Source organism: Protomyctophum parallelum, assembly GCF_964188405.1.
Source record: "Protomyctophum parallelum genome assembly, chromosome: 1".
NCBI classification, from domain to species: domain Eukaryota; kingdom Metazoa; phylum Chordata; class Actinopteri; order Myctophiformes; family Myctophidae; genus Protomyctophum; species Protomyctophum parallelum.
In genome coordinates, this window is record NC_139697.1 from 26,399,820 (window position 1) to 26,460,767 (window position 60,948).

Consider the following 60,948-nt stretch of genomic DNA (forward strand, 5'->3'; position numbering starts at 1 on the left):
ACACCATTACGCCAAGGCACCTTTGGGCATTCAGCACATGTCTCCTGGTGCTTTTGAGTTTTTATTTTTTATTCTAGCCTTGAAAATTTCAAATTACTGCAGCATTGGTTGAGTATTAGTTTTGATGGAGTTTTGAACCAGTAACCTTTGGATTACGAACCTCAGATTTATCTTTTGAGCCACACTGGCATGTAAGGTAAAATCGGGAACTTATATTTAACCAGCCGTTTAGAATTTAGATGGACAGTGAAAATGTCCTGTGGCAGGTTCGAACTCGCAACCTTTGGTGTACAAACACTGGATTTTACTCATGAGCCACACAGGCATAGGTAATGCAGTTGAGAATGTCTGACTTAACCAATGAAAAAAAACAAAAAACTATGGGTTCTAGCCCATCGTTTTTTGATTTTTTTTTTATCCTCGTTTTTCATCCTTTTTGACCACCCCACTGAGCAATAGCCGGCTATTAGACGTGCGTCTAAAAATGGGATAAAAAAACGTCTAAAAATAGACGGTTTTTTATCCCATTTTTAGACGCTCGTCTAATAGCCCATACCGTACGGCATACTGTAGCACGCCGTTTTCCATCATTTTTGAGGATTAAAAAAAAAAAAAAAAAAAAAAAACATGGGTTATAGCCCATCGTTTTTGGAATTTTGGAAAAAAAAATAACCTCGTTTTTCATCATTTATGACCATGGGCTATAGCCCATACCGTACAACATACTATAGCACGCCGTTTTTCATCATTTTTGAGGATTTGGAAAAAATAATGAAAAAAACTAAACATGGGTTATAGCCCATCGTTTTTTGAATTTTTGAAAAAAAGATTTAACCTCGTTTTTCATCATTTTTGACCATGGGCTTTAGCCCATACCGTACGGCATACTATAGCACGCCGTTTTTCATCATTTTTGAGGATTTGAAAAAAAAAAAAAAAAAAAAACATGGGTTATAGCCCATCGTTTTTTTATTTTTTTTATTGTATAGCAGTGGCTCACAGCCTCAGCCTGATGACCTCAAAAGTCTCATATCTCCCCTGAGCCATAGGCAGTTGCTTTGGCTTAGTGGTTAAGATGTTGGCCTTCAGTGCAGGTGAACTGTGTTCAATTCCTGGGTGTTACACTCTGATGAACGTGATTCTATGTTCAACTCTTGATTCTTTCAACTTTACTATCTGAAGGCTAACAGTACAAAGAGGCAGATGTTACTGAGTGATGGTGTAGTAGGGGTTATTCAGCACAGAGAGTTCATTTTCAAATCCCACTCTTCCTAAAGTTTAATGCTAGTTATTGAGCTTCATTTACTGCTATTCTAGCAGTGGCTCACAGCCTCAGCCTGACTACCTCAAAACTCTAATTGTCGCAGTGGTTAAGATGTTGGCTTTCCACGTGTGAGACCAGGGTTCGATTCCCGGCTGTTACACTATCATATAAAAGAAGACCTCAACAGCGCTAAGAAACATCTGATTAATATGATTCTGTGTTATTTAAACTTTACTAACTGAAGGCTAACAAACAAAAGATCACTTCAAAATTACCAGGAGACTTTGCCTGAGAGTGTCTGACTGATGGTGCAGTGGTCTAATCATCAGGCTTTCAGTACAGACATTCCATGTTCAAGTCCTGTTCCTCCTACAGCTCAATGCTGCAGTAATTTGAACATTTCAAGGCTTGAATAAAAAATAAAAACTCAAAAGCACCAGGAGACATGTGCTGAATGCCCAAAGGTGCGTTGGCGTAATGGTGTGGAGCGCTTTACCCGTTGCCTCTGCTACAGGCAGTTGGCAGGTTCAAGTCCCATGTCATGACATCAAGGTGCTGGAGGACCATCGGGAGATGGTGCTCTCTCCCCCTGTTTCCTGAGATGTAACGGTTGGGGCTTATGTCTGAAAGAACCCTGTCCAGCTAACCTTTTACCATGAAAATGTCCAATTTAACATACTCTTACCACCTCTCAGGGTGCCCTTTTCCAACTGGCCTGGAAGCCAGACATAAAAGAGGGACTTTCCAACCAAGTTTTGGGCCACCAATCAGGGCCCAGTATGCAAATACACAGCCTATTCTGTCAGTTGATGGGCCAAAACCATGAACTATAGTATGTCGTTTTTTCATCATTTTCATATTGGTTTTTGAAATCGTTGCGAAAATCATGAACTATAGTTCATGGTTTTTGCGACGATTATTAAACAAATATACTATAGTGTAGTTTTTTCATTGTCAAAAGTCAAGAAAAATGACATTGCCATTGTCGACGATTATAATCGGGGCCCAGTATGCAAATACACAGACTATTCTGTCAGATGGGCCAAAATGCATTGCAATTTTATTTGTAAACGTTTGACCTAATTCTTATCTGTAAAATGTTAGGTGGACAGGGTTCTTTCAAACATAACCCCCGACTGTTACTTTTCAGGAAACAGGGGGAGAGAGCACCGTCTCCCGATGGTCCTCCAGCACCTTGATGTCATGACATGGGACTTGAACCTGCCAACTGCCTGTAGCAAAGGCAACGGGTCAAGCACTCCACACCATTACGCCAACACACCTTTGGGCATTCAGCACATGTCTCCTGGTGCTTTTGAGTTTTAATTTTTTATTCTAGCCTTGAAAATGTCAAATTACTGCAGCATTGGTTGAGTATTAGTTTTGATGGAGTTTTGAACTAGTAACCTTTGGATTACGAACCTCAGATTTAACTTTTGAGCCACACTGGCATGTAAGGTAAAATCGGGAACTTATATTTAACCAGCCCTTTAGAATTTAGATGGACAGTGAAAATGTCCTGTGGCAGGTTCGAACTCACAACCTTTGGTGTACAAACACTGGATTTTACTCATGAGCCACACAGGCATAGGTAATGCAGTTGAGAATGTCTGACTTAACCAATGAAAAAAAACGATGGGTTCTAGCCCATCGTTTTTTGATTTTTTTTTAAATCCTCGTTTTTCATCCTTTTTGACCATCCCACTGAGCAATAGCCGGCTATTAGACGTGCGTCTAAAAATGGGATAAAAAACGTCTAAAAATAGACGTCTAAGAAACGTCAAAAAATTGACGTCTAAAACACGTCTATTTTTAGACGTGTTTTAGACGTCTATTTTTTGACGTTTTTTATCCCATTTTTAGACGCTCGTCTAATAGCCCATACCGTACGGCATACTGTAGCACGCCGTTTTCCATCATTTTTGAGGATTCTAAAAAAAAACAAAAAAAACATGGGTTATAGCCCATCGTTTTTTGATTTTTTTTATTGTATAGCAGTGGCTCACAGCCTCAGCCTGATGACCTCAAAAGTCTCATATCTCCCCTGAGCCATAGGCAGTTGCTTTGGTTTAGTGGTTAAGATGTTGGCCTTCAGTGCAGGTGACCTGTCTTCGATTCCTGGGTGTTACACTCTGATGAACGTGATTCTATGTTCAACTCTTGATTCTTTCAACTTTACTATCTGAAGGCTAACAGTACAAAGAGGCAGATGTTACTGAGTGATGTTGTAGTAGGGGTTATTCCGCACAGAGAGTTCATTTTCAAATCCCACTCTTCCTAAAGTTTAATGCTAGTTATTGAGCTTCATTTACTGCTATTCTAGCAGTGGCTCACAGCCTCAGCCTGACTACCTCAAAACTCTAATTGTCGCAGTGGTTAAGATGTTGGCTTTCCACGTGTGAGACCAGGGTTCGATTCCCGGCTGTTACACTATCATATAAAAGAAGACCTCAACAGCGCTAAGAAACATCTGATTAATATGATTCTGCGTTATTTAAACTTTACTAACTGAAGGCTAACAAACAAAAGATCACTTCAAAATTACCAGGAGACTTTGCCTGAGAGTGTCTGACTGATGGTGCAGTGGTCTAATCATCAGGCTTTCAGTACAGACATTCCATGTTCAAGTCCTGTTCCTCCTACAGCTCAATGCTGCAGTAATTTGAACTTTTCAAGGCTTGAATAAAAAATAAAAACTCAAAAGCACCAGGAGACATGAGCTGAATGCCCAAAGGTGCGTTGGCGTAATGGTGTGGAGCACTTGACCCGTTGCCTCTGCTACAGGCAGTTGGTAAGTTCAAGTCCCATGTCATGACATCAAGGTGCTGGAGGACCATCGGGAGACGGTGCTCTCTCCCCCTGTTTCCTGAGATGTAACGGTTGGGGCTTATGTCTGAAAGAACCCTGTCCAACTAACCTTTTACCATGAAAATGTCCAATTTAACATACTCTTACCACCTCTCAGTGTGCCCTTTTCCAACTGGCCTGGAAGCCAGACATAAAAGAGGGACTTTCCAACCAAGTTTTGGGCCCAGTATGCAAATACACAGCCTATTCTGTCAGATGATGGGCCAAAACCATGAACTATAGTATGTCGTTTTTTCATCATTTTCATATTGGTTTTTTAAATCGTTGCGAAAATCATGAACTATAGTTCATGGTTTTTGCGACGATTATTAAACAAATATACTATAGTGTAGTTTTTTCATTGTCAAAAGTCAAGAAAAATGACATTGCCATTGTCGACGATTATAATCGGGGCCCAGTATGCAAATACACAGACTATTCTGTCAGATGGGCCAAAATGCATTGCAATTTTATTTGTAAACGTTTGACCTAATTCTTATCTGTAAAATGTTAGGTGGACAGGGTTCTTTCAAACATAACCCCCGACTGTTACTTTTCAGGAAACAGGGGGAGAGAGCACCGTCTCCCGATGGTCCTCCAGCACCTTGATGTCATGACATGGGACTTGAACCTGCCAACTGCCTGTAGCAGAGGCAACGGGTCAAGCGCTCCACACCATTACACCAAGGCACCTTTGGGCATTCAGCACATGTCTCCTGGTGCTTTTGAGTTTTTATTTTTTATTCTATCCTTGAAAATTTCAAATTACTGCAGCATTGGTTGAGTATTAGTTTTGATGGAGTTTTGAACCAGTAACCTTTGGATTACGAACCTCAGATTTATCTTTTGAGCCACACTGGCATGTAAGGTAAAATCGGGAACTTATATTTAACCAGCCGTTTAGAATTTAGATGGACAGTGAAAATGTCCTGTGGCAGGTTCAAACTCGCAACCTTTGGTGTACAAACACTGGATTTTACTCATGAGCCACACAGGCATAGGTAATGCAGTTGAGAATGTCTGACTTAACCAATGAAAAAAAACAAAAAATGATGGGTTCTAGCCCATCGTTTTTTGATTTCTTTTAAAATCCTCGTTTTTCATCCTTTTTGACCATCCCACTGAGCAATAGCCGGCTATTAGACGTGCGTCTAAAAATGGGATAAAAAACGTCTAAAAATAGACGTCTAAGAAACGTCTAAAAATTGACGTCTAAAACACGTCTATTTTTAGACGTGTTTTAGACGTCTATTTTTTGACGTTTTTTATCCCATTTTTAGATGCTCGTCTAATAGCCCATACCGTACGGCATACTGTAGCACGCCGTTTTCCATCATTTTTGAGGATTAAAAAACAAAAAACAAAAAAAACATGGGTTATAGCCCATCGTTTTTTTTATTTTTGAAAAAAAAATTAACCTTGTTTTTCATCATTTTTGACCATGGGCTATAGCCCATACCGTACGGCATACTATAGCACGCAGTTTTTCATCATTTTTGAGGATTTGAAAAAACAAAAAAAAACATGGGTTATAGCCCATCGTTTTTGGAATTTTGGGAAAAAAAATAACCTCGTTTTTCATCATTTATGACCATGGGCTATAGCCCATACCGTACAACATACTATAGCACGCCGTTTTTCATCATTTTTGAGGATTTGGAAAAAAAAAAAAAAAAAAAAAACATGGGTTATAGCCCATCGTTTTTTGAATTTTGGATTATTTTTTTTTACCTCGTTTTTCATCATTTTTGACCATGGGCTTTAGCCCATACCGTACGGCATACTATAGCACGCCGTTTTTCATCATTTTTGAGGATTAAAAAAAAAAAAAAAAAAAAAAACATGGGTTATAGCCCATCGTTTTTTGAATTTTTGAAAAAAAAGTTATCCTCGTTTTTCATCATTTTTTACCATGGGCTATAGCCCATACCGTACGGCATACTATAGCACGCCGTTTTTCATCATTTTTGAGGATTCTAAAAAAAAAAAAAAAAAAACATGGGTTATAGCCCATCGTTTTTTTATTTTTTTTATTGTATAGCAGTGGCTCACAGCCTCAGCCTGATGACCTCAAAAGTCTCATATCTCCCCTGAGCCATAGGCAGTTGCTTTGGCTTAGTGGTTAAGATGTTGGCCTTCAGTGCAGGTGACCTGTGTTCGATTCCTGGGTGTTACACTCTGATGAACGTGATTCTATGTTCAACTCTTGATTCTTTCAACTTTACTATCTGAAGGCTAACAGTACAAAGAGGCAGATTTTACTGAGTGATGTTGTAGTAGGGGTTATTCCGCACAGAGAGTTCATTTTCAAATCCCACTCTTCCTAAAGTTTAATGCTAGTTATTGAGCTTCATTTGCTGCTATTCTAGCAGTGGCTCACAGCCTCAGCCTGACTACCTCAAAACTCTAATTGTCGCAGTGGTTAAGATGTTGGCTTTCCACGTGTGAGACCAGGGTTCGATTCCCGGCTGTTACACTATCATATAAAAGAAGACCTCAACAGCGCTAAGAAACATCTGATTAATATGATTCTGTGTTATTTAAACTTTACTAACTGAAGGCTAACAAACAAAAGATCACTTCAAAATTACCAGGAGACTTTGCCTGAGAGTGTCTGACTGATGGTGCAGTGGTCTAATCATCAGGCTTTCAGTACAGACATTCCATGTTCAAGTCCTGTTCCTCCTACAGCTCAATGCTGCAGTAATTTGAACTTTTCAAGGCTTGAATAAAAAATAAAAAAAAAAAAAAAAAAAGCACCAGGAGACATGTGCTGAATGCCCAAAGGTGCGTTGGCGTAATGGTGTGGAGCGCTTGACCCGTTGCCTCTGCTACAGGCAGTTGGCAGGTTCAAGTCCCATGTCATGACATCAAGGTGCTGGAGGACCATCGGGAGACGGTGCTCTCTCCCCCTGTTTCCTGAGATGTAACGGTTGGGGCTTATGTCTGAAAGAACCCTGTCCAGCTAACCTTTTACCATGAAAATGTCCAATTTAACATACTCTTACCACCTCTCAGTGTGCCCTTTTCCAACTGGCCTGGAAGCCAGACATAAAAGAGGGACTTTCCAACCAAGTTTTGGGCCACCAATCAGGGCCCAGTATGCAAATACACAGCCTATTCTGTCAGATGATGGGCCAAAACCATGAACTATAGTATGTCGTTTTTTCATCATTTTCATATTGGTTTTTGAAATCGTTGCGAAAATCATGAACTATAGTTCATGGTTTTTGCGACGATTATTAAACAAATATACTATAGTGTAGTTTTTTCATTGTCAAAAGTCAAGAAAAATGACATTGCCATTGTCGACGATTATAATCGGGGCCCAGTATGCAAATACACAGACTATTCTGTCAGATGGGCCAAAATGCATTGCAATTTTATTTGTAAACGTTTGACCTAATTCTTATCTGTAAAATGTTAGGTGGACAGGGTTCTTTCAAACATAACCCCCGACTGTTACTTTTCAGGAAACAGGGGGAGAGAGCACCGTCTCCCGATGGTCCTCCAGCACCTTGATGTCATGACATGGGACTTGAACCTGCCAACTGCCTGTAGCAGAGGCAACGGGTCAAGCGCTCCACACCATTACGCCAAGGCACCTTTGGGCATTCAGCACATGTCTCCTGGTGCTTTTGAGTTTTTATTTTTTATTCTATCCTTGAAAATTTCAAATTATGGGGGTTATGTTTGAAAGAACCCTGTCCACCTAACATTTTACAGATAAGAATTAGGTCAAACGTTTACAAATAAAATTGCAATGCATTTTGGCCCATCTGACAGAATGGTCTGTGTATTTGCATACTGGGCCCCGATTATAATCGTCGACAATGGCAATGTCATTTTTCTTGACTTTTGACAATGAAAAAACTACACTATAGTATATTTGTTTAATAATCGTCGCAAAAACCATGAACTATAGTTCATGATTTTCGCAACGATTTCAAAAACCAATATGAAAATGATGAAAAAACGACATACTATAGTTCATGGTTTTGGCCCATCATCTGACAGAATAGGCTGTGTATTTGCATACTGGGCCCTGATTGGTGGCCCAAAACTTGGTTGGAAAGTCCCTCTTTTATGTCTGGCTTCCAGGCCAGTTGGAAAAGGGCACACTGAGAGGTGGTAAGAGTATGTTAAATTGGACATTTTCATGGTAAAAGGTTAGCTGGACAGGGTTCTTTCAGACATAAGCCCCAACCGTTACATCTCAGGAAACAGGGGGAGAGAGCACCGTCTCCCGATGGTCCTCCAGCACCTTGATGTCATGACATGGGACTTGAACCTGCCAACTGCCTGTAGCAGAGGCAACGGGTCAAGCGCTCCACACCATTACACCAACGCACCTTTGGGCATTCAGCAGATGTCTCCTGGTACTTTTGAGTTTTGAGTTTTTATTTTTTATTTTTTATTCAAGCCTTGAAATGTTCAAATTACTGCAGCATTGAGCTGTAGGAGGAACAGGACTTGAACATGGAATGTCTGTACTGAAAGCCTGATGATTAGACCACTGCACCATCAGTCAGACACTCTCAGGCAAAGTCTCCTGGTAATTTTGAAGTGATCTTTTGTTCGTTAGCCTTCAGTTAGTAAAGTTTAAATAACACAGAATCATATTAATCAAATGTTTCTTAGCGCTGTTGAGGTCTTCTTTTATATTATAGTGTAACAGCCGGGAATCGAACCCTGGTCTCCCACGTGGAAAGCCAACATCTTAACCACTACGACAATTAGAGTTTTGAGGTAATTAGGCTGAGGCTGTGAGCCACTGCTAGAATGAAGCTCAATAACTAGCATTAAACTTTAGGAAGAGTGGGATTTGAACATGAACTCTCTGTGCTGAATATTCCCTAATACACCATCACTCAGTAACATCTGCCTCTTTGTACTGTTGAAGCGATCTTTTGTATGTTAGCCTTCAGATAGTAAAGTTGAAAGAAGCAAGAGTTTAACATAGAATCACGTTCATCAGAGTGTAACACCCAGGAATCAAACACAGGTCACCTGCACTGAAGGCCAACATCTTAACCACTAAGCCAAAGCAACTGCCTATGGCTCAGGGGAGATATGAGACTTTTGAGGTCATCAGGCTGAGGCTGTGAGCCTTCAGTTAATACACCTCTACATGTTCAAATCCCTTCAGTTAGTAAAGTTTAAATAACATAGAATCATATTAATCTGATGTTTCTTAGCGCTGTTGAGGTCTTCTTTTTTATGATAGTGTAACAGCCGGGAATCGAACCCTGGTCTGGTACCAACATGAACCTCTGCCCCAAAATTTCCAGAACGGCCTGTTATAGCGCCACCAGGAGGCCGCTTTGTGCAAAAGTTTTTTGACAGTACACCTACAGATTTTGTCCAAATATCACGCAAATTGGTACACAGTCTCTCTAGAGCCGAAACAGGTCTTTCATATTTCTCAGACTCCATCCTGATTGGCTAAGATTGGCTTCCAAAGTTTGCAGGATTGCTCAGCCACTAGATGGCCATGTCAGTCTTGTCCTCTCATTTACATTGGATTTCACTTCACCTAATATGACTGTAGGAACTTTCAAAATCCCATACATTGTATGCACCTTTGTCTGTGCACTTTTTGATGACATATAACAGTATAGTGTGATGCATTTTTGGTGCCTTTTAATTGACTTCAGCACTGTTTCGAGTTCATTTTCATTGTGGGAAATGTCATGTTCAAGCAAAAAACAAAAGTCCACCCTCTTGTATGAACAGCTTAATTTATGTTTTAAAAAAAAGACATTGTGGATGTACAGCAATACATTATTCAGACAATAAGCAGATATTGAATTGAAAAGAAGATAGTTAGTGTCATGTGAGAGGAACTTTCCAGTGCTTGGCTTCACATGTGTAAACTGTAGTGACCACTTGACATCATTGGTCTCTCTCTCTCTGTCACTATAGGTGCTCACAACTCACTCTTCAACAGCTTCTTAGCTTTCTCCATGTTGTCGTGCACTGAATGTAAAAAAGAAAGGGAAATGACAACTCAATCCACTACTACCAAGATGCACAATGAATGTGATTTGTGGTATTTAGGTCTTATGCTCTTGGTACTTACAGAGTTTGATGTCGCTTGGCTCATAGGCATACATGCGGTTGGAATAGCGACCTGTGATGTCGGCTCTCACTGTCATGGTGGGATCTGGGTAGAGATTAAGACCGGATGAAGGATGATAACCACAGTGATCGTATAACCACTTAAAAATAGCGGATCTTCAAGTTCACCTCCTTGTGTCACATTGATGTGTTGTGAGCTTGTATCTTGATCTTCTATTAGTGAATTATTCTTTTTCTTTAAATGTGTATGGAGGGAACATGGCGTTTTAAAATTGCTGAAATTTGCGATTTGTTAAAATAAAATATAAATCTAAATGTTTTAAGATTTTTGAGAATTGTCACGTACAGCATAGTGGCAAAATGGGGACAAAGTGGTTAAGACTCAGAGAGATTGATGAAGCTGTAATCCTTATTGGCAATTAATTATTATGAATTATAGGAATGTTTTCGCTGGTCAACAAAGTAGGTCTATATACTCACCAACAAAGAGGATTCTGGGAACATACTGTCCATCAGGAGAGAGATGTTTGTCTGTGGTTTCATACTGTAAGTGAGGGGTGGAAAAAACCATTAGAACAATAAAACATCAACGTAAGTTTCATGAATGTTTCAGGTTCTCTAGTAGTGGAAACATAGGGTCCCCCAGGAGGACCCTGCAAAATGAGGAACAATTTTATTTCAAGTATAGTATATAGATCTGCTATTTTCTTTTCTTTTTTAAGATATTTTTTTGCGGCTTACGCCTTTTTATTGGTTTTTGAAGGGACAGACAGTAGGCTGACAGGAAACGGGAGAGAGATGGGGGGATGACATGCAGTAAAGGCCGTGTCGGGTCCGGGAGTCGAACCCGCGGCACACTGCGACTGGATTACCAGTCCGGTGCCCAGACCGTTACGCTACGGCCTGGGCCGATCTGCTATTTTCTAACTTGTTGCAGGCAGAAACACCTTTCATATGGTGGTTTGCAGCCAAATGTATAAATGTGTGTGTCCTTAGACCTGAGCTTGATTCTACAAATGTCTTCTAAATCCTGACAGTTTTCTGAAAAACCCTATGTTTCTATGTCAGTGGTTCTCAAACATTTTCAAGTCAAGGACCACCAAAAAAGATTTGCACCACATTTAAAAAAAATAACAGATCTACAAGCTCATAGCGTGGCACTCGGTGCAACGCTATGAGCTTGTAGATCTGCTATTTTTCAATGGCTAAAGTATAACATGATGCTTAATCATCTATATGTTGCCAGTACTGTATCCAGTTGGGTTTTAAATTATAGTCGGGTTCTCTGTTTTGAAAGCATCTCGGAAAGAAACATTGCCAAAATATTGTTTCTGTCGAGCAGAAACCTCAAGCTTTGAGCTTGTATAGGTCTGCTATTTTGGCTATATTTAAAGTATGAATACTGAAAAGTTTTGCTATAACAGCAACAATATTCAGTAAATAAGTGTCCTACTCAGAGTCCTATAGGCCTAGCTAGGGCACTGGAATTAAAGTTATGTCATTCCATAGTAAAACAATGCATTAATCAATAAGACGTGTAACAACATACCACAAGGTTGATCACGATGAAGTCTTCATCGAGCAATTTCTGAATGTCGAAGTCATCAGAGACAATCTTTTTCATGGCTGCGTCAGGAGAAAAGTATTAAGTATTACACATATACAATACAATACAATACATTTCCATTCAGATGAAGGTATGCACCCTTATCTGTGGTTCTCCTGCCCCACCAGGATGTAGACAGGATGTGGACTAAACAGTGCACTCACATGTTTACTATTTAAACACCGTGTAGCCTACAAAGAAGCTCTACGCACACCAAAGTCCTTGTGGTGGTGCCGGCACACGGGAGAAAACTGTAGAGGAGATCTTGAATAAACAATAGCCAGAGTATACCAATTATGTGCCCGGTATTCCCTGATGAAGGCTTAACCGCCGAAACGTTGGATACATTTCCTGTCTTACCTGCTGTCCTAATACATATTGGTACTCTGGCTATTGGTGTGTGCGGCCACCTTCTTGTTTATTCAAGATCTCCTATACTATTTAAACACCAACACGGTTATTCAAACTGGTTTTCTGTTTGATGTAATAGTAGATTAGCAGCCCTATCATCAGCATGTAACAGGATGAAATACACACTGATCAGGTGATGGCATTCTTTACGTAAATGTAGCAGTATCACAATGTCGAAATACTACTTGTAATTCCATTTTACCTTTTAAATACAAAGGTGTTCACTTTAATGTTGCAGCTGGTAAAGGTCTAAGTTGAATTACCTCAACCTATGATAATGCATGATAGGTTGATCATTGATCAGTCAATGTATGTTTTGTAATAAATAATCTCAATCTAATTGTTATTATTACTACATATTAATCAATGACTCACCAGCACTGTGTGGGCAGTCCTCAAGGTGGAAGATTACCATCACGGGCTTGTTGCTAAATAAAAGAAATATAAATACAAATAAATAACCACAATAGAAGTTTCACAGTGCACTGAATTTAAAGAAAGCTCAACTGGATTACCTGTTTGTATGCATGTGTATTAAGCAATGCACAGTAAATGTACAGTATGTGTATGTACAGTTTGTGTATTAAGCAATGCACAGTATAATCTGTGTTAACTCTGAGATTGTGCAAATGGAACCAAATGTACTCTTAAAGGAGTGGTAGTTCACCACAAAGAAATACTTATTTTCTATCAATTATACACACCCCACGAAGCCTTAAATTCATTGAGATTTTCTTTTGTGGTTTTTGTCACATTCCTGAGCCAATAATTTGATGAGGGGTCAGCAGGGGTCACCCATCAAATTACACTCTCTGTTAGAGAGTGTACGAATTGAACCAAATTGACATGCAAGAGTCCATTAATTGGGTCCATTTGGTTCAACACTCACGATTGTAGAAACTACATCGTATATACTTCAGTACACTATCATGTATTTGTCGCTTGACAAACCAAAAAGGCCATTTTTCGCTTACCGGGAGCGGGACCAGTACAGAGCCTCTTCATAGGTCTGTGCCCAGATCAGCTGGTCACCCCAGCCTGCGGAGATTAGTGGACAGACAGCATAGATTAGTGACCAGTGTTGATTTCGTCGGCTAAAACTATGGCGAAAAATGTCTGTCGACTACCTTTTTCCACTGATGAAAACTACATGGAAACTAAATGAAAACTATAAGCTATGATGACTAAAACTAAGACTGAATATATTGACAATTTCGTCAACAAATAAAAACTAGACTAAAATGTTAGGAAGGGACTAGTGGACAAGAGATCCAGTATCAAGTCATTTTACACTTGGTTAGTGTAGCACATCTACAAGCTCACAACGTGTCGCAGCGCGACAAGTAGCTTGACTAAATGAAGTTTCATTCCACCGACTGACTAAAAACTAAAATTGAATTTTTCTGCCAAAAACAACACTGTTAGTGACCTCCTGTTGCTGCTATTATCGTCACCCACCTCTGGAGAGAGTCTGCGGCAGCCTCTTGCCACCTTTCGGGATGTATTTCCCCGGCTTTCCCACAGAGGACGAGGTCACAGCCGCCAGGACCAGGAGAACAGACAGTAGGGCTTTGATCATGGTGACAGATTTCCTAGAAATGTACATTGAAATTGTTAGTAGAGCAATTAAGTCATTCTGACCCGAGATCAGATTCTAAAAATGTCTTCTACATCCTGACAGTTTTCCATTCTGACCTGAGATCAGATTCTAAAAATGTCTTCTTTGTCAGTCGCTCTTCGATTTTTCAAAAATAGCAGACTTACAAGCTCATAGCGCGCGCTATGAGCTTGTAGACACTGTACCCTTGACCGACAACTCTAGACTTAATAAACTGGACATGAGTTTGCTCTGTACTTGAACCACTTTCCCCCCCCCCCGTGTACAATAAATCTCTTCGCCAAAAATAGCCAATCTACAAGCTCACTTGTATATCCTCAGAATAGACATGCTGGGGTTCAAGTGGTTAAAATTAATGAAATCAAGTTACATATAATCACCTCCCACACACACACACACACACACATGCATAAAAAAAAACAAGGAAAATCCTATCAGCAGCAGCAGAATCAGACAGAATAAGAGAGAGAGAGAGAGAGAGAAGTGGAGAATAATGCAACCTTCTCAGGAAAGGGCCAGACAGATTGTCTTACCTTGGGCTGACTGGCACCTTTGTGTTTGTGTTTTCCGACTGCAGCTCTCCGGGACCTGCTGTGTCACTTCACTCTCACCTGCTCTCATTTATATACCTGCGCACCTGACACCCCCCCCCCCCACACACACACACACACACACACACACACACACACACACACACACACACACACACACACACACACCCCTCCCCACACCTCTGCTGGAATGCCTGAGGAAACTATTACATCCCTCCCGTCCTGCAGCACTTTGCTTCATTGTTCATTTTAATATAATATAAATAGTATAGTATAGTATGTATAGTTTATAGTTTCATTATATATAGATATTCCACTGTTACGTTCTTAGCTTATACGCATGTTTCATGATAACTACTTTTTATGTACCGGTATGTGATGTATTGCCATGCTTTTTGTTCTTGCTTAATGTAAATCGCTCTGGATTAAGAGCAACTGCTAAATGCCCTACATTGTAAATTGTAATTGTAGACACAGAATGAATGTGCCTGTTTTTTAGTGTGATTTGTTTTATATAAGTTGATGTGGAAAGAGAGAGGGTGGTTTATTAATATTGTTCTATAAACAGGCGGGGGGGGGGGGTATTAACAATGCGTAATACAGTGATTGTTACAGTAGATTTGGCCGACAGCCCGAGAACAATCGTCATCGTTACATTTGGATGATCAGTCCTTCTGTGATTGGCTCGATCACGTCTCAAATCCACGTTTGACATTTTCTACAAAGTAAACAGATCGATTCAACGGGGATTGGATTGGTGTGGCGGAGGGGTGGGGGGGGTCATGCATGCCTGGCATTTAACTGTTAAATCTGTTGATAGATTTATAACCTTTAGAGAAAGATGTCTGTCTTTCTGTCTGTCTCTTTGGCCTGCAGTCAGAGTACACTAATGTGATGTCACTGATCCAAACTCTAGACCTCCACTTCTAGGAATCTAGGCTAAACGGAAGGGGGGACCTTTTTATTATTTCCACACAACAACTCTATACTCCTTAACTAAGCTTTTGGTGTTTTAAGCGTTATGTTATACTTTAGCTATTTTTGAAAAATCTATTCTAATTCTAACGCGACTAGCGACGGGAGTGCGATGGGCCGTCTAACACATAATCTTTTCTTAGAATTGGACGGAATGATGATTTATTAACATTTTATGGAGGGGAACATTTTCGATGACCTCCCAACCGGAAAATAACATTGAGTGTTGCGCAACAGACGCTCCCAGCCTGTGGAGCGATGCGATCGGTTTTGATATCAATAATCTAAGTCTTTTTGATCAATCTCCGTCTTGAGCGCTGGGCGTTACTAATTGATAGGGCGGAGAACTCCGTCCTGTGCGCTCAGGGTGTTAAGTTAAATTCCTATGAAATTAATTCAATTTATATTTACAAGTGAATAAAGTGTCTCTGATACTGATGGTCAGGATACATTTGTTTGTCTGTATGTAGATAAAATTTGTAATATTGCAAATGTTGGGATATAATTAGACTTTAGGCTACAATGTGTTCACATTGGATGGATCTTGAAAGGCCTATTTCCAGAAAGTGGTCATTTTCTTGAACAAGATGTTGAAGCGCAATAATTCTGGTTCTCTCCATGACTAGAGTATGAGAATGATATTTCTCTTTGTTTGATCTGGATTCATTCAGTTTACTTTACTGATTATGTGATTAACACGGATACAGTATGTGACTCCACTGCTTCACTTCTGTTGAGTTCACAGCTATGTCTCTGATTATAATGAAACACAAAGGCATGAATGAAGCCTGATATACGTTTTGTGTGACAAATAGTGAAAATAGAACATGTTGCATTGCGATGCGTGAGCTTATTAGATGCCATTTTCTGTCTTTATTTATTTTACTTAAAACAAAAAGTTCACACATGTCCCAAATAGGGACACCAAGTTGAAAGTGGTTGATTTAGTTTGAACATAATAGGTAATCATAGAGCAATAGGACGACTAACATTGGGTTTGAAGACATACGTCTACCTAACCAATGTCTCGCGCAGTCGCCGGCTACCCAACCTGAGTTATATCTTGGTTTTGCTTAGCAATGTTCCACTCCTTCTCTCCTGCACCGACACAGAGTTGGAGGTAATGTGAGTCTCTCAGAATCAATGAATGCTTTGTTCCTGATTCAATCTAGACAGCTAGGGCCCTCCTGGACAGTTACCCTAGTATGCCTCAGAATTCAGAAAGAATGAATTGGTCCATTTACATGCAGTTCTAACTCATTCTGGAGTTTTAAAACAAAACAAACAAATGTTCAAAACACTGGTCTGTTCATCTCCTATTCTACATTGCATCTTTATGGGTCTGGTCCACAAGATTCGATACACCACCAAGATACCCATGCACCTGTCTAAATACTTCAAGATACCCATATGTACCTGTCTAAATACTTCAAGATACCCATGTACCTGTCTAAATACTTCATTAATGTCACCGAAGTACACACCCACAACACCAGAGGGAGTTCAACAAACCATGTGCAACCCAGATTCGGCACAAAGGGACTAAATTCATTTAGTGGAATGCCACTAAAATGTGGAACGCTCTACCAACAGTCATTAAGACATGTGACTCCTTCAAAACCGCTCTCAAAGGTCACCTAGAGACTGCAATTTGAAACTGACCCACCCATTTTCCCCTCACTTTTCCTGGGCTGTGTGTGCTCCACTTCCTGTCGATTTGATCCAATGAAATCCAATTAAACTGCACACACAGCCCAGGAAAAGCGTGGATACCTTTTTACTTCCTCTATGATGATTTCCTGGTTTTGGCTATATAAAAGTGTATATTTGTACGTCTGTAAATGTCATGATGAATTGAAAATGGTGGACCCTACTGTAAACAAGTGTAATGCTTTATGGCGTTGTCCACAGTTACGTTTTGTATTGTTGTAGTTGAAATGTAGGCTATTGTAATTCTCCAATCTGTTAATAAATTATTCCAACAATCAACCAACATTGTTGTGTGGTTTGTAACTGAACTAGGATGCAGCATCTTACCTAACAGGAACTCATGCTTGAAGACAGGGATGCTTCCTTATTGACACTGTGATGTCATCGTGGTTCTTTTGTAGCCTGGACATTTTGCCTGGCAACTTTAGACACAGTTGAACTTGTCATGACAACAAATGATCTAACATTCAACTCAGCCCCAAGCAGCTCAAATTGTAAGTGTAGGCCTACGCAAACACACAAAACTATGAATTGCATTATAGGATTGCAAACGGTTTCCTTTGTTATATTTTATGTGTACTCATCATTTTTAAGCCATCCTAACTATTCTTTCATGTAACCATGTGGCAGTGAATTAGCAATTCACTGCAAATTGCAGTACTTGAATTTGCAACACTAGTATTGCAAATCATAATTTGCTACACAAATTTGCAATATGGAAAGGGGGAAAAAGTTTATTAAAAAAAACAAAAAGGAGAATAAAAACGCACAATAAAAAGTTGTGGAAAATCAACTACTAATTGAAAATAAGAACCTTGTTTGTAAGGGACAATTAAGGACCAGACACACAGTAGCCTATAACTGAATGTAAAAAATGGACGTGTCAGTTTTTACTTTTTTGCATAGTAACAGAAGGTAAAGTGAACGAGCTGTAACTAACACGGATGTGGGCGCAGGTAGTGCTGAGGTGTCCTTAACCCTCCTTCTCTCACTACGTACCTTTCACTCGATCTATGTTGTCACAGAACCGGGTCAATATTTGAACAAGAGGGCAGGGTTAAAGTCAAAGGCCACTCCTGTTCACACCTGTTTCCCCATATGCCATCTGCGCTCAGCCCCCGCCCTGATAACACGGATCTTATGCAGGTTTTAAAGACCTAATACTATTGGCTAAGCAAACAACCTGGGTTGAACTGGGACAATAACGCATTGTAGGAAATGGGTTTTAAGAGCCCATCAATTCACTATTATAAAATTGATCAAATAGGAATTTAAAACTAAATGAGCAGGTGTCACAAGACACCATTGGTTCCACTTTCACTCCCTACCAGGGTCTTCTTTAGTCCCTAGATTGGTAAACGTATTACATTTTTGTACCACTAATTTTCTATATTTTCATCTGTCTTATTAGTCATGTCTATATGGTAGGCTATGAGACGTTTTAGAACATGCCTGTCTTCTCTTAATTCTAGACGGGAACCCCTTTTGATGTTTTAAGCATTATGTTATGCTTTAGCTATTGAAAAATAGCAGATTTACAAGCTACGAGCTTGTAGGTCTGCTATTTTTGAAAAATCGTGAAAATGTGGCGCGAATCTTTGAATATATATTCTTTCAGAGCGAACATTTTTAACTCAAATCTTTGCTTCTGGGGGGTCCCTGGAACAACATATTTTCAGATGGGGGTCGGCGGCCAGTTAGCCTACATATATATTTGGGGGTCCTTGACATGAAATATTGAGCACCACTGATAGAAACATAGGTATTCCAGAAAACTGTCATGATTTAGAAGACATTTCTTTAATTTCGACGTCAGGTCTAAATGGGTTAAATACTGTTTAACCGAGACAACAATCGTCTGAAGTACTCCACGGCAACACAGGAAATAATTTTCAGACATTTATTCAATATTGTACAAAATACTTATACTGATCATATGAATGTGTATGGATGCACAGACACATCAATACAGACATTTTATACAAACAAAACATAAAAAAAGAAAGAAAAAGGTGACCCCATAAAAGAGATCAATATTATCAACTTCGTATCAAAACAAGGTGGGGTTGGGGGGGGTAAGGGGGCAAAAACAAAAAATACACTACAGTCCCACAAGAGACACAAAGGTCATTGTTTTCATAGAAAACATTTAAATACAACTGACCCACAGAATAAAGTTGATCCTTCCTTATGAACGGGACTTCTTTTTAACACTGATGAATTATCACATTTAACTACACAGAACCAGTCGAATATAGACGTGAGCGAGGACGAGGTGGCCCCGAAGCCCAATTTATACTTCGCCATACGACGGTGTCGCACAACGAAAATAGCCAATCTAATCAACCAACCCTTGTGAGAGCTTGTAGATTTTCGTATAAATTAAGCGTGACAAAGAAGCACTTCACAGGTCATGGCAATATGACTGTCAGGATTGTCATAATGCAGAGGCGCCTGCTTCAAGTATAGTTGGTAAAAAAAAGATCTTATACAAGCAGTTGAAGCCAGCACGGGGGTGTGTGGGGGGAGACCTCATTTACAATGAATACAGGGCTTGATAAAGAGTCTTCAAAGAAACATTCAGTCCTTATTCTGGCCATTAATGGAATGAACTACAAAGCTCTCAACATTCAGTACCGGTCACTTAAAGAAGAATGCACTTGGCCTTTTATCAGTTCAGTAGAACACACACGTAGTGTTAACTGAAACAACAGTTTTCAGTCCTATATTTGTTCTCTAGGGGGGTGGGAGGGGCACCTAGGGGCCTAGCCATAGTAAATCAAAGCTACGTTTGTAGCACAGGACAAAAAGCAGCAGGCAGGACACATGGTAGGAGGCAGCTTCAAGTTGGCCCTCAAAGTTTCTAAAGTGCTTCCCAAAAATTGTTCTGAAGGTTTGATTAAAACACCACTCAATCAGGTTACGATCATGACATGACTTGAAAACATCCCACAACTAGATGGGTGGGGTCAGGGGGTCAAGAACAATCAAATAAGAAATTACAACCAAACCAAAAAAAATAATGGCAAAAGAAACTAGCAAGCAACATCCAAAGACGGGCTTATTTGGTAAAAAAATACAACATTCACTTTTCTCCCCCCGTCCCTCTTTGATCTAGTTGCCATTTAGCCACAAAAGGTACAAAGCGTGTGTGGCCTCTGGACAATGAAATGAAAACCACATCTAACTGACGTGAGTTGGAAAATAATAATAAAGGAAACCACAGTTGAAACACCAGTGCAATGGCCTCCATTTCAGAGGAAACTAGTATCTAGTCTGGAAGAGACACTGTTCACACTGCTTCATTTCATTCCAGTGTAAACCGTCTTAATTCAGACCTATATCCCTATGGTATGTATGACTATATTAGTGGTGTGGAGGATGATGGGGCCCTAGTCAAGGCAAATGGTTACAGTGCTGAGGAGGATATAGGGCGGATGAACAGCCGCCTTCAGAAAAATAAAAATAATGAATGGTCAAGAGTGGAACGTTCTACTGAATGGACAGTTAAAACATGAGAGCACCAATAAAATGTGTAGGAACACATTGATGTTCAGGTTATCATGGCCCCTACATTTAAATGCATCCTTTGTGTCCTTGATTGAAGCAAAGCAAAGCAGAGCTTTGTTTCAGGGAATCATATCGCGGTAGGTCGTGTTGCCTCGCAGCTGCGGCGGGAAAGAACTCGTTAAGAAGAAGGCCTTCGTCCTGCTCGTTGTACCCACGTGTCTTCAGAGAAGTCCCAATACATTGTATTGTAGGTAGTGTTGCCGTTTTAGGAGGAAAAAATGGTTCATTTATAGTATGGAGGAGCCAGTCTTTGCAGTGGAACTGCTCCCTCTAGTGGCCATATTCAGAGTGTTGGTTGTGCAGGTTGTGTGCGGGGTGATTGGGGGGCAGCGGGGGTCCGTTTATGCCGGGATGGTAGAAAGCACAGTTGCTCTCGTATCGACAGTTCCCCTTCATCATGAAGTGACGACACACAGGCCTCTTTGACCTATCTGGAGGAGGAAGAAGAGGGAAGGAGTTAACCACCTTATTTCAGTCAGATACAACTCACCAATAGATTGAGAACATTAGCAGCTTATATGAGGACATTTTTTAATGCAAGTGTACACACACGTTTGGAATGCTGGGTGTGAATATTATATTTGATCTTGGGTGTGTTCAGGCTCTGCTGCACATTAATTAACCCCTGCTCAGCACATTATAAAAACCATTTAAGAGCAGAGAGAACTTAGTGCAGAGAACATTCAGTGACAGCACTGGCAGAAAGATTAGCACTGTGAATGAGCAGAGCGTCAGTAGACCTCAAATCTGGTCAGCTGCGCCACATGTCACATTAAGTACATCATCATCTCCCACATAGTGCTGCACATGCGTGTAAACCTCCGGAACCAGCCTCACAGGCCATGTCATGTTATATAATGAATAGACCAGGGGATGTCCCCCAGGGCTCTGTACTAGGACAGCTCGTAGATTCGCCCTACACCAAATATCTGTTACAAGATCACACACACACAGCTCTTATTTCTGCCTGGTTTAGTGTAGTTTGCCTATTATGACTATGATTACCAGAATAGGTACAGTAGATAGGTTCATGTAGTTAAAAAGACCACTCCTGTTTTCACATACGTGTGCCGTCATTCTGCGTTCAGCCCTGCCCTGATAACATGGATCTGATGCGGACATAATACAGCAGGAACGTTGTGGTATTGGGAGTGACTTGAGTGAGTGAGTCAGGAAATCATGACTTAAAAGAAAGAACCCGTCTTTTATTTATTTCTTTTTATTTGCACAAAATACAAACAGAACAACATGGATATTTCAAACTTTTTAACGACATGCATAAAAAAAGCTAAGCATCCCCCACCTAGTGAACACACTTTGGGATCCAGACAACAAAATGTCGAAATACAAAAACATGTAAAGACAACAACAACAGATAAAACTAATAATTATTATAATTATATTTTAAAGCTGCAATCCGGAACTTATTTTATGAATGAAATTGTGTATTCTAAGTAACCAATCAGTACGATAAGCGTCTGTTAATACAATACAAACTAGTACCTGTGCAGTTGGTGGAGGTGGTCTCCCTACTCTTCCATTGACACATTAAAAGGTGGTTGCACACTGGATGCCTTTTTCGGAAAACCGATGGAGAAAAGCGCTCTGTGTGCAGGGACCTTCAGACTCTGGTGTTGGGTCTAATAACACCTACTCGTTGACAAGCAAGTCTGCCTGAAGATCCTAAGTGCAAATCGATCGAGCAGGCATCCCCTCTCGAGGGAGCGGGTAAAACATTTGACATATCATCATGCAGGAAGAGACCGACCGGGGGTTAGAGTCCCCACAAAAGTTACAGATTGCAGCTTTTGAACAAACCCTAGGACAAATCAAAAGGACCAAAGATGTCAGAGTGTACGTACCATTCATGTGTCCTCCTCTGGGTCCGCCCCGTCCTCGTCCCCTGAAGCCGTCTCCTCGCCCCCGGCCTCCTCCCCCGCGGTGGAAGTGACCTCCTCCTCCCCCGCGGTGCGGCGGCCCCCCGCCGCCTCCCCTCATGGAGTCGTCGCCTCCCCAGTAGTTTCCGTTGTCTCCCCCGCCGCGGCCCTGGCCCGGCGGGGGGCCCATCATGCGGGGGCCGCCGGGGCCACCGGGGCCGCCGTTGAAGCCGGGGGGCCCGTGGTTGTGCGGGGGCGGGGGGTGGTTGAAGCGGGGCGGCGGTCCTCCGGGCGGGTTGTTGTTGGGCGGGTAGCCGTTCATTGGCATCTGCATGTTCATGTTGCCCATGTTGTTCATGGGCGGACCGTGACCCAGCAGACCACCTGGCACAACTGAGAGAGAAGGAATACAACAAAACAAAAAAATACAAAATGAACATTACAAAAAATGTAACTTCTTCACTTTGTCCGAGTAGAAACGGCAATAATATTTGGCTCAGCCTATTATTTTGTAAAACAACAGTGGTTCTCAAAATGTTTAGTTTTGTCTATTTGAAACCCTGTGGGTCCCTGGACCTCACTTTGAGAACCACGAATGGCATAATCGAGTGGCAACGTGAGTTTAATGTCGTTTAACATTGTTTAATGCAATCAGATAGGACTTCCGTTTGGATGTTTGGACTGTCCAAGGCCAAAAAAAAAAAGTGCCACTCCCTTAGGCGTTCCCACATTACTTCCGGGTATGATGATGATGTCACACGTATACCCTCTATATTTGACTGCCAGTTCCACTGGGTGAATGAACTATTGGGTGAATGTTCCCCCCCAGGTCCAGAATATGGGATGCTGGGGTTCAAGTGGCTAACCCATTCTGGGCGGGAACCCCTTTTGGTGTTTTAAGCATTATGTCATTGAAAAATAGCAGATCTACAAGCTCATAGTGCGGCACAGAGTGCAGCGCTACGAGCTTGTAAGAATATATATTCTTTCAGAGCGAACGTTTTTAATTCAAATCTTTGCTTCTGAGGGGATCCCTGGAACAACATATTTTCAGAAGGGGGTCGGCGGCCAGTTAGCCTACATATATATCTGGGGGTCCTTGACATGAAATATGGAGCACCACTGATACAGAAACACAAGGTATTTCAGAAAACTGTCAGAATTTAGAAGACTTTTTCTTTCTTTTTTCGAAGTCAGGCCTAAATGGGACCTGGGACGAGAGAGAGGAAAAGGTGATTTTACCTGGTGGAGGTCCATTCTGGTTCTGGGACTGTTGCAGGGAGCCTAGCAGCTGTTTGATCTTATCAGAGAAGTCCGGCTGTTTGATGAGGTCCTCCGTAGACTGGTTGCCCTGAGCACCCTTAAAAAGGGACAGACACACAGAGTTACTAAATACAGTACAATCATCATCATGTATCAATTATTCAGTTCACACAGGTACACATAAACTAGTGCTTCCCGACACCGGGTGGGTCCACCTTTTCACACCTGGTGTCCCCACCCAGTCTGATTAGACAGCTACAATTAGCTCTTCACTAAGTCCCTCCCCCAACCCATCCTTGTCCAATAGGCACGTTAGCAGCGAAGAAAGCTTGACCTGCATAGCACCTAAACTATTTGGATTGTCATTGGACAATCGTTTTTTGGGGTGGGATTTAGTGAAGGGCAAATTACAAAGACACCAGGTGTATATAGTTAACATCTTGACTCCTGAAAGGGTGGAACACCAGCAGCAGGACCAGTGGTGGACCCGGGTCGGGAACCACTGAAAAGGAAAGAACACCATAGAAACAAAATAAGCAACATAAATAGATTTAAAAAAATTACCATGATAGAGGTGAGCAGTTCCTGTACATTCACGTTGGACGGCACAGGGTTGCCGACGGCGCCTGTGGCTTGAGGGTTGGGGCCGCTGGTGCCCAGGTTGGCCAGGAGACCGCTGCTGCCCAGGTTGCCCATGAGGTTGGCCAGGACGGGGGGTAGCTTGGATCCCTCGTTCTGGGCCATGTTGGCACTCTGCTGTGATGTGGTGTCCATCGGCTCCATGTAGCTCTCGTCCGCCATGCTGGAGTCCTAAACGCACCGTGAAAACAGAGTTAGCATGCTAAGCTAAAAGACAATAGTAAGAGGTCAAATAAAAGAGATGGTGAGAGTGTGCGTGTGTGAGGAATAAGAGAAGAGAAACTGAGGATAGAGAAAAGTAAATTTCTCTATCATTTCTCTATCTTTCTCTCATTCTGTTTAAAACAGAATGAGAAAAAAGGGAAGCCTGATTTATACTAAGTCCTACGATGTTGTCCCACGCAGACAATACACCTAAAAAAGCTCAGGACGTGTCGGACGCATTGTGAGCTTGTGGATCTCGCACACTCATCTGCTCCAAACGTTATACTTTATTGACGACCTTTTCGCGCCAAGGCTCTTCATCTGGTCAAATTTGACCAGATGAAGAGCCTTGGCTCGAAACGTCGTCAATAAAGTATAACTTTTGGAGCAGGTGAGTGTGCGAGTTCTTTTCTCTTTTTCTGATGCTGCTTTTGAACCCAGCACCTCTACCAAGTGATGCGCGTCTTCTATCAGTTTTAGCTTGTAGATCTGCCATGTTCTGTGCGGGACAACATTGTGCGCCTAGGCACGAGTGTGAGTTAAGGTAATGTAAGTACGGTAAGTAAAGTAATGTATGTTACCTCATCCAGGGGAATGACCCGGGGTGGCATAGGTTCATAAGGCTCTGGGTCGGGTTCATGTGGGCTGTCAGGTACACTGGAAAACACACATAGATACACCAGTTGAGTTCTCAAACTTCAACAAATTTGAAATTAATAAGCAAATAAATGGAATTACATAGTTGTTTACCAATTATTTTTTTAAGCGCACAAGAATGAATGAGTATAGAATTACACAGGCCATAACCACGTCAAACGACTCCATATAATGGCGACCGGCATGATAGCACAACGTTGATTTAAATCTAGATCTACCTGTCTTTGCTGAGGAAGATCTCCTGGAGAATGCCCATCTCCCGGTCCCTCTGCGAGAGCTTCTCCGTGCTGTTGGTCCCAAAAACGACCAGGCTACCGGTGAGCGTTAGGGGCCGAGGCGGCGTCCAGGGGACCCTCTCCTCCATGGTGTCGTGAGACAGCCGCCGGGCTGCCTCAAACGTCTGCCTGTCCATCATCACTTCGCGCTTGGCCGCCTCACTGAAGTCCTTGATCTTGTTGACGTTAACTATTGAGACAAAGGAAGACAAGTCATGATTAAATTGTCGGAATTATTATATGATGGTGGTTATTTAACTGGCTTTGTTTTTTCCGTTTCACTTTGCGTGTCAGAAACGTTTTGCACAGTAGTTATTAGTGTTCTGGCCACGTTTCTCTTGCCGTTACGTCCTGGTAAAAATAGAATTGAACAAAAACACAGCAACAGCGTAATAGTAGAAGCCCTCACCTCTCTCCGTTTCATCCAAGTCAAAGTAGAAGTACTCTTTAAGTGTCTCTTCCTCTGCCCAGTGTACATTCTTCTTCTTTTTGCCTTTCTTAGTCAAGGTTTCCTCCTCGCCTCGTGGTTCTGCCAGTGCGTTGGGCTTCTCGCCTAGAAAAGAAAATGGAAAAAAGGGTTGAATTAATAATAAGTTCATTAAGAAGTTCAAGAGTCCATAGCACTCATGTGTTATGATGATTGTAGACTGTAGAGAGCATTCATACCGCTTTCAGCAACCTCGGTTTCCTCCATGGGAACGGGGGTCCCAGGTTGTTCCAGTTCCGGGGTCTCATGAGGCGGGGTGGTGGAAGCAGCGGTGGCCTCTGGAGATGAAGGCTTGGCAGTCGATGATGTTGGTGATGGGTAGCTAATTGGCTTGGTGTCAAATGGATTGGCCTGGAGGATAGCGATAGCCAGGGAGACAAAAGAGACCATCTGTTGGTTAGATACCGCCTTAGACGTCTAGAGTAGACAGTAGCCAAAGTGAGCACAGTGGGGGAAATGTAAAACAACTAAGAGTTTGAATGTAGCTTCTTGTTCGTTTCTGATATCTCTTAACCTATTCTGGGCGGGAACCCCTTTTGGTGTTTGACGGATTATGTTATACTTTAGCAGATCTACAAGCTCATAGCGTGGCACCGAGTGCCGTGCTACAAACTTGTAGGTCTGTTATTTTTGGAAAATCGTGAAAATGTGCCTCAAATCTTTGAATATATATTCTTTCAGAGTGAACGTTTTTTCAAATTTTCAAATCTTTGCTTCTGAGGGGTCCCTGGAACAACATATTTTCAGATGGGGGTCGGTGGCCAAATACATATCATTGACCTAACATTCTTTGAGAACCACTGACATAGGAACATGGGTTTTTCAGAAAACTGTCAGTATTTAGAAGGCATTTGTAGAATCATCCTCGGGTCTAAATGGGTTAAAATAACTACTTTCTACTTCCGTTTTATTCGGATTGACTGATTACCTTGTTGGTTGTGGGGGAAACAGCCTTTGTGTTGGTTGGACTAGTAGCGGATTTCTTCTTTTTGATTTTGATACCAGGCACCGGTGCAGAGTTGAGTGCATCTAAGAAGCCAGTACACTCCATCGCTGCATCGCAGACAAGAGGAGAGAGGAAAAGTTAGTAGGTTAGTTAGGTTTCTATTAACCACAATACACGCAGCAATCTCATCATTGTTGATTATGTATGCATGTACTTACGTTGAGCTGGAATGATCTTCACTTTGATTTCTTTGGCAGAGTTGGATGGCATGTTTAGAGGTTTGTATTTTTTCTCAACCGGCGGAGCATCTGGAGGATTGGCGCTGTTGACCAAAAGAACACATCGAGACAAGCGTCAGTACCATTCTCGACCACCTGAGGCCAGCAGTGCCAGCACACAAGAGTAAACAAGCCATCAACTACCAATGGCCACAGCATACACGCTGCAATGTTCTGAATGTTGATACAATTTATATATTTCAAGTGTAAAAATGTAAAGGATGTGTGTAAGAATGGACTAAAGTGGACCATTAGAATTCAAATTGTGTGGTGCTGGAAGGCGTTCAGAAACCCTGGAGAGAAGATATATACCTAGGCCTCTTGAGTACAGCAGGCTTGATGTTGTACTTGTCGCCGAGCTGTAGAGGCATGGGGGCCTTCTTGGCCGGGGGAGGGGTGGGCGTATCCATCTCTAACCCTGTAGAGAGCACACAAAACACCACAGTTTGAAATTTTCATTCAGCATTTTGAAAATACAGACTTAAAAGACATTTATCTTTTCACTTCAGAATTCAACATGTTTAAAGGGGGATTTACCTATGGAGCGGATCTTTGCATGGCTGGGTGCATGAGCTTTGGGCTTCTCCTTTTTCTTGTCATCATCACCAGGCTTTTCCTTCAGATCTCGCATGGGCACTTTGCCCTCCTCTTTCTTCTTTTTCTTATCTGAGAAACACAAGAGCGAGAGACAGAGAGTTACATACCAGGATGCAATCGGGCAGCTATATTTGGTGTTGAAAGGGACAATATTTGTTTTGTGTGTGTGTGTGTGTGTGCGTGCGTGCGCATGGGGGCATGTGACACGGAAGAATTTACATAAAACTGCAGCAACCATTACCTGCAGGGGAGTTCGCACTCAGAGCGCCGCTCTGAGAGCGGATGATAGCCATCCAGCCCTCTACCAGCACCGATGCCAACTTCCTCAACTCTGAAGGAGAAACACAGGGGAAATATTAGAGAATTAAACCACATGGAGCCCCTGCATGTCCACCGGCTATGTCACAGCATTGCCTTGTTTATCATTGATTTTTTACAATGGGAACAGAAATGCTGCCATGTGTGCATTCAGAGCTGATAAGGTGTTTAGTGCTTGCTGGACATTAACAGCAAGTCAACAATTGGGACTATATCAAGGAACATGCAGTATTGTAGCATACAAATTGGTTGGGACAGAAACTCACCATCTGTCTCTCCACTCTTGCTCAAATGCTTCACCAGCTTGGCTGTGTTGTTCTAAAATTGGGGGGAAAAAGGACAAGGCTTTAGAAAATATGAACTCCTCGAGAGAAGAAATCATATGGCAGTAATAATGGCCAGCTTAAGGCATGCATGCAGACTTGTACGAGTGCAGTACCTGCTTGAGGTGGTCCACCTTGAGAGGCAGCTTCTGCAGGGTGAGCAGGATCAGTTGCAGTAAAGGCGTGTTGTTTGTGGTTTTGGCATAGGTCAGCCAGGAGTTCAGCAGTTTGTATCCTCCCACACGGATGAACCTGGACGGAAGAAGAGAGAGAACTATAAACTCACAGAACAAAGTCCTGTGTGTGTTCATCCTATATATATATATATATATATATATATATATATATATATATATATAGCCATGTTGTGAATGTAAACACTGTATGTAAATGTGTACCCGTGTTTGTGCAGCGTACAATGTTAAGATTGCTTCCTTCCTTGCTACGAATATGAAAGTTCAATGGAAGGGCTGCAAAGTCTTGAATGCATACAGAGTATAGCCAAAGTAATTTAACTTAATGAGTGCGTTATTCCTGTATGTATATATAACGTAACAATGAAATAGATCAGAGCAGGATTTATACATTTGTACACTGCTGCCTGTTCTCTTGAGAGCACTTAATAAAACAACTATTTAATATTTGTGAACCTAGCAACTCCCTTGTAGATTCAAATCACTGAATTTTAATCCACAGTTCACATTTGATCAACATTATTTTAGTGCATCAATCTCTACACAGGTAAAAACATAATCATACACCCAAGCTTACCTGTTGAGAATGTCGTGAGATTTAGTCTGTAGTAGGATGTTCAAGTACATGCATCTGCTGGCCATCTTGGTAGAGGCTTTCATTAAACTGCGCACAAAGAAAGCAAATGTATACACATTAATATAAGCATAATACAATAATTATACCAGTCGGCTTCTGGGAGACACAGGTGGTTGAATACTGAACAGTTAACAGAGCGGCATGCAAAATGTAATCGTCTGCTCCTCACCTAAACACTTTGGGGACTCCCTCCAGGCTGCGGAGTTCTCCATCTTTCCCCAGAAGTGCCTCCACTCCCTTCAATATCTCTCTGGGATCCACTGGCCCCATTGTCATTGCTGAAATAAACCAGACATTTAGCATAAATTCAAAAACAGGCTGGAAATGCACATATGTTAATAAATTAATCTTTCATCTGGATAGGCAGGCTGGAAATGCAGTGTTAATAAGTTAATCTTTCATCTGGAAATATACATTTGTATCATATGCATCAGAAAGACTGTCTGCCAAATAGGACTGAGAACCCTGGAACGAACACCACCTCTGAGCCATTTTAAAGGTAACTAATTTGTGAGGTCACACAGAACTCATCCCAGACTAATGAAATCCAATATCAAAAACACTCAGAAATAGACCTGTGTCTACAACACCAATGGCCGTGCACCGTGTCAACAACACACCCAAATCAAAGAGAGCATAGCCTCTGGGGCAAAACCCAGCAAGCCACCAACACTTTGTTTTGCTTCAGTACTGGGCACGTCCAGCTCGTTTTCCGGAGCTGCCTTGTGCTGGTCTGTCTCACTTCAAATATTTGCCCTGTCTCAGTGGGCCAACTTCCATCACCTCAGCAGGGATGTGGTTGAGAGGGCCAGTGAAACCCTCCCCCACCACACCACACACTGCTGCTGCTATTCCTCCTCTCTCGGAGCTCACACAGAGCCGTGCCACAGCCACTTCAGTGTGGGGGCAACATTCTGTTCCTCTCTCTTGGAGCTCACACTTCAGTGTGTGGGGGCAACATTCTGTTCTTGCTCAATGCTCAATCAACAACGCAGCAGTGATGCAGTGAGCAAGATATTCAATCAGCTGTTTATATATTATGGACATTGCAAAAGTAATACATTCATTAATAACAAAAAGGAATTTTATTCAGAAGTCGATGTGCATAACAAAATGCAAACACATATTTCTGTCTTTTACCATTAATATAAATGTATGGAAACAAAAGGAAGGGGGGCAGGAAAAGATTAGAGGACGAGAAACAGTTACAGAACTTCACAGTAATTAGGATATTTTTCTTTTCTTTTTTTTAAACAGAAAACTCATTTTAGACACACAAAATATTTCCCCCTTGAATTATAATGAATCTTATGACAAAAAGACTAAGTGGAAGAAACACAAAAGTCACAAATGCTATTATAGATAATCGTATATTGTGATGATTCTAACTAAAACTGTATTTAGCCTACTATAATTCATCTTTTTTTTAATATATATGAATTGTAGAAATAAAATGTTTAACAAATATATTCAAATCCAAATATGAATATAGTAAAATTTCCAGTGATTATTAGACTGCAATATATTCCTTGCTTGGGTAGTCTGTTCAGGACATCCATGGCAACTGTCAGTCAGTCACTCCACAGGGCACAATTCGACATTTACTGCCCCCTGCAGGTTAGTTTCTGTCAACACAAACTGACAGCCATGACGAGATAGTCTAGATTATGCAACACAACAAAGCAATGGCGTACATACACATTAATGGTCGCTGCAGAAACCCAAATGGACAGTATATATTTTTTTATGACAAAAGATTCTATCTCTTTATGTAATGCACATCTTAACAGCCATGGTGGTCATAGGTTCACTGTGGATGGTTTTGTCTTATCAGTATGTAGGTCTATCTGAGGTCAGCCCACACGGTCCAAAGGGATCCCAAAATCCACAGTGCACAGACCACCATTATACTGTTTTACCTGTTTTAGTGTGTAGGCCGTCTAAATGTACAGATCTTAGTGTTATTTTCATGTTTCATCTCTGCTTTCGTACATGTTTGGGGGTTTTAATTTGCATGCATCCTTTTTCAGTGCACATTACAGACTACATGACTACATAATTCAAGACTTTCAACTGGGTTTAATATTTATGTGTATGCGTTTATTATTGGGATTATTAATGTAGGGCTAATGTAAATTCCTAGTGTTATGACGTGAGGAATCAGTTTGGTCTTACCCGCATAACTGTAGTAGTAGAAGTTTTATATTGCCTCAGACCTCCACAACACTGCAAATAACTCAATTCCTGTAAATGTCACAATTTGTTATACATACAGCCAATACAGCATCGTCTGGGCTCCTATAGTTCATTGGAAGAAAGACAATTAGTTGTTCTGGGCCTACAGTGAAACAAATATGGTGTTATTGCATATAAATTATATAAAATTGTGGATAATACACACCTTAATACCCCATAAATATTAGGCTACTGTTAATACAAATTTATTTGCAAAGTCTACTATACAAGATGTGCCTGGGCTGTAATCCAATATCTGTCACAATTGCAGACGGTACGGTAAAAGCATTAGCCCTGGACCTGAAGAAAGGACACAAAGTGTATCAAGTGACATGCTTTTATATAATTGAGCCGAGTCTGTAAAATATTCAGTGTTAAGTTAATCCATGTGGAACTCTTGGTCGTACAAATGTAGCCAACTTGTACTCCTACGGGTACACGTGGGTTACATTTATACACTCAGTAATATAATAAAAGGTTTTTGCCATCCGTCATTGAATGAACGGCTGCTAGTCGCCCCCATAGATATATCTATGGTCGCCCCGCTGCGAACACTGAACAACTCATCTGTCACAAGGGAGGGAGGGGGCGGGGTGAAGGGAGGGAGGCACTCGTGATCTGGAAAAACATCTAAAAGCCCCGCCCTCGTGAGTCAGTTAACCAGTTCAATCCCCAACCTTCCTCAGTACAAAAGGAACCAACGGCTCTCTCACTCTCGCTACACGAAAGATTAAAAACCGGCTACGCTGGATCCTACTACAGAAAGAAAACCAAGTCCTGGTTCACTTCCTTCCCCTCCTCGGCACAGGGAACAAACCCCAAACTGTCACCCAGACAGACGGGGCTTTCTTTAAAACTTATCTATACTCCCCAAACTGTCGCTTCCAAGACAGGACAAAAAGCCCCTTGCCGACCGTTGTTCTCAACCGACGCGTCGCAAAGCAACTGATCCATGGTTCATGGTTGTTGTCGTCAGTCCCAACTGAGTGTAACATGGAAAGAAGCGCTGCCTTCATTTCATTCCTCCCCTCGAGCCTTCCTTCATCCTCCTGCAATCTTTATCCGCAGATTGCAGAGTACACACCATCTCATGTTTGCTTGAAAACTGATTGTACCCTAGGCTGAGTCTATCATTAGCGACATCATCGCATACGCACCGTACGTGGTGCTTCATCATTTTGAGACAAAACAAACAAATCCACAAATCGGCAGGACTATAAAATGAAGCAATCTTTATGTATAGATTGCGGTGGGTTGTGTTCGTTCCAAGGAGCCCCAGCCCTTGATTGAGCATGATCACATACCTGGCAGACAGAAAATCCGACTTCATAAGCAAACAGACATTTCTTTATAAGGGTAAAAGGGCAATCTTTATGAATAGATTGCTTATTGTTTACAAATTTAACGTTTACCACTTATATATATATCGGGTGCATTAGTTCTCGTCAAATCCCGTCTCACACACAAAGAAACGGAGCGTTATTGGATCTCCGTACACTTTCCTGTGTGAGCTCATTAAGCTAACTTGATTTACAAATCTTATCATTTTTAATAAAAAAATAATAGCCTGATTAGCCTATCTAGCAACTTCCTCTAAGCCTATGGCTAGTTCATTTGATTAATGTCGGGTTAAATTTAGCTTCAAAATCAACTTACTATTGGTATTTATAGATCCTTCAGCGTCTCGGGACTATTATAGTGTGCTTTACAGCCACTTATATAGCTCTCTTATTTCATCAGTTTTATATCGTTAACCTTCATGGTTTTATAGATAATGAAAAACTGCTTTATGGGGGGGTAGTTGTGGTAGCTAAACGCTAGCTTTTCCTTCAGGAACAAACTGGAGTTGCAAAAATAGTAATCAAATGTCCGTTACGTGAAGAAAAAATATTGAATTTGAGTAAAGGTTGTTCAAAGTCCTCGACGCCCTTCAGTCTGTCTTCAGCAAGACAACGTTTGACCTGCGAAAAGAACACAACACAAAAGAAAGCACGTTAAATTTACGTTATCTCACTTCTTTTCCTCGGTCTTTGTCCGTTATCTGGGTATTTGAAGGTTTTGTGGTCGAAGAAACGTTACTTTTTAGACTAAATACGCGATATTTTGATGAAAAACAGCCTTGATGACTTTCTGACGCTACTCACCTCTGAACAAATCCAGGAATGAGCTCCGCGGGGAGGGACTTGGCTTTTATATCGGTGACGTTTTTGACGTCACTCTGACCTATTTTTGGTTGGCGTCAAGATGGCGTCTTTAGTCACGCGCTGACTTTCAGCGGCCTCGTCAAGAGCATAATGGCGGACGCCTGCCTCTTCGATTTATAATCACGAACTGTTGCTAAATTACACATTCAAAGTCACATATCTCTTTAGAATTAGTGAGATTATTATGATGTCTTTCGAATTTGGTCACCTTTTCTGTGTTGTAGAGAAGGTATCATGTATAATTTTTAGTTTCTGTTATTTATTCAAAATGGCTACCCAGTGATTTGGGCCTGGTCATGGCCTGGTAGCCTGCAGGCCCTGCAGCCATGCATTTATTAATGTAATAGTAGTTATTATTAGGAAACTAGTTAGCATGATTTTTCCCTAGTTTGAATCATTTAGCCAATTGAAATGTTATTGTATGCATAGGCCTATAGCTCGATTCTAAAACATGCTAACATGTTATAAAACATTCTAAACAAACACAACATATAGTAGGCCTACACAGAAATTCAACTTGTAGGCCTATAAAGAAAAAATGAGAACAAAACATCTTCCCATAACCATACATACCATTTATATGAGTTAGTCAAGACAGAAACCGTATATTCATTAGCCTATTCCTATGGCTATGAATTGAATATGAAGGACCCCAATATAAAGTATCCATAGGCTTTCTTGGGGTTTACAATACATCCTCTTAGCAGACCTTGTATTGAACTGTACTTTCCTGTGATTTTTGTTGAAAACTGTTAATAAAGTAACAATCAATCAATCAATGAATGACGCCTATAGTGTGGAGAATTGATTGATTGATTGAAGCATTTATTAACAGTTTGCAGAATTACAGTAGCCTACATTTCAAGCACAACTCAATACAAAAAACTGTTAACTGTGTGAGTGGACGACCCAATAAAGCATATTACACTTGTTTACAACTTAGGGTCCACCTTGTTCAATTCATCATTTAGAGACATACAAATTTACAAAAAATCATCGTCATAAAGGAGGTAAAAAGGGAAAAGAAAACATATACAGTGAGGGGGAAAGGGGGTGGGTGGGGGATTCAGAATAGCAGATATACAACACATCACGTGACTGAAACTAGCATCTTGGTGACGCAATGTTACGACACCACAGAACGACGAAGTATTTATGTTTCGGGGTTTTCAAGGTTTCACCTTCAACCCCACTCAGTCACGTGACGTCACAGAAAACATGGCGGCGACCATACGAGGCATCGGGAGGATTTTATCTCGAATATCTCCTCTGATTTCATACTCGGTTCAGCATAACGAGGTATCAAGATCATTAATTTTGTTATTTGCACTAGTCTTATGCTTTTGTTTGTGTGGCTGTGTTTATTTTGTGCTAGAGTAGTGAGTGACTTAGAAAAACAAACTCAATGTATGCTATCACTTTATTCAGCAACCCTAATGCGCGTTATTGTACCTAAACTAATGCATTAATGTGTTAAAATATAATTGCTGTATATGATTGAAATATTTATTAACAGTTTGCAGAATTATAGTAAGTACATTTCAAGCACAACTCAATACAAAGACTGGTAACTGTGAGTGGACGACCCAATAAAGCACTACACTTGTTTACAAGAGGGTCCACCTTGTTCCAATTCATCAAAACATTTAGAGACGTACAATATATATATATATATATATATATATATATATATATATATACAGAACAGGAATTCATCATAATAATCGACTTACCGCTAATTGACGTTGTGATGATGTGTAATTATACACAGTAGTAGGCTACGAGGAAGAAAATCAGGCTTTTTTTATGATGTAAATAACTTTTGGTTGATTCAGATTGATTGAATAATTTTAGTATTTTCCTGTCAGTCACGTCTTCAGAAGCTACCTGCCAGGTTATTATGGACTCGGACTTCTGAGCTGCCAAGCCGCTCGCTGTGTACAGCAGCAGCACCGGCGGCCAAGGATGCTGAGGCTGTGGATGTCCGCTACAAAGACAGACCCTGGGACTACCTGGACAGTGAAGGCAAGGAAAAGACTAAACCCACATACATCCGTCCGTGTTCCTTTTATGGAGATCTCCGTTACTGTATGTCAGTCCTTGTCCCCTTCAAGCCCATATGAATATCTCTGTATTTTCCCCCCCTTTTATGGGGATCTCTGTATTTGTCAGTCCTTTTATTGTTCCTCCCATGCCCATATATGGAGATCCCTGATGTCATCAATATATGCCCATATACATGGAGGAGAGCTATCTGTGTCCCCTTATGCCCAATGGAGATCGAGTCCTCAACATAATTTCACTGAACAATATACTGTACATGTATGTCACAGATCAAGTTTCTTAACTCGGGAACCCTTTTGTGTTTTAAGCATTATGTTATACTTTAGCTATTGAAAAATAGCAGATCTACAAGCACGGTGCTGCGCTACGAGCTTGTAGATCTGCTATTTTTGAAAGATGTGGCACAAATCTTTGAACATATATTCTTTCAGAGCGAATGTTTTTAACTCAAATCTTTGCTTCTGGGGGGTCCCTGGAACAACATATTTTCAGATGGGGTCTGCGGCCAATTACATATATTTTTTGGGGGTCCTCGATATGAAAATGTTTGAGAACGACTGACATAGAGAGACATGAGTTTTTCAGAAAACTGTTAGCATTTAGAAGGCATTTGTAGAATCGTCCTCGGGTCTAAATGGGTTTTTAAATCAATTTATCTTGTTGCCTTACTGACCCTGATTCTGTTACACAGAATACATTGAGCGCTATGGAAGCAGTCCAGTGTGGACTGGCTATAGGAGGAACCACAAAGGAGGTATCCCCCCGCAGAAGACACGCAAGAAGTGCATTGTAAGAATACATTATTTTTATTCTACATAATTGAATGTTTTATATTGGCCAAACATGACTGAGTCCATGAATTCTTCTGTCATCTTGTTTGTTTAGAGGGGAGGCAGACTCTGCTCGAATGCATGTCCAATTTGCAGGGATCCAAACATCATCCTCCACCATCAGGTCTGTTAATTAATATACCAATTATTGCAATAACCTTCTATGGACGGTTCAACCTTTCATTTTCTTTTTGGCGTTACTGTTTTTAACCAGTGGCATCCCTATTTTTGGCGAACAAAAGCAAGGGCTCGCAACCACAGCAGGCAGGACATAACATTTCGACCTGTTGGTCTTTCTCAAATCTCAAGTATGAATCTGTATGATACTTGAGAAAGACAATTTGCGGGTCGAAATGTTGTATGTCCTGCCTGCTGTGATTGTGACCTGGAGCATTACAAAGTGATTTGCGAGCCCTTGCTTTTGTTCATGATCTGTTAGTTTTAACAGTTTGGCTCAGCACCAAGATCGGAGGCTGTGCGCCATTTTAGCTTCTGATCCCATTTTCTGGCATCATTATCTGCACAATTTCAAGTTAGTTAAGACTTTTTGAAAACAGTGCAATGAGTCTGTAATTATACACTTATTGCTTTCCTTCCTGTTCAAATATTAGGCCAACAAATCATTTTCCTCATCCCACAGAATGTCAAGCTGTTGGAGCAGTTCATAAATCCACATACTGGGATGGTGTATGACCCCACTCGAACAGGTATGCCAATAATTCTAGCTCAAATAATATGCTACGAGAGCCAGGATTGATGCAGCACAAACAAACATTTGCTACATTTTGTTTCTCTGTAGGCGTTTGTATGCAACAACAGAAGATACTGGATCTGACGCTTAACAAAGCACGAGACCATGGTATGTTGTTAAGTGTAAACATGGACTCCACTAGTTTTTATGTCAGTCAAACTATTTCATGTCAAGGAGCCCCAGACCCAAATCTCAAAATATGTTGAGATTTGAGAAGCAAAGATTTGAGTTAACGTTCGCTCTGAAAGAATATATTGAAAGATATGCACCACATTTTCACGATTTAAAAACTCAGTGTGGCAGGTGCCACGCTAGGAGCTTGTAGATCTGCTATTTTTCAACAGCTAAAGTATAACGTAATACTTAGTTAAAACACCAAAAGGGGTTCCCATACTGAATGGGGTTAACAGTGCTGTATGTTGGTTGCTGCATTATATTTTGTTACCTCAATTGATACCCTGTAATGTTCCTCTTCCAGGCTTTCTGCCCTTTGAGATTCCTAATGTGGAATTCACAGAAGACTACTCCAATAAGCACCATGCTGTGGGGTCCACGCCACCTCCCCCATGCCTCAACTCTGGTGAACCATGGTATAAATGGTATGGCACCATCCAGCCAGAAGAGACCGAACTGGCCAAAGTAAAGAAGATGTACAGGGCTTATCTTAAAAAATAACTGATAAGACAATGGTCTTCATATTGTTGTGCACTGTACCTGAAAGTGATTTTCCAGCCATTTCTCCCACATACTTTACCTGCTCTGCATTATTCCAAAGGAATTTACAATAAACAGCAACATTATGATGAAAAAAAAATCTTTATTGTTTTGGCTTTTGCAGGACTTGATCATAGACCATTTATCCAGATAATGGGTAGTCCATGTTAATTCAAGCATTATTTCTACATTATATGGAGAGTCAGTGTTAATGTATGACATTTCCTCTCGGTAGGTTTTATGGTGACTAAAACTAGTTTCCTCATTCAATTCCGTTACAGTGTCATTCCACAGCAGCTTAGCCATAACATGCCCGATAGCATCTATGAAGCACATAGTCCAAGAGAGCACTGGGACGACGCATGGCCTTGCTTTTGTGTGACGGGTTGCATTGGATGTTGATGTGTAGGCCCTCTCTGAGGTCACTCCTTTTCCTTGATCTTGTTGACAAGGGTTTCTCCTAGCGCCTCCAACACCTCCCGCTTGTAGTCATCAAAGTCGCCATCAATCTGATTGACCGCACAGTCCTCGACTACCCACATATTACACTTAGTCTCAGTGATAAGCCTGGCATCGTGACTCACAATGATAACAGCTGTAGAAGAGTGGAGACCATAACCAATTACTTATTGTCCAAGCAGTAAATCATTTCAGTATATTACTATCATGTTCATAATGTGTAGCCACATTGTTTATCGTTAAATGACTACATACCTCCTTTGTATTCATTGATGGCTTCTGATAAGGCATCAATCGACTCAATATCCAGGTTGTTAGTGGGTTCATCCTGATAGATTAATTAAGAAAATGATTCAATCAATTACTCATTCAATTTAGTTATTAATCAAGATCTGAAATAGTAAATGCTCATCACAAGTTGACCCCCAGTCAAGAGGGTTTAAGTGGTAAACATTAGACATTTACATTACTAAACCTGTTATTTCATTACTAAAATCTAATGTAATTAACTTAGTCGATTAAAGCTGCTATAAGTCAAAATCTTTATTTGTTTTGGTAGCCAGCAAGCGCTCCCTAAAAAAAAGCCCCTAGATGCGTCAGAGACTAAATCTTTTTTGGGAGCGTTCTATATTATGTCTGAATAAATAAAATAAAAAGGGTCATTCAAATTTACATTATCGCTTATAGCAGCTTTAATCAAATATTCATTAATAATTCCACGTATAAGCTGCACGTACCAAGATCAGTACATCAGGTTGGCGGCAAGCCAGCTCAGCAAATACTACACGCGCCTTCTGTCCTCCTGTTGAAGAAATTGGAGGTTACCAAGATCACCAAACACTAATTCAAAAGTGTGAATTGATTCCATAATCATCTTTTGTTCTTACCTGAGAGTTTGGATATCTGAATGGTGTGCGCGTGGCTCTCCAGGCCAAAGCGACCCAGGCACTTCCTGCTGTCCTGATATTGAAGGTTGAAGTTCCTCTGAAGATACTCCGTGGCTGCTTCGTCCATGTTCAACTGGTCTGCATACTGCTGGTTGAAGAAACCCACTTTCTACAAGGGGAGGAGGGGGGCACATGGACATTGATTGATTGATGAATTTATTAACAGATTGGAGAATTACAGTACATTTCAAGCACAAGTCAATACAAAAATGTTAACTGTGGACGACACCAAGTATTACACTTGTTTATAATGGGGCCCACCATGTGCAATTCATCATTCAATACACGGTGTCAAGTGGGTATTAACCACTAGATTGTCCGCCCTGAAACTGAGAGGTCGGGGGTTCGATCCCAAAGACTGTAAAAATGGGACCCAATGCCTTCCTGCTTGGCACTTAGCATCAAGGGTTGGATTGGGGGGTCAAATCAACTAATCAAATGATTTTCGAGCGTGGCACGACTGCAGCTCACCACTCCTTGGCTGCGGGTCACCGCTCCAAGAGATGGGACAAATGCGAAGAACAAATCAAGCCTGCTCCAAACTGGCACACGTTCTGAACGCCGACCAGGCCCTGAACATTCATAACATTACCTGACCATTCAACCGCTAACATTACCTGGCCATACAACAGAGTGAAAATGTTCAAAGTCAATTATAAGTGTATTTTAGGATTTAAAGTTATCTCAAAAGGTCAGGAAAGGTTTAACTCACCAGCCGATGATTCTTCCTCATTTCACCTTTGCCCTGAAAGATGATTAGTTCAGTTTACTCACAAGAATGTACATCGACTCGAGGCAGAACAAAAACGTGGGGAATTTTCTCAGACTTACTGGGTTTAGTTTTCCAGTGAGCAGCAGTAATAGGGTACTTTTTCCAACGCCATTGGGTCCAACTATGCAAACTGTGGATGGGAATATGAGAATCAAAAGTTAACAGGGGTGAGACAAGGTACATCTGAAATGTTCTTATATGACAAATAACATTTTAAAAACAAGTTTGAGGTTTAACCACTGGTTAAACCGTAGTCTGAAAGTGAAAACCCACCTCTTCAGACTCCTTCTTAGCCCGTAGCACTTGCCCTAGCCTCGACGACCTTACAGGCGTATGCAAAGGCTCAACTTATGTAATTTAAGTATATACGCATAGTTTCATTATATAGATAATCCACTGTTGGGTTCTTAGCTTATGTATGATGATTCATGATGACTATTTTTATGTATATGATGTATTACCATGTTTTTGTTCTTGGTTACTGGAACGCTCTGGATTAAGAGCGTCTGCTAAATGCCTAAATTGTAGGGAATCTTTGCCAATATTCTATTTGAATCCCATCATTCCATTTGACTCTCTAGTGCTGAGAGCGACCTCTCACACAGTACATTGCAACGTTATTTTTTCATGTCCTCGCAATGAACAACATGGATTCAGGTTAGAAATGGGCTAAATTTCGCTTTAATGGCTCAAATTAAAGTGTTACACTTACTCCTGGACTCCATGTCAATTCCAAAGTCCACATTCCTAAAAAGAGGCTTTTGTCCCTCATAGCCAAAGTCAACACCTGAAGTAGGGATAAGCATAGCAGAGTTGATGTATATGAATGTATGCAAGCAATCACACATACACACACAGTCTTACAAAAGGTCCTGATGAATATTTGATTGACAGACAGACACAGGAGCAGGCACGTGCAGAGTGTTAGAGAGGCAGGGGCTGAAATCCCATAAGAGGGCACCTTTGGCCCAAAACAGCAGATCTACAAGCTCACAAAACATTGCGCTGCGACGCGTTGAGAGCTTGTAGATAAGCTATTTTCGGGGCGCAACCCCGCACTCTTTATCTACTGGAGATGCGGTGTTTTCGAACAGTGTTCTAAACAAATTGGTTCAATGCAAAATGTTGCGTTCAAGTTCAGGGGCTGAAGAAGCCCCCTTTGATGTCTATGTGTGCACGTCCCTGCAAAGGAAGAAAACCTGATTTCAGAAAGCGCTTACAATGTAGTCCCAAGATGGGGGGAGAGAGCGGCGGGGGGTCAGGGAAGGTGAACTTGACGGTGTATTCTTTGGGTCTCTTCAGGAGCTCCTGACTATCCTGGCTCTCTTCCTCCATAGCTCCTTTCTTTTTGCCCTTTGCTTGTTTTCTGGTCAGCGCGTCCTTCGTCTGCTTCTCCTAATGGCAAAATAACAACAAAACAAAATGTTTTCTGGTCAGTGTGTCCTTCGTCTGCTTCTAAAAAAACAACAAAATAAAATGGCGTTGAGTGTTGCAAAAATGTCAGCAAGACCAAGAGACTGTATGAGACAAGTTTCAATCGAACAATAACAGTGAACGTTTCAGACCACCTTATAGCAAAAGAGTATTTACACTAGAAGCACCAAAAACTATGATTATTTTTTTATACCGTTTTGCTGCTGTTAATCTTGGCCTCTGATTTTCTTCAATTCAACCATTTTCTTAGTTAGTTGGATTGTTCAGTGAAAGGGAACATACACATAAAACTTTTATTAAATATATCATGGCGTAAGTAAACGATAGAAATAAAAGTAATTTCTTGGGTGAACTATTCCTTTCAGGACCTGACCTGACAATGGACATTTCCCACATTTCAATTATTATTTAAGAGAGAACCAACATGGCTCCATGACAAGACAATTCACTTCCCACATTCACCTGGAAAGGTACACAGACACGTGTTAGTACTGTCCATGTTCTTTGTACTATTGTTGTGGGACAGTATGAAATGCATATGATGCATGGCAGTGGCTGGATGGTAACTGCAAGGTTGCCTGTTCGAACCCGGGCTCCCCCAGAGTTAGTGTCGAAGTGTCCTTGATCAGCAAGACAATGAACTTGCATGTTTTCCGCCGCCATCGGTGTATGAATGTGTGTGTGAATGGGTGAAGGTTTTGCACAATCTATGTAAAGCGTCTTGGATAAAGGCGCTATATAAATGCACTATTTTAAATGTGAAACCTGACCACATGACATCAGTACTTTACCTACTTTTTTAATGGCTAGAACATTCCATTCATATGATAATGCCAGATTCATCTTTAACCCGGTATCTATAGTTTATTGAGACACTACACTGCACTCATTAACAATTACACTCAGGCTCAGTGCTTTGAAAGAGAAACCCTGCGAAACAGAAGGGAGTGGTGTGGTGGAAATTAACATGAATGGACCTAGATGCATATCAATGGGTATCCTGTTAACACTTACTGTGGCGTCCCTAAATAGACATGTTAATCTAATCTACATGTTCACAAGTTACAAGTTTACCTATGGGAGAAAATTAGCTGGGCTTTGCCCAGCAAAATTGCAAAATTGCTGGGCAAAGCCAGGAGGGCAGCGGCGTCAACTTCGGGAGTGACAAAATAATAAGCCAAACAACACCCACTGAGATGAAGGCCCTCCCCCTGGCCATTTTGTCACACACCTTTACGGGGGATGCTTGGACCACTGGGGTGGTGGGCGAACAGGTATTCATTTAAATGCTAATAAGGTGGCTTTTGTTCTGCTGCCAGGTAGAGAGTATAAATGTTGCATTGCAGTAGGCTGCAGTAGGCTACAGGCTTTATTTCCATTTGACTACTTTGATGATGCCACCTCCAGCCAAGAAGAGATTTGTCCAGTCCATGCTACAATTCGGCGCCGCCGCCAAGACCCAGCTCCCAGTGCCCACCGCCGCCACACCGACTCTGGCGCCCGGCGACAAGATCCCGGTGCCCACCGCCGCCAACGTAGCTGCCGAGGCGGACGCCGCCACCAAGACCCGGCTCCCAGTGCCCGCCACACCGACTCCGGTGCCCGCCGACAAGATCCTGGTGCCCGCCGCCGACAACGTAGCTGCAGACAGTGCCGAGGCGGACGCCGCCGCCAAGACCCGGCTCCCAGTGCCCGCCGCCACCACACAGACTCCGGTGCCCGCTGTCAAGGCCCCGGAGCCTTTAATAGCTATTAATTCTAAACTTGTAAAGTGTAAGCGACCGCGACAATTACGCTATTATTGCTGAAACAATTTCATTCTTTACTGTTTATCATTGATCATGCTGAAATGTTGAAACAAGATGCTGAAACAATGTAATGTGTTCGTTGTGAACTGAAAGCGCACTGTGTTCATTAGCAAACTGTAAATAAAGTACAAAACGAAAAAAACTAAAACTAAAAAAGTTTTTCCCCCCGCTGCGGCAGGGGGGGGGGGGGGGGGATTGTGGAGGGCAGCGATCCAGGAATCCCGAGTTGGTGTTGGCTATGGCTAGACCTCACTCTCGCAGCAACTAACTAACAAGTAAGACACGCGAACGCAGCTCGTAAATTGCAATAACAATTAGAATAAATTACGTACTTTAAGGTTTTTTTTAAGTTATCTTAAGTTAAGTTGTGTGTGTGTGTGTGTGTGTGTGTGTGTGTGTGTGTGTGTGTGTGTGTGTGTGTTTTGTGTGTGATACAGCTGCGCCATCTGGTGACGGGCGGGTGGTGTTACAGCGTGACACACAGACAGACATGTTCTGCTAGGTCTCATAGTTAGTGCTCAGTGCATTCACAATCACTGCGTTCACAACAAGTTGACATATTGCGATGTGGTGCATTTATCATTAAAATGATTTAGTCTGCTTGTATTATTCTAATTAGCAGCATATAAAAAAATATGTTAAAGCAATGTTTTACATAGAGTGACTGGGGAAATAGGAGGATCACATGAGAATAGTCTAGCAAACAAAACTAATCAGTGGACATGATGCATTTCATTAAACACCCCTGGCCTCTATTGAAACAGACCGGTGATTTGAGCATTTACAATTTAGACATTTAGCAGACGCTTTTAATCCAGCACGATTTACAGTATCAAACCAAGTAGTCTTATGCACACCTGATAGGCTCTGAGACGAGTGCGTAGGACCGTAGACAGGGCTCAATGTAGGGATGCACCGAAAGGGAAATTCTTGGCCGAAACCGAACACCAAATATAGGAAACAATTGGTCGAAAACCGAATAGCCGAATATGATTAATATTATATATCTTTTTTCCTACCGTTGCCGTCATGGCTGTACATTAAAGCTACCTGATTTATGGCAAAATAAATGGTTATGGCTAAACTTAATTAAATAATAATTACTATTATGAGTCCAGAAAATTAGATTCAGCTCTTTTGAATGTATTAATTGCATACACTATTCGGTGATATATTTTCTGCCTATTTGGGCAGAAACCGAATAGGCTGAAAATGCATTTTTAGCCATTTTCTGCCGAATATTTTCTGCAGCCGAATATTCGGTGCATCACTAGCTCAATGTATTCAGAAAAATGCACATAAAGTGCACAAAGTGATGCCTGAAGAAGGTCTTTGACCGAAACGTTGCCTAATAAAAGTGTTCATATTGCAAGTGCAGACAGTGTGCGGGTGTTTGTGCACTGAATACTTTTGGTGATAAGAAATTAGCATTCACCACATTCAAACACTGCAGAGTGACAACGCTCAGCTAATGACAAGACAAATGATTTCCCTAATTAATGAGTCTATTTCAAGAGTGGTTGTGTGAGGAGATCCGTCGTTACCTGCATTGTTCTGAACTAGTTAAAAGCCTATAGAGCCAACTCAATCTTCTTAAAATCTTGGAAAGAAATGGCCATGATGTGCAAGCAGTTCCATTTAGAAATTTCCTGGATACCAGATACAAACCAAATGCTTGTTTGTTTGCCTCAGGTAGCTAGTTATAATGTCCAGTCCAACTGGTTAATTCATGATAGCCAATGCGGTTAGATTATGCTAGCTACAATAAAATATGAGACGACCAACAGCCGACTGGGTGTGTCCATGGGATATGGCTAATCTCTTAGTAACATAGAAAGCTCTACTCACAGCCTGTTTGGTCGACTTGCCACCAGCCTTCAGGTCCTTCAGCTTCTTCTCCTGCTTGTCGAACTGCTTCTGAAGCTCCTTCTGTTTCTGCACATACATCTTCTTAAATGTCACTTTTGGAAAGGAAAGAAATTAATTTAGTCTAGCCCTGTCAGAAGACCAGAGATCTCCGCCTACTCTTGTCTGGTCACATCTAAGGGGTGATGGTATCGTATTCTTTAGACGAGGACACAGCGACAGGTTTTGTACGTGGAGCTGTAAATGTGTTACGTACGGTAGTTGCCCCTGTAATAGAACAGTTTCTGGTAGTCCAAGTGCATGATGTCTGTACAAACTTCGTCCAGGAAACTCTGGTCGTGGGAAACGATGAGGAGCGTCTTCTTCCAGCCTTGAAGGTAGCTTTAAATAGAGCAGAGGATAATAAAAAAAAAGAAACAATAAGCACCTTTCAAAAACAATGTTTATAATGTGCTTGACAATGTCAAGGGATAACCAACAACAATTAAATGAAATGCATAAAATAGACAGTATAAGATGATAATAGAACCAAAGCATATACATACATGGACATGACAAATGAGCAACATGATAAATCTAAGGAAAGGCTTTAGTGTACAAATATGTTTTCAAAAGTGATTTGAAAGTAGACACTGAATTAGCTAGCCTTAAAGCCAAAGGTAGGTCATTCCAGAGTCTGGGTGCCCGGGCCAGTTGCCCATAGTGAAAGGCAGGTCATTGAAGCATTTATATGCAATAATCTAGGAGGCCGTTAATTGTTCGATAGCCACAACCAATCAATTTAGATTAGAAGACACTGGCGTTGTCATGTAGCTCTAAAATTCTAAATGAAAAAGGGTCACGGTACTTGTTAAGCCAGATGACGGCATTCAGGTCCAGGTGGTTGGTGGGCTCATCCAGCATCAGGAGTGTGGGCTCCATGAACAGAGCTCTGGGAAGGGAAACAGGTGTGGAAGAACGGTGTTATGTAAGCCTACAACACAAGTTAAACAATTTAGACCTAGATCTACAAATGTCAATCATGACAGTTTTCTGAAAAACCTATGTTTTTATGTCAGTGGTTCTCAAACTATTTCATGTCAAAGACCCCCAGAAATATATGCAATTGGCCGCTGACGCCCATCTAAAAATATGTTGTTCCAACCAGGGAGATCCAACTAGCAGATCTACAAGCTCGTAGCACGGCACTTGGTTCCGCGCTATGAGCTTGTAGATCTGCTATTTTTCGATAGCTAAAGTACAACATAATGCTTAAAACACCAAAAGGGGTTCCCGCCCAGAATGGGTTAAACAATTTCAACCTGGGGGTCGCTAAAGGCAAGATTTAACATTAAAAAAACGTTCTAAAATGTTGTACCTGGCGAGGGATACCCTCATTCTCCAACCTCCTGAGAACTTCTTGGTGGGTCTGTTCTGCATCTCAGGAGTGAAAGAGAGACCGGCCAAGATTCGACGTGCTTTAGCCTCTGCGGCTGCAGCTCCAATGGCCCTAAGCTCCTCATAGACCTGGTAAAGACAAGAAAACAGAGTGAGCCTTGTCCAGTTTCAAAGAGAACCCATTATAATATACAAGTGACAATTGTTCTCTTATGTCATAATTAAACACCCCCCATGACATTCTATTCCAGTTAATAGACAAACCTCATTGAGGTTTCCTCTGACCCGAAAAACAATTTACCACCAGGTGTAAATCAAGTGCGTAAATGAGTGTGTATATTCCGTACGCTCAATCTCACCATTCATCAAAGGTGGTGTACCTGCCTTCATCCGTGCGCATCACGGCTGCAGCTAATTTCTCTAATGTCTCTTCCAAGCGTTTCGCCCGGTGTCGCCTCGCGTAAAAAGAACATACTCGCCCATTTCACGCCATATAAGGCAACAGGAAATATATTATCTCAGGTGAGAAATGTCACAACCTGCAAAATGCACAGATCTCCAAGCTTACAACGGTGTACGCGGTGCACCGTGATGCACCGCATTAACTTGTAGATCAGCTTATTTTTACAGGGAAGTCTGTCGCAATGTCAGCTGACTGAACGTTATAAAGTATAGGCTAATCTCACTTATAAAGTATAGGCTAATCTCACTTATAATGCCACTCTAGCTAATTTATTTAAGTTCAACCTCAGAACCAAGGCTATACTTGGCAATTAAGAGCTGCAATGACGGTCTGTCTCCGTCGGACCTTCATGTTTGTGAACCAGAGTAGAAATTATGCATAGGCCTACAAGCGCAAGCTGTGCAATAAAAATAATTCGGCTATATGTATAAGCTATAATTATTTGTGCTGACCAATGTTGGGGGACATAGCCTATTAGCCTACATATTTTATTTGAGGTTTGGAACAATTAGGTAATTGATTCAGCATGAATACTAAAATATACTAAATGCATTTAGGCTTTCATCACCGACCCTGAAAGTCAGCTTGTCACTTGACTTGGAAATGGTCGTAGAATATGCCCAAAGTCAAGCCCAAAGGAAAATTATGAATTCCACACGTTAACGTAGAAATCGGTCGGTACGCTAAAAATGTGAGCGTAAATTGCTTGCTGAATCTGGCCCAATGTCTCTCACCTTATCTAGTCTCTCTGCCACACTGTCCTCTCCTTTCTCCAGCAGGGCCTGTAGTGACTTCTCTTCTTCCAGGAGCTTCAGGCGACGGGTGTCTGCTTTCAGCACCGCCTGGACGGCAGGAGTGTCGTCGGCCAGCACCTCTGACAGGAGGAGAGACACAGGGAGACAGTGAGCAGAGGATGAGAGGGAGAGAGGGAGAGAGAGAGAGAGACACACACAGGGGTGGCAGTGAACAGAGGATGGAGAGGAGAGAGATCCAGGGGGAGAGACACAGGGGTGACAGTGAGCAGAGGATAGAGAGAGAGACGCAGGGGGACAGTGAGCAGAGGATGGAGAGAGAGAGAGACGCAGGGGGACAGTGAGCAGAGGATGGAGAGAGAGAGAGAGAGAGATCCAGGGGGAGAGACACAGGGTGACAGTGAGCAGAGGATGGAGAGAGAGAGAGAGAGAGAGAGAGAGAGAGAGAGAGAGAGAGAGAGAGAGAGAGAGAGAGAGATCCAGGGAGAGAGACACAGGGGGACAGTGAGCAGAGGATAGAGAAGAGAGAGAGAGACACAGGGGGAGAGACACAGGGGGACAGTGAGCAGAGGAGAGAGAGAGAGACAAAGGGGGACAGTGAGCAGAGGATGGAGAGAGAGAGAGAGAGAGATCCAGGGGGAGAGACACAGGGTGACAGTGAGCAGAGGATGGAGAGAGAGAGATCCAGGGAGAGAGACACAGGGGGACAGTGAGCAGAGGATAGAGAAGAGAGAGAAAGACGCAGGGGGAGAGACACAGGGGGACAGTGAGCAGAGGAGAGAGAGAGAGAGAGAGAGAGAGAGAGAGAGAGAGAGATCCAGGAATTAATTCCAGTAGAGTTCATTCTTACCTTGTTCACAGAGCAGCACATCAATGTTGGGGGGAATACTTAGTGCTCTGTTGGCAATGTGTTTCAGTAATGTGGTCTTTCCTTTGCTGATAGAAGAGACAGGAGAGTAACAGTTTGTTACTGATAATTATGCACATTCATATTAAGTTGTGTTTTATGTAGCGTACTCTGTACATTTGTGTTAAGGAGCCGCTTGAAAATGAGATGGTTCATCTCAAGGAGTTTGTCCTAATAAGGGTATTCTAATCTAGGCCGTGTCTTGAATGAGAGAATTTACCCATTTGGTCCAACCAAGCCATATCGTCTGCCCGCCACAATCAGAAGGTCAGCGTTGACAAAAAGTTGCTTTCCGTGAGCAGATATGCTGAACTTCTCCAGCTGGTGGGTTAGAGATTTGAGGACACATTAGCAGAAATAACATGCATTTTAAAACAGTTTAATATTTAATATCATATTGTCTATGTCCCTCAAAGTTATTTCTAATGGTTTGAGCCTCAATCACCACTCTGATATAACCAGGCCTTGTCATTTCTTTCTGGACTTTGAAAGCAGTTTTAGCTGCAATACCACAATGTCCTGAGGTGGTGGGGGTGCTGATATGCAGATTATTTAATATTTGAGTCATTATAATACTGATGCTAGATAAAACATTGGTTATTTGTGGGGATAGAAAACACATATGGGAGCCCCAAAAACACAAAGAAATTGAAAAAGTAAAGATTTATGTTATAGTTTCTTTAAAGGGGAACTTTTGCCAATTCTTTATATAAATCCTATTGTGCTGATCCTGTGAAAAATCTATCATTTAGCATGGTATGGTACACATCAAGAGTGGCTACATCTAGCTACTTCAGCCACATCCGGGATAACATCCGGTCCGCCACTAAATGTGCTCCGCTGCTATAAATTGCTGGGCGCTATGATTTAATGGATTAAATAACCCTGGGTGTTCAGGGAGTTAATGGATTTGTCTTTTTCTTGTTTTTTTAATGTTTTGGTGGGGTAGGTAGGGTCATTTGATGCAGAAACAGTTAAGTCATTTGTATTGTGATGACAGGCAGCTCACCTTGATATCAGAGGCATTCTCCAGCATGGCTTGTCTGGAGGACAACTCAGCCTGGGACACAGAGAAGTCTCCTTCTATTGCATTCTGGGCACGCACGCTGGCAACCTGCTTCTCATACTCCATCTGGAATTATGCATATTACGGTCAGACCCAGAGCAAGCAGACTGAAATAATAAGCTAGGCAGTGTTCCATCAGACAGACTTTAAGTGCACTGCCTGGAGTCGTTTGTAAGTAAGTACCGGTAAGTAAGTACATTTTATTTATAGCGCACTTTTCGAAACAAGGTTACAAAGTGCTGAACAGTGACACAATATAAAACAATCAGGTTAAACAAACATAGTAAAATAATGCAAGACATATATATATACATATATATACTAGGGCTGTCAAATGATTAAAAAATTTAATCAGATTAATCACAGCTTCAAAATTAATTTAATCATGATTAATCACCATTCGAACTATGTCCAAAATATGCCATGTTTTCCTGTTTATTGTTGTGGAAATGGAAATATAAATGACAGAAAGCGGATATACATTTGTTTTTTAATGATTTTTGTTTTCTAATGCATTTAGTATAGACATGATGTGATGTGAGCATTTGTAGGCCTAGCCTACACTTTGAGTTAAATCAACACTGGCTTTTGGCCATGTAGACTGCGGTCCCCCAGGAGGAAGTCACTAATGTTGCTCTGGAGAGGGAAGTGTGGAACACTCTGGTGGAGCTGTTGCCCCTGCGACCCGACTAGGGATAAGCGGTTGAAGATGGATGGATGGATGAATGGAGACTGGAGTCCCAGTCCAGAGATGAAAATCATAATAAAATGGCCTAGGCTACTTTCTATCAATTTAATTTGGGGGTCCTTGAAATTAAAATAGCTGAGAAGCAATGGGTTAAACTGTAGTAGACTATAGTTAATTGAAATTCACAAAATACAATAATGGCACATAAGTATTTTTGGAAACAGGGCTTGGTTTAGAAAAGCCTATATTTTGCGCTAAAGTAATTATTGAATAACATATAAATGTAGGTTTTAAGGCTAGAATGGCATTGTAGTGGACTGTAGTGAGAGGCGAGATTGTCTCTCCTTCATTGCGGGACTGCAGGACTAGTCTGGAGATAGTTAGTCGTGAATCAGCTTCAGTCAGTGTTTTGGTTCGTACCTGGAGTTGCGCATTATCTCCGCGGTGCACAGCAGCACAGGAGAACTGTCTTTAATATATCCATGGTCGTTTTCAGTTGCTTTCCATGTGCGACACAAAAGTACCATGTGTTTGTTTTGGTAATAGCCTACTGCAGGCGCAGCCATGCTGATTCACGTAATCGCGTAGGACAAAACGAAACCAGCCGGACAAACATTAATGGCATTTTCAAAATGTCCACAAGTTGCGACGGACCCGAGTGATTCTTGCAGCGTGCTGATAGCTAACACTAGTAGTGTGTGTGTGTGTGTGTGTGTGTGTGTGTGTGTGTGTGTGTGTGTGTGTGTGCAGTGTAGCCTAATGGGGCTTTGCTAGGCAGACAAAGTAACGCAACAGAGTTACAGAATCAAACCACTTTGCCACCAAACTACAATACACAAGCTATCTCTCTGGTGTTGTTCAATCATGACTGTGTGGTCATCATGGTCATCAACCACAGCTCTTCCCAATTACCTTTTTCTTTATCTTCTTTTTCTCCTTCTTGCTAAGGTTTGCCAATGGGTCGTCATCGTCCTTCTTGGCCTGCCCTGCGATAACGTCCTCAGCACACTGATGGGTTGAACGAACCACACACACATTGGAAAATGTGAAGAAAGATTTAAAAACACAAGACCCCAATAAATGCAGAGATCAGCACAAAGCTTCATAGGAGAAAAACGTACCATCATGGTGTCATTATCCCCATCACTCTCCTCTTCTTCTTCCTCCTCCTCGTCTTCGCTGCGTGGTGTGGGAACCGGCTTTCCCTTCTTCTTGGGAAAGGTATGACATTAAAAACATAACCGCCAATTCTCCATTCGCAACATTTGCAGAAAACAGCAGATCTACAAGCTGCGAAGCAGTGTGAGCTACTACTAGAAAGACATTTTGTGTAGAGGGTAAAAAGGAAGGGACCAAGTACAGACGAATCCACAGAGGGGTGCCCTCCTTGGCAGCGGCCATTACTGAGGTGTACCATTAACTGATTAGCTACACCTGGCCGACAGGGCACTGCTCCATGGATAATCCATGGAGGGGGGGGACACCAAGTTATTATGGTGGGTCCCCAAATTATTAAAAGAAAATTATATATATATATATATATATATATATATATATATATATATATATATATATATATATATTCTTAATTTTTTTGCAACTGAATGGCTGGAAAAAGGAAATTAAGAGTTGACATACACATGCATAAACCTTCCTTAAAGGAGAATTCCATGCTAGAAGGCTTTCTTACTTTTATTTGTAGTTCCCCACCAAAGAGGTCCAGGTGTTATTTTGTGCAAAAGTGCATTATTGGCCATTTCCCCTAATATAAGCCCATAATGGGGGTTGGGTTTTTGTGCTAATTCACTTATTTCCATCGAAATAAGTAGTAAAGTGTGCCGCTTGGGATACTATTTACATTATGAAGAGAGGATATATACAAAAAAATGATTTTTGAGCGATGGAAATAAGCGAATTAGTAACACCCCAATGCCCCATTCAATTCAATGCAATTCATTGAGGGCTTATGGTAGGGGAAATAACCAATAATGCGCTTTTGCACAAAACACCTGGACCTCTTTGGTGGGGACGCAAAAACTACAAATAAGGTAAGAAAGCCTTCTAGCATGGAATTCTCTTTTAATGATTATACTGCATCTGGTTTCAGTATTCATTTATGATTTTGCAGTCAGTTCATATTGGGGGTGGGGGGGGGGGGGGCAGGGGTCGAGACATGGCCAAAGAATTTCCGGGGGTCACTAGCCAAAAACGTTGCGAACCCCTGGTCTATAGAGACCTGGGGGAACCTGATCAATAAAGTATTATATATATATATATATATATATATATTTATAGAGAGGGTTTAAGTGGCTAAATCTATCACTGAGCGGTACAAAGTGGTCTGTAGCACTGATGCATGCATCTGACTCGTTATTAACTTGCCTTCTGCTGTGTTTGGACCTTGGCTGGTTTGGGTTCCTTTTTGGGTTCCGTCTTCTTGGGTTTCTCCTCGACTTCCTTTTCCTTTTCGTCTTCCTTCTCATCCTCATCGGATGCAAACTGATAATGTAATGTAAAAAAATAAGTTAAGTGTGATTAAACAGTTTGTTTTGCTAAGATGACAAACACCTCAGTCTCAAGACAGACTGCATCCACAGTGGACTAGTGCTGCCTGCAACAGAGTTCTCGTGCCAAGGACTCGATGTGAAAGAACAAAATTCTTGTTTGGACCTTTGGATGGGATGAGTTTGTCCAGTGAAGGTTAGGTAATGTTGTGTATAGACATACCCAATATGTGGCAAAATTTGACTGTGGGGCTGCCATTGGATTTTTTTCATTTCATACGAAAGCAGGGAATCATAGCTTCAAATTGACATATTGGTTGTTCAGTTTGACCCACCAGTTTTGGAGATATGGTTTATAGAGTAATGTCTAGCAGAAAACAGAGAGTTGAGAAAACAGGCTTGAAAGGTTCACTTCTGTGGACTCTAGCATTACACCTAGCGACATGTTTAAGCATTGTATATTTCAGCGCTGACACTTATTTCAGACATGCTCTAGTATGTGAAGAGTCTGCCTGTGCTATTAACAAATTTTGGATAAAATAAAATAAAGTTTCCAGTGAAAAGCTGGAGGTTGCACGATGGCAGGCTCTCAGTCAAATCTGGTCATATTATGAACCCTTTCTAGATCAGCTACAGCATGTCTGTGTTTATGACACACTAGCTCTGTATAAATTATGGTTAAAAATATCAATTGTTTTTCAGCAAGCTCAGGGGTACTCTGATAACTTAACTCTGATCACCGTCCAGATTGAAACTGTATGATTTAAAGACATTTTCTTCGCAACAATTGCTTTTGAGCGTCATCTGATGCTGTATCTATGATCGACAACGAACCACGGCCACTTCTGCAATACTGGCGAGAATATACAGGCATGCCAATCCCATCCAAATAAGGTACATTTGTGAAACAACAGATGTCCCGTGTTAGTAATTATACACGAGAGAAAGTTCAGGAAGCTAATTCCATCCCAAGCGGGGCTGAAGATGAGAAATACAAAAGTGTACATGTCAGTGAAGAACGAAGTTGATGTGAAATGTTGCCTTCCACCTTCAAGTCCCACTACATGGAAACAATGAAGAAAAGAAATGTAAGGTAACACAGGAAATAAAAATTGATTAGTAGAGGTGCTGGGTTCAAAAGTAGCATCAAGAAAAGAGAAGCCAAGGCTCGAAAGTCGAAACGTCGTCAATAAAGTATAACTTTTGGAGCAGATGAGTGTGCGGGTTCTTTTCTCTTTTCTTGACACAGGAAATAAACAAAGATGGAGCGTGATGGATAGTATAGAATAGATACAGAACCTTTTTTTAGAACCCACCTGCACCTTCATAGGCTTAGATTTAGCTTTTTTCTTGCCTTTAGACACCTTCTCAACCTCCTGTATCAAAGACGGACAGACATGTACAGAGATATACCCATCGTTTTTCAGTAAATAACCTCTCAGCCTACAAAGAACAGATGTTTAAAAACATCAATAAAATAACCTTCTGGAGCTGGTTCATTTGTGCATCTTTAGTACAAATTCCAAATATCCATGCTCACTGCTCAGAGCAAAGAACAGAACAGTACAGACCAATAGCCAAAGGACGGTATAGCTAAAAATAAACATTTTTTTTAACTAGATAAAGTACCCTTCGGCACAGGTCTCCACCAGGGCAGGTCAGGTTGTGGCCACCTGGTGGCGCTATAATAGGCCAATGTGAAAAGGGTGCCATTTATTCTTGCCTTGGATGGCAATTGGATGATTTGAGGCAATCCTGCAAACGTTGAAACTAGGGCTGTCAAAGTTAACGCACTATTAACTAGTTAACTCCTTTTGACGGCACTATATTTTTTAACGCGCGATTAACGCACTGTGAAGTTTGACAGAATGGTTGAGAGATGCATGGCAATTTTACACTGAAGAGTTGAATAATTGTTAAACAGCTGCATTACTTAAGTTAATTTAAGTCTACACAATTAGAAATCTTAGAAAACATGTTATTTTGATCAACATGGCCTGTCATCTCTCGTAATGGTACCATTGGCCAACATCAATACAGTTCTTTAGTTTGGGTCTGGAAGGCTAAATGTCATCAAATGGTGGTCCGTGGCTCAAATGCAGAATAAATAATGGACCTTGATATGAAAAATCTTGAAAACCACTGATTTAAGGTATATTTAGAACGGATAAAAATATGCGATTAATTTGCGATTAATCACAGTTCACTATGGACAATCATGCGATTAATCAGATTAAATATTTTAATCGATTGACAGCCCAATGTTAGCCAATTAGGATGGAAAATGATATATCGGACAGATCCTTCTTGAACACATGACTATAGAGATAGTGTGTAAGCCAGGGGTACCCAAACTTTTTCCTGTGAGGGCCACATAACTTTTCCCTTCTCTGATGGGGGCCGGGTCAGTTTGTAACAGAAAAAGTGTGACGATCGCAGGGGTGCCTAAACGTAAACATTTATCCCCAGTGCCTCCCTGAGTGCCTGCCCAGTGCCCCCCCCCCCCCTCCAAGCTTGGCATGGATCGGGCCAACGGTGACAGATTAGCTGATAACGGACGTGTGTTTTGCCTAAATCAACAGGCCGTTGAGGAATATTTGGGGCAGAGGTTCGTCGTTGGCATCCAGAGAGTGTGTGTGTGCAAAGTTTGGCATGGATCGGGCCAACGGTGCCGGAGATTAGCTGATAACGGACGGACGGAAGGATGGACACACACACGGACACACCCACACGGACGGAGTGCAAAACATACTCTCCCCATAGGCCTTCGGCCTGGTGGAGACAATTAGTCAAAGGGAAAAAAAGACATAACAAATAGGCCAACACAAAAGCAAACCAAAGCTCTTTCTACACTTGCACCATTGTTGCAGTCAAACAAAGCAAAGCCTGAAAAATGTCGCCCCCAATGGTGGGGCGGACAATGGCAACAGACAACTAGGTAGAACCAGAGTAATATAGTAAGAGAGTGACACTAGCGTTGACTCCCATTGTAACAATGGAATGCGGAAGTGCTCATTCTATCTCAATGGGATAGTTCCAGTCATGGGAGCAATGTTTGGAACTATAGCCCATAGGCACCCGCTTTGCGGCGAGATCAAAGCGTGTCGCTACTCTCCTACTCTACACTCTGGGTAGAACATGCTTCAATAAACATTTCTACTGTACAACTACACACAAAAGAAAAATCACAGTACCATTTGTGGTGGTCGATCTTCATCAAAAGAACCTTCATCGTCACTCTGACCGAGAGCCGCGAAGATGTTCCCACCCTGAAAAGATACAAAGATGCTTACCATACAGAACACCAGAGCAAAACTCTTAAAAACCATCACAGGAAAATAATATTCTCAACAAACCTTATTGTTCTTGCCACCTTTACTGGGGACAAATGCTGTGGAGAAAAAAAGGAGAGGCTTTTATATACTTAGTTACTCTGTTACTAGATCCTCTAGTTCCGTGGTTCCAGGGGTCCTTGAGGGAGTTCCAGGGGGTCCCCAGCTAAATGATAGTTTGGAACCAAATGGACCCTTATGGGTCTGTAACTCTGAGAGAGTACAAATGGAACCATATTGACCCTAACGGTACCATTTGTACACTCTCAGAGTTACATTAACATTGATTTTACAATATAAATCGGGGGTCCCAGAGATAGAAATGCCATTAAATGGGGGTCTGTAGAAGATGCATGTCAAACTCGGGGTCCTTGAAACAGGTTGAGAATCATTGCTAGAGCCGTAAAAATCTTCTCTTATGGGGGTCCCTGGCGTATCTTTTCAAATGGGGCTCCGCGGGCTAATGAGTGTCAATTTGGGGGTCCTTGAAATTAAAAGGTTTGGGAACCAATGCACTAGGTTAAATGGCCTGAAAGCCAGCCTCCAGTATTTGTTTTACATTTGTCAGCCAATGTTTAATGTTTTCCAGTGCTGACCTGTAAAGCTATACTGTACTGTGTACATAGATTCCAGAGATACCATGGACGAGTTTTGACAAATACAGTAAGTGCATTTTGAGCGAGAAGTTCCAAATGTTAAGCTCCTCTTAAAATGTTATTTGGCTAAAAGTGACGTCCGATTATCACCCACTAACACACCCGCTTTAAAATGACCCTACAAGTGTTTTTGTTCACCACAGTGTTGCTAAAGCTTGACGCGCAAATTTCAAATCACATACGGAGAAGGGAAAAACAGAAGAAATTCCAATGGATGGGGGCTTTAAAAAAATAATGACACTCATCATTAAAGGGCACAAGAGTCTGCAACTGTTTACCAGGCTCCTCGTCATCCTCATCGCTGGCTTGCACCGACAGCTTTTTCAGCTTCTCCATAATGTCTGCATCTTCATCGTCATCTCCCCCACCACCTCTCCCTTTCCGGCGGTCTTTCTTCTTTTTTTGAGGCTGAGAAGAACAAACACATTTTTTTCAATGTGTGCAGGGTGCACTTGGACTAGAATTTGTGTCTTCACAAAAACCTGGAACAGGTTACAATGGGGGAATCCAAGGGCCCCTCCAATGTATCATCATACATCACATTCCATGCTCAGCCAATCAAAATCACAAAAGTCATTCCGGCCAATCACTTTTGGCATCTTCACTCTTCTGCCCTCACTTTTATCTTTCATCATGCACTTTGCTCAGCCAATCAAATCATCGCTATGGGGCGATCATCAGGCCAATCACAAGCCAATTGTCTGTGTTTACACAAACCTGGAAAGCTGGGCATAGGAGGTGCTTGCGCCACTCAGAATAGACAAAAGGGGGATTTGTCTGCTAAAGTATGACAGTGTTATTAATGTCCCGTTATTGGCTGAGGTATGACAGTGTTATTCATGTCCTGTTACAAATGTTTTGTGAAATTACACCCTTAACGACCACACAAGTAATTTTTCAGTAGCCTAATGGTGTAAATGATTAGACAGTCATGTTCAAAATACACCAGCACTCCAACACTATAGCACATTCTTCCAATTACAAGTGAAGGTTACCTGTTTTCCCTGTGTGTCCTTCACAGGTGCCTCCTCCTCCTTTTCAACTTTGACATCTGTGGCAAGCTCCTCAAAAAACTGGATTACATACAATGAACAGGCAAAATGTTAAAATGTATCACATTTAAACCAGTCCATGTATACATTGAGTCGATACTGTTAAGTGAACTTACACTCTTTTTGCCTTTTTTATCTTTCTTTCCTTTCTTCACAGCTTCACAGATGCGGAAGCAGATTGTTCACCAAGGGAAGAAAAAGAATAAAGCATGATATCATAAGCCATATAACGAACGACAATAGTCAATGTCCCAAGATCAGCCTAGCCCTTAGGACCGATTCATACTCCTATTTTACCGCTGTTTCGGCGCTGTAGTGCCGAAATGATTTTGGCTCGTCAGAAATTTTCAGTAGCACCGAAGAGCCGAACCTCAAATGACGTCAAATTGTAGGCTCTACAGCACCGAACCGACTTTTATTCGGCTCTAAAATAGGAGTATGAATCGGCCCTTATACTGTACCATACATGCAGTGAAACTGCGGCCACATGTGGCACTCATCTTCACTCTTTTACTGCCAAGGACGAGTTTAATCCATTCTGGGTGGGATCCCCTTTTGGTGTTTTAAGCATTATGTTCTACTTTAGCTATTGAAAAATAGCAGATCTACAAGCTCTTTTTTAAATTGTGAAAATGTGGCGCAGATTTTTTAATATATATATATTCTTTAAATACGTTTTTAACTCAAATCTTTGCTTCTGGGGAGGTCCCTGGAACAACATATTTTCAGATGGGGGTCGGCGGACAATTTCTGGGGTCCTTGACACAGAGGCGTATCTACAATAAGGCGAGGGCAGACGTCCGCCTGTCCAAATCCATTTCTGACCTGGCCAAAATCCATACAATGAGAAAAAGAAAAAAAAAAGAGGACAAAAACAAGACCTGATTGGCCGTTGTGGTAGAGCGCGACCCTCAATCACCCATTGGAATGTAAATGCATGCCTTTCAGCCTTTGTATCCTACTCGTCTGGCAGGTATATCTCTTTGAAAACCTTTAGCGCTATGATTGTGCGCGGGGAGACGGCAATCAACACATCTTGTCTGCCCAAAACCTAATTCCTGGATACGCCACTGCCTTGACATGAATTAGTTTGAGAACCACTGACATAGAAACATAGGATTTTTCAGAAAACTGTCAGGATTTAGAAGATTTTTTTTTAATCGGCCTCAGGTCTAAATGGGTTAGTCCATAGTCACAGACTGCCAAGGACAAGTTTGGATGAGTTATTAGGTTATTACGAACGCTTCGGATGACTCATGAAATGACGAGTTATTAGGTTATTACTAATATTACTACTATATTATTACCAACGCTTCGGATGACTTATGAAATGACGATAGCCGACTTTGCTTTAGCCGATTTTGCTTCCGGTTAATTTTGGGGTCTTCAAAATAAAGTGCCCAGCTGCATCCAGCGGCAGGGAACATACATAGACTGAAAACAATGCTGTCAGTCAAAGAGTGCAGCCTTGCAGGAATACTGACATATTGTTTTTTTTATTCTCAGCCGTTACAATTCCAAACATGCAAAGATGGCCTGCTTTAATTACTTCAGTCTATATTAGTAGCTTAATTATGACTATAGTATTAACCATGCATTGTCATTTTTTTTACGCCCAATGTATTTGTATTTAAGTTCATTAAGTATATATAGCCTATCTAACTGCATTTGAAATTAAATACCGGTACAATTTTTACTAATAGCAATTCAAAAATAGCAAAAGATTATTCAGGATTCCTTAAAAAATAGCAAAACGTTAAAATAGGGCAGTTTTCTGCCAGACAGTATATATTCAATGTGTGCATTCTGTGGACAGGCTGGTGACGCGAGGTTACATCTGGAGTGAGTGTGGAATCCCTCTCCATCATCAAAGTTGCCCACCCCGGCCCTTATGTTACATTAGCAAACTCACATGCCTATATTTAAATATAAAAACTGGCGCTAATAACTGCCCCAATATAAACATACATGACTCACAGCTAGTCATTTACAAGATACAAACTATTAAACTAATTTCACTGGTGTGTGGTGTGTTCACAAAACTGTGCCAGACAAGTGAATACAATACAATGACATTGCATCACTTCAAAATTAAAGACCCTTTTAACGCGAGACGCTGGTTTTGCAAACAGCCCAACAGGGTCGTTAACAACGCATACATTTGCGTTGTTGTTGGGAGTGCTAACACTGCTTATTTGTCATTGTTATTTGGATAATTCAACCATTTAATTAGCTTGCTAGTTATCATTCCAGCAGATGATGAGGACGAGGCTATATTAGCTAGTTAGCTCTCCTAGCTTTTAACTAGTGCCCGTTATGTAGTTACCTGCTGATGGGGCGGCTTCGTCACCGTCCCGCTCTGCCTCTTCTTTCGCTTTCTTGGGCATTTCTGTCGCTTTGATTTGTGTAACTTTGTCTTAAAATTACTTTAAAATGTTCTGTTTTCTGACAGTGACAGTGAGCTTTAGCAGCCGCCGGCTAATTCACTCTAAGCCACACAGATGACATGCGGCCTTTACTTCCCAGTATGATGATGACGCGGTGCCATCACCCACTTTCATTGGCTCGTGTTACACCGACATTGGTGACTTGTCAAATGATATTCTGACTCTAGAGGTCGCAATTTTGCTAAGGCGTTTAGATTGAGTTATGGTTTCCCCACATAAAATAAAATAGCAGCCTAGCTGTTACATATATTTTTTCAGAATGGACAAAATTATTATAATTTTGCAATACAGA

At 41.4% G+C, this 60,948-nt stretch overlaps 4 protein-coding genes across 9 annotated transcripts; 1 reads left to right on the plus strand and 3 right to left on the minus strand.

Annotated features, from left to right (window-relative positions):
• Positions 1-9,771: 9,771 nt before the first annotated feature.
• On the minus strand, positions 9,772-14,423 carry agr2 (anterior gradient 2). 2 transcript variants are annotated; one of them, XM_083769254.1, is made up of 8 exons: positions 14,027-14,050; positions 13,668-13,863; positions 13,184-13,247; positions 12,585-12,637; positions 11,742-11,818; positions 10,673-10,736; positions 10,194-10,277; positions 9,772-10,090 (listed from the first exon to the last, which is right to left on the minus strand). In XM_083769254.1, exons 2-8 carry the CDS (start codon positions 13,813-13,815, stop codon positions 10,041-10,043), a joined length of 540 nt encoding a protein of 179 aa, XP_083625380.1. In that variant the 5' UTR covers positions 13,816-13,863; positions 14,027-14,050; the 3' UTR covers positions 9,772-10,040. The 2 variants fall into 2 exon arrangements, with proteins under 2 accessions (XP_083625380.1, XP_083625381.1); XM_083769255.1 differs by lacking the exon at positions 14,027-14,050 and adding an exon at positions 14,361-14,423 and having other exon boundaries at positions 9,776-10,090; positions 13,668-13,801.
• Positions 14,424-18,949: 4,526 nt separating this feature from the next.
• Positions 18,950-33,525, minus strand: ppp1r10 (protein phosphatase 1, regulatory subunit 10). Of its 2 annotated transcripts, XM_083782064.1 has the most exons (18): positions 33,220-33,525; positions 29,498-29,606; positions 29,269-29,355; positions 28,614-28,749; positions 28,441-28,492; positions 28,098-28,187; positions 27,797-27,925; positions 27,572-27,677; positions 27,200-27,303; positions 26,964-27,088; positions 26,215-26,386; positions 25,958-26,101; positions 25,492-25,738; positions 25,198-25,273; positions 24,338-24,583; positions 23,753-23,870; positions 22,496-22,903; positions 18,950-21,064 (listed from the first exon to the last, which is right to left on the minus strand). In XM_083782064.1, exons 2-18 carry the CDS (start codon positions 29,602-29,604, stop codon positions 20,904-20,906), a joined length of 2,508 nt encoding a protein of 835 aa, XP_083638190.1. In that variant the 5' UTR covers positions 29,605-29,606; positions 33,220-33,525; the 3' UTR covers positions 18,950-20,903. The 2 variants fall into 2 exon arrangements, with proteins under 2 accessions (XP_083638190.1, XP_083638189.1); XM_083782063.1 differs by lacking the exon at positions 18,950-21,064 and having other exon boundaries at positions 21,843-22,903.
• A 1,422-nt stretch (positions 33,526-34,947) lies between these two features.
• Positions 34,948-38,120, plus strand: mrps18b (mitochondrial ribosomal protein S18B). 2 transcript variants are annotated; one of them, XM_083786720.1, is made up of 7 exons: positions 34,948-35,066; positions 35,636-35,792; positions 36,523-36,620; positions 36,717-36,785; positions 37,302-37,368; positions 37,461-37,520; positions 37,891-38,120. In XM_083786720.1, the coding sequence occupies exons 1-7, from the start codon at positions 34,986-34,988 to the stop codon at positions 38,085-38,087; spliced, it is 729 nt and encodes a 242-aa protein (XP_083642846.1). In that variant the 5' UTR covers positions 34,948-34,985; the 3' UTR covers positions 38,088-38,120. The 2 variants fall into 2 exon arrangements, with proteins under 2 accessions (XP_083642846.1, XP_083642847.1); XM_083786721.1 differs by having other exon boundaries at positions 34,964-35,066; positions 35,648-35,792.
• Positions 38,121-38,208: 88 nt separating this feature from the next.
• abcf1 (ATP-binding cassette, sub-family F (GCN20), member 1) lies at positions 38,209-60,740 on the minus strand. Of its 3 annotated transcripts, XM_083786693.1 has the most exons (27): positions 60,536-60,740; positions 58,326-58,366; positions 58,153-58,230; positions 57,875-57,934; positions 57,436-57,565; positions 56,526-56,560; positions 56,364-56,438; positions 54,486-54,545; positions 53,048-53,164; positions 51,787-51,873; positions 51,578-51,673; positions 49,921-50,043; positions 49,132-49,232; positions 48,855-48,940; positions 47,987-48,126; positions 46,770-46,918; positions 46,260-46,343; positions 45,669-45,793; positions 45,395-45,507; positions 41,525-41,699; positions 41,017-41,091; positions 40,364-40,434; positions 40,245-40,277; positions 39,473-39,641; positions 39,323-39,387; positions 38,841-38,913; positions 38,209-38,721 (listed from the first exon to the last, which is right to left on the minus strand). In XM_083786693.1, the coding sequence occupies exons 1-27, from the start codon at positions 60,594-60,596 to the stop codon at positions 38,549-38,551; spliced, it is 2,595 nt and encodes an 864-aa protein (XP_083642819.1). In that variant the 5' UTR covers positions 60,597-60,740; the 3' UTR covers positions 38,209-38,548. The 3 variants fall into 3 exon arrangements, with proteins under 3 accessions (XP_083642819.1, XP_083642820.1, XP_083642821.1); XM_083786694.1 differs by lacking the exon at positions 57,875-57,934 and having other exon boundaries at positions 60,536-60,739; XM_083786695.1 differs by lacking the exon at positions 54,486-54,545 and having other exon boundaries at positions 60,536-60,739.
• Between the last annotated feature and the right edge of the window lie 208 nt (positions 60,741-60,948).

Bases quoted from the DNA above. Each gene is read 5' to 3' on its own strand.
- agr2 (XM_083769254.1), bottom strand. From the start codon at position 13,815: ATGTACATTTCTAGGAAATCTGTCACCATGATCAAAGCCCTACTGTCT. The intron at 11,819-12,584 runs GTGAGTCATTGA...CTCCTGACGCAG, and splicing joins GGACTGCCCACACAGTGCTG to CCATGAAAAAGATTGTCTCT. The intron at 10,278-10,672 runs GTGAGTATATAG...ATCTCTACCCAG, and splicing joins TCCCAGAATCCTCTTTGTTG to ATCCCACCATGACAGTGAGA.
- ppp1r10 (XM_083782063.1), bottom strand. From the start codon at position 29,604: ATGACAATGGGGCCAGTGGATCCCAGAGAGATATTGAAGGGAGTGGAG. The intron at 28,750-29,268 runs GTAAGCTTGGGT...TCTTCCGTCCAG, and splicing joins TCTCACGACATTCTCAACAG to GTTCATCCGTGTGGGAGGAT. The intron at 26,387-26,963 runs GTAATCAGTCAA...GCTATCCTCCAG, and splicing joins TTTCCCCCACAACCAACAAG to GCCAATCCATTTGACACCAA.
- mrps18b (XM_083786720.1), top strand. From the start codon at position 34,986: ATGGCGGCGACCATACGAGGCATCGGGAGGATTTTATCTCGAATATCT. The intron at 35,793-36,522 runs GCAAGGAAAAGA...TCTGTTACACAG, and splicing joins GGACTACCTGGACAGTGAAG to AATACATTGAGCGCTATGGA. The intron at 37,369-37,460 runs GTATGCCAATAA...GTTTCTCTGTAG, and splicing joins GTATGACCCCACTCGAACAG to GCGTTTGTATGCAACAACAG.
- abcf1 (XM_083786693.1), bottom strand. From the start codon at position 60,596: ATGCCCAAGAAAGCGAAAGAAGAGGCAGAGCGGGACGGTGACGAAGCC. The intron at 58,231-58,325 runs GTAAGTTCACTT...TATGTAATCCAG, and splicing joins ATAAAAAAGGCAAAAAGAGT to TTTTTTGAGGAGCTTGCCAC. The intron at 39,388-39,472 runs GTAAGAACAAAA...TTTCTTCAACAG, and splicing joins TCAGATATCCAAACTCTCAG to GAGGACAGAAGGCGCGTGTA.